Source organism: Argiope bruennichi, chromosome X2, assembly GCF_947563725.1.
Source record: "Argiope bruennichi chromosome X2, qqArgBrue1.1, whole genome shotgun sequence".
In the NCBI taxonomy this organism is placed as follows: Eukaryota; Metazoa; Arthropoda; class Arachnida; order Araneae; family Araneidae; genus Argiope; species Argiope bruennichi.
The window spans coordinates 26,819,183-26,881,461 of record NC_079163.1 but is presented as its reverse complement, the minus strand read 5'-3'; the positions used below and the strand labels follow the sequence as shown (position 1 = coordinate 26,881,461).

The 62,279-nt window shown below is 28.0% G+C and overlaps 1 protein-coding gene across 4 annotated transcripts; it reads right to left on the bottom strand.

Annotated features, from left to right (window-relative positions):
- Nucleotides 1-3,612: 3,612 nt before the first annotated feature.
- LOC129960354 (uncharacterized) lies at nucleotides 3,613-34,437 on the bottom strand. 4 transcript variants are annotated; one of them, XM_056073738.1, is made up of 5 exons: nucleotides 34,304-34,437; nucleotides 33,694-33,930; nucleotides 19,874-19,918; nucleotides 10,338-11,195; nucleotides 3,613-6,157 (listed from the first exon to the last, which is right to left on the bottom strand). In XM_056073738.1, exons 4-5 carry the CDS (start codon nucleotides 11,171-11,173, stop codon nucleotides 5,722-5,724), a joined length of 1,272 nt encoding a protein of 423 aa, XP_055929713.1. In that variant the 5' UTR covers nucleotides 11,174-11,195; nucleotides 19,874-19,918; nucleotides 33,694-33,930; nucleotides 34,304-34,437; the 3' UTR covers nucleotides 3,613-5,721. The 4 variants fall into 4 exon arrangements, 2 of the variants coding, with proteins under 2 accessions (XP_055929713.1, XP_055929714.1); XM_056073739.1 differs by lacking the exons at nucleotides 33,694-33,930; nucleotides 34,304-34,437 and adding an exon at nucleotides 23,439-23,523; XR_008783578.1 differs by lacking the exons at nucleotides 3,613-6,157; nucleotides 10,338-11,195; nucleotides 19,874-19,918 and adding an exon at nucleotides 27,881-28,044.
- Between the last annotated feature and the right edge of the window lie 27,842 nt (nucleotides 34,438-62,279).

Here is a 62,279-nt window from a genome sequence, read left to right as displayed (position 1 = left end):
AGTTCGACTACGGTTAACAAAATTTATCTTCTTGAATATGTTAACATAAATTAGTTCCAAATCATATTTTCACTTGCCCTTCCTTCTTATATTATACATTTTTTTTAAATGTGTTTTTCAACTCAAACCCGTGGAAGAAAGAAATTTCTATTTCATTTCATAAATTTTGTACAATGAAATACTTTTTCTGCACCAATTTCAAATCGATACTTCTAGTAATGACAAAATGGACATTTGCTTTTTATTTCGCCTCTTAATTACATATTTTCAGTTTCATTTTAATTTTACAATTTAGCTTTCTTTTCTTTTACAAAGCTGAAGTGCTTTGCACAATTTAGTTAAGGGGGAAAAAAATGAAACTAAATCTTTACTTTTCAGAAATGTATTATTTGAAAAATTCTGGCAAATAGCTATTTTAAATGATATTTTTAATATTTTCTTGATATTCTTTTTGAAAATTTAATTTCTATTTCGAATTATTTCGTTTAGTTTTTCGAAGAATCATATTACACTTTTATCCAATAAGTAAAATGATTGGTAGAGTTGTACTTTTCTCTTCCCCCCCCCACTTTTGCTGCTCAATTTAGTCAGACGCAGATATTCAGTTCAAAATATTTAATATTTAAACACTCTATTTCGGAAGTAAACGAAGAAACAGGTCAATAAATATTCTTTAAACTTCATTTGTTATTTAATTTAAATTTCCCAATCTTATCAAACACCAAAGGAAAAATGCATTTCTTATTAATTACTTAATAAACTGACATACAATATTCCGAGTAAACAAATGTCTCCAAAGGCGGCTAGATAGTAAAATATCTCTAATAACAATAAAAATGATGAATATGTGTGTAATAAATCATTAGACCTAGAACTACCAAATTTGGCAATAACAAATCTTGGAAGGTAGAAATATGCACCTCAGTGATCTTTTTGAAATTTTAATTAATGAAAAATGAAGCAAAATTCTGGTGTTAATTCGCAATAACTCTCGAAAATAATACAGCCCTAAAACGAACGGGTAAAGAGTCTACGTTTCAAGTAAGAACGGGTTCTTAACAGACTCTTAAAACTCAACATATATATATCTTTCTATTGATAATATTTTAATAATAGTGTTAATTTCTTCCTAAATTTGGCAATTTACAAAAAAAAAAAAAAAAAAAAAAAAAAATATTTTTTGCCTAATTTTCTTCAACAATAAATTACTTTGTTACACTGAAATCAAACCATCATAGATTTGATTATGTAATTTTCTTCCTGTATTGAAAGTTAAGAAAGAAAGATTTTGTTTAAAACTTATTTAGTTTATATGACGAACATGAAAGTGAAGTTACAATATTACGAACGTTACAAGACAGGCCCAGAAACTTACGCTTTACGCTCTTTGATACCATAGACTTGAATCTATTAAGATGATTCGTATTTACAATGAACACAACAACTGTAAGATTATCAAACTGACACGTTTTTAATTTCTATCACAATCCGATGTTTAAAACAACTGTATGAGGCAATAATAAATATTAGGTTATACATCAGTCACTTAAATGAACATAAATATTATCAATATTCCGGTGAAACAGCCAGTCACCAAAAGTGGAGAATTAAAATTGCAAAAGAAGCTATCATGGACATTATAGCCACAGATTAGCTACTCACACCCCACCTGAAAGCATACGAAAAAATAAATTGATCTGAAGGCCGTTGTAGCATTGGTGGAAACAATGGTTGTGTCCTAAGAGACATCACCAGCCATATACTCCTTCCGCGGGAGGTACATCTCGTCCTAAGAGAGACACCCAACCCCACATCCTTTATGTCCCTACCAGGGGGGCTAGAACTAATCACCTAAAGATTCTCATCTCCACATATGAGGTCGCCTAAAGGAAATTAAAGGTTCACAAAGTAAAATCGCGGATGTAACAAGAGTGTCAACATTTTCTTAGACAGTGTTGCACTCTTGTCTTGATTTCTGCATAAACTGAAATAGCAAAATGATGTAGTTTTTTTCCTTTCTTTCTAAGTGAGCTCCAGAATTTAGCAGTTCTTGCAAGATTTTTATTTTCAGTGATTAAAAAATTTCAAAATAATAGTATACTGGTTATACATTACCAAAATATTATTCAGTCATAAATTTATGTTTTTATTTTACTCTTCCAATGATATACCAATCATAATTCGTAATATATATAACAGAATTTATGATTAGGAATTGATTATTTTAACTGATTGATGTTCATTCATTATATTTATAATAAATACATTCAAAATACATTGCCTCGAATTTATTATTATTTATCGGGCAATAAACACTTAAATTTATCATTATTTCAAATGCATACAACGTTCTCAATTCAAGTAAATCCTCATTGTTTAATAGGTGAATAAAGTAAGACTTTTACATTTTAACCTAATTAACCATTGAATTTTTAACTCAATGTTTTTTTTAGTTGTCTCATTATTGATAATAATGAGACAACTAAAAAAATTTGTAGGGTAGAAGAAGAGCTCTTTATTATACATCACACAAACATCAGAGTTCAGTAGCTGTCATGAACAATAAGATAATGACTGTTTTATCTTCAGTCTTTTAGAAAATATTAAAATTTTATTTGCTGTAAATTTATTTCCTATGCACAGTATTTTTCATCAATACAATTAATAAAAGTATTTATTACTTTTCAAAAGTACATCATTTATATTCAACCTACTTATAAAATTTGCTAAATCTGCAGTAAAACACCAGTATTAAACACCTTTCTTTCTGGAAGTGGGGTTACAAAAAAGATCAAAAATTAACAAAAATGCAGCATTTAGTGGAGGAGGTCTAGCATCAGCAGTTCTGTCAAGAGCATTGGATAATTTCAGTACGGCACTGAATGGAATATTATTCATGTAACAGAAAAATAAAATTACTGGAAAAAACAACAAAACACAAAAAAAATGTGTTTATAAAGTCTAAGCTATTTAATATACAAATATTTATTGACACATTATACATAATATACATAAATTTATTGATATTAAACATAAACAGTGTGTGAACAACCAATGATTAAATATGAAGAGCATGCTTTGATGACAAAAAATGTAGTATACTTAAATATTAGGTAGAAAATTAATCGCACAGAAAGAAAATTTAACAGTTTCAATAAAAGAAGGAAATTTAGAAGGCCTCACTGTGACCAATTCAGCTCAAATAAAGTACAAAATTATATTCAATGCCAGCTCATAAATAAATGCAATTCATTTTTAATAAATAGCTGGGAAGCAGAATGTGCAGAAAAACATCACAACCCATATAAACAAAGTTTACAACAATATCTCATTTTGGTAATTATCATACTAAAAATAATAATAATGTCTAAGTGTGTAAAGAGAGCAACTTCTGCAGTTTATTTTCTATTAATTTCATAAATCTTATCAAAGAACGAAATAACAGCATGAAAGAAACTGAAAACCATTACTGCATATAAAAGTAAACATTTTGCATTAAAAATCTTCAAGTTTTTAAATTTTAAATGGTAATTATTATCAATATACATTTAAAAAAAATAAAGAAAACGATTCAAAACAATGATTTTATTCATACCTGTGAAAAAACAATGTTAGAAGAAAGAAAAATGAAATTTCTTAATATAAAAATTTGGCAAATGGCAGAAATAAAGAAGAAATAATAATTATTTTTGTAACATCAGAATAAAAAGAGAATCGTAATGAAACATGAATAAATTTCATTTATATTAATTTGCAGCCATTAATTCCAGAAATTTACCATAAATCAACAAATACAATACCCATGAAATAATTCGTAAAAAGCTTACACTCATTAGACTTTTTAATCTCGGATTATGCAGATTTCTGATTTCTGTCTTGTAAATTCGGAGGAAAAGTAAACAGTGTGAAATTTTTCTTATGTAACAGAAAATTAATTAGCTCCAATAACACATTAATAAATCTTCCACTATTAAACATAGAAGTATCTATCAATTAATTTAAAATACATCATAATATGCTTTATAAATTTCTTTTATAGATTTTTAAAAAAGCACAGAACAACAGATTACATGCATATATCCCTTTGTAATAGATGAATGAGTCCAATGAATTTTAAAGTAAAAACAACAACACTTATCTATTAACATAAATGCTAAAAATAAAATTTATAAGATCATCCTCTATATATGAATGCTCATGAAATGTTGAACAAACGTTCTCCCTTAATTACAAAAAACACTTGCAAAGAAAGGAATATATTAATAAATTACTGCAATTTAGTATATGTATTAATATGCAATATTATATATTTCTATTACACTCCAAATCATTTTCAATTAATCCAGTACATATTATATTTCACGTCTAAAAAGCAAAGTGTTAATTTTCAAATTCTTTATAGAGAAGAAAACAAAATTTGGGGGAATAACGTCATTAGTTTTCTTAATAATTTATATTTTTGTTATAATATATTTCATTGAAACTCCAGAACGACATTAAAAAAATCCAAATATCAAGGAATACCTAGTTACAAAATTCCAAGTGGAATACCCTGTTTTCCGATATAGAATTACTTGTGTACAGCCGTTCTACATAACTGTTTGGGAGATCGTAGCTCAACAAGTTCATAGAATTCTCTAACTTTATAGTAAAACCATAGTATTACAAATATTTCGTATGGTTCAAATAGTTCACTGGAAAACAAATTTATTTCAAGAGATGATAAATGAGGAGCAGCCACAGAACTCCACAATATGTGAAAACAGCACGCAAAATTATGATACATTACATTCGAACTCCAGACGGAGATTTAAATAATTCTTCAACTCTGAAGGAATATCCAATTGCAAAATTCCATTTGGAATCCAATGTTTTCCGATATGCTTGTGTATGGCCGTTCTATGTAACTGTTTGAGAGATCGCGGTTCAACAAGTCCATGGAATTCTCCAACACCTTAATGATAAAACGACTGTAAAACAAATATTTCGCCCAGTTCAAATTGTTCACTGTAAAACGAATTTATTTCTAGAGATGAAACAAGGAGCAGCCTTAGCCCTCCACAATAAGTGAAAATAGCACACAAAATTATGATATATTACATTCAAATTCCAGACCAAGAGTTAAATAATTCTTCAACTCTGAAGGAATATCCAAGTTCAAAATTCCATCTAGAATCACTGTTTTCCTATATACAATTGCTTGTGTACGGCCGATCTACATAAGTGTTTGAGAAATCGCGGCTCAACAAGTCCATGGAATTCTCCGACAACTTTATGGTAAAACCACAGTATAACTAATATTTCGTCCGGTTCAAAGAGTTCACTGTGAAACAAATTTATTTCTAGAGATGATAAATAAGGAGCAGCCACAGAACTCCACAATAATTGTGAAAACAGCACACAAAATTATGATAAATTACATTCGACTCCAGGCCGAGATTTAAATAATTCTTCAACTCTAAAGGAATATCCAATTGCAAAATTCCATTTGAAATCCACTGTTTTCCGATATACTTTTGTACGGTCGTTCTACGTAACTGTTTAAATGATCACGGTGCAACAAGTCCATGGAATTCTCCAACAACTTTATGATAAAAGGATTGTAAAACAAATGTTTCGTCTAGTTCAAATTGTTGACTGAAAAACAAATTTATTTCTAGAGATGATAAATAAGGAGCAGCCACAGAACTCCACAATAAGTGAAAACAGCACACAAAGTTATTATTCACTACTTACAAACTCCAGACCAAGATTTACATAACTTTCCAACTCTACAGGAAGATTCAATTGCACAATTGCATCTGGAATCCACTGTTTCCCTATATACAATCGTTTGCGTACGACCGTTCTACATATGTGTTTGAGAGATCGCGGCTCAACACGTTCATGGATTTCTCCCATAACTTTAGTGTAAAACCACTGTATAACATATCTTTCGTTCTGATTAAGTATTTCACTGAAAAACCGATTTATTTCAAGAGATGATAGGAAAGGAGCACCCACAGCATTCCACAATAAGTGAAAAACAGCACACAAAGTTATGACACAACCACCCTTGGAGATCTTCAGAGCTATTATAAGCAGTTGAAGCATCAAACACCTTCTTTCTTCGCTCATCCAGGTTCCTGCTCTCTGCAAGGCGTCTTCGTCGAAGTGCCTTTAAAAGAAAAAGGAAAATTAAAAGTACATACAAATCTCTCTTCTAAAAGATTGCAACATGATAATGTTTTGCCTTGATTCACTTTTTTTAAACATTATTTTTAAAAATGTACGATAAGTGAAACGATAACGCAAGCACACATAAAAATGCATTTGATGTAGACATATACATGTATAATAAAAAATATTAATATAAAATATATTCAAAATTATTTTTAAAAAATCATTAAAGTAAATGAAATAAAATTAATATGACTGGAAAGTCATATTTTTAAAATTTAAATGCAAGTAAAGATGGGTTTAGTACAATAAAATGCTCCAAAATTATTACGGAAAATTTTAAAATTATTTAATATGTTTTAATCAATTTCATTTTAAATAGTCTTTTTATAGTAAGCACTTATTATGTAAGATTAACTATGCGCCAAATTTGGTAGCTGTTGCAATGTGCCAGCGTTTCGAACAATTTTTGTATCTTGCTAGTCACATCATACAATTAACCAATAATATTAAACCTATAAACATTATTTTGTTTTAAAAAATATATGAATTTCGAACGATTGACGAAAATTTAAATTTGCTCCAATATAATTCAACTTTTCAAATAACCATAATCTAAACAAAATCGTTTGCTGTCGTATTTCCAAACAATTAAACTGATTTCATTGACAAATTCGAACAAAATAATATGAGTAATACCGATTTAAAAGAAACGCCTTTTCATTAGTTTACTAAAAAGAATATAACATTTTATTAAAGATATGGACACCAACACATAATTGTACAAGCATGAGGCATACATTAAAATTTTTGAAAAATGCAATTTTAATTCATATTAATTATGTATTTGTTTTTAAGAAATATTTGGGAATTTTTTTTCTAATTATATTCATAAATGTTAGCTTCTTTTAGAATAATATTTTGAACGTCACAGGCTTTTGAGATTTTATTTTCATAAAAAAATCTCTTCTTCTCAGTTTTCTATTATACGCATGTTTAAAAACTTATTTATTATTTTCCATTTTTTAAGCCTTAATTTTTTTTTTATTTCATATCTTATACAGAATGTCCACTCTAATCGTGGACCAGCAAATAATTTCTAAATTGTTACAACAAGAATATTGTGACAATTGGAAAAATACTTTAAATGATGCAAAGGATTATATTTTGTTATTTGAATCAATAAATGTATTACTTTCGATGCACTAACATAAAAAAAAAACCTTTGCTCTTACTGGGATACAAATGGAGCGGACGTGCTGCATATGAGCCGTTTATTTTGAAAATGGGGCAAGTCCATTTTTTGTTATTGCGAGATATTTAAAGGTTTGCGTTCCAATACATTTAAAAATATCGGTAATTATTAATAGATATATTTTTTGTATTTTGTGGAACCAGATAATGTAAGTTTATAATCCAATAGTGTTTACAGTGCTGTTTAAAAAAAATGAGAGTTCTATTATAACTAAATTGACTTGCCTCACTTTCAAAATTAAAGAATTATTGCAATCATTCATTTAATTGGGCAATAATATTTCAGTTGCATCAGCCTTTTTTTAAGAATAAAAACAAAATACTATTCAAATTTTTATAAATATTTATTCATTTGATAAAAAGGGAAACAAAACCAAGAATATTTTTATAACATAACAACAAACAATTCAGTTTTATTAAGAATTTCAGTGAAATTATATATTTCAGTTTATACGTAGGTATAATTAATTTGAATTTTATTCAAGACATTAACATTTAAAAAAATTCATGATGAACGGGAGGTATATATGGTAATAAATCCATCATATCCTTGTATTTTTCAAATGTAATACATATAGTACAAGATTACATATAGTTAACAATTCACGGTTTCTCCATCGGTATTTTTCTTTCTTTTTAAAATCGCCTTTTTCAGAGGTTGGGTTGAAAATAAATTTCCATGTTTAATTTCATGTACTAAAAATTTATTATGTTTTCGACAATTTAGTATTATTTTATAGTAATCTTGGGGAATATGCAAGGAACTGGTTTCTGGATTGAATAGTTACTGGATAGTTCCACTCCAAAATCACGATCGTTCGGTAGAAATGAATGTCCTGACAATAAAAATTTGTGATCAATGATATTTATTTTGTTGTCACTGGACTGAATAATCGGTGATGGAAGTAAGCATTATTATCGACACACAAAATTAAGATATACTTTTTATTATTTATAAAATACTGTAACAACCACCGATTTTCAATATCAAAAATAGATAAATAGAAACACCCTAGATTTCAGACATGATGTCAAAAGGCCACATTTCCTTCATCATACAGCACCTGAAGCTAAATTTTGCCGTAATATATTCGGTCAAACATAATTTCAATCTAAGATGGACTTGCACCACTTTCAAAATAAACAGATTTTCAATACTGTTAAGAGCTAAAACTTCCATCTCTAAAATACTAGAATCTAAATATTTTTTTACTATAAATCTTTTACTCATGAAAAGATCATAACAAGTTTTATCTATAACTGCCATTATTTTTATTTTTTTCAAAAATGTACTTTCCCAACTTTCAAAATAAACGGCTCATATCATATAGGGTCAAATGTAATTTTTATCAAACCAGGCATGTCGGTATGTGACTCATGTGAAATTAAAATCAAATGATTAAATATAATTAAAATTCTTTAAATTATAATGAAAATATTATAAATGATACTCAATATTATTAATAAACATTATAAAATGAATTGTACATCAAGCAGCAAGCGAAAAAAAAAAAAATTATTTCCATTTTTAGAAGCATGGAATATGGCAAGTTAAAGCAGCACCTTTTTTGATATGCCGAGTATCGTTAAGCTTGTCATATATGTTTAACATTTATAAGATTTTACAAACGTGTAACAGAATAAAATAAATTACAAATGATATAAATCCCGAATAGCATTCCATCTTTTCACTCGCATGCATATATTAAAAGTTACGACACTGCAGACTATTTATCAAAACCTACAATTCTCAATCGTATCCTTTTAAATCAAATTAAGAGCTGAAAATATCAATAATTTTAGGTGAGAATTACTTTAGTTTTGAAGATCAGAGTGAATGTAAAAAAATATCACATATACAGGCCATACATAAAATTATGTTGTTTTTTGTAAAGAACACAATTATAATAATGAAACCTAAAAATCACCTGAAGAAAAAGTACGATTTTGGCTCTTGTGATACAAACTGTATAATTACACAGTATAATTTTGAACTTCACTATGAATTTTTCATTTGTTGCTTATCATACATTGATTATTATTTTACTAATTTGAGGCTAACGGAAATAAACACATATGCGGTTTATCCAAAAATTCAAACTAAGAAAGATAGAAATGAGTGTAACAAAAGAAGATGGCAATAAGAAAACTAAAAACGACAGTAAAAATTTGGTTTTCCAATACAAGCATGAAATGATAGATAATACATATTAAATAATTCAATAATAATTTTATTGAATGAAGCTATAATAATTATAGTAAAAATATTTAATAATTTTAGAATAAACTATTTTAATAAAAAAGTGCTGAGATCATATAAATATACATTAAGAGCATGAGATTTATCAAAGCCTGAGAAAGTTTCGAAATAAGAAGAGCAATTCACATTTAAAGTAATATATATATATATATTCCTCCTTCATTTGATTAAATCCTTGGCCATTATGTAAACGAGACAGATATACTGGATATGAAGTTTGTAGGTATTTTATTGATAAAAAATATATAAAAATAATAATAACAATAAACGTTTTCTTACCATCTTCAATTTTGAGGACAAAAATAAAATTGAGTTCCAGTTGATATTTTAAAGTAATTTTACTATGAAATTCAAGAGACAAGAATCTTGAAGTGAAAAACATCCAAGTTGGTGAAAATATGCTGAAAACAGCAAGCTGTTAAAAAATATGACACAGGCATATTTGTATCTGTAAGTGTATTGAATCACTACAGGAATTGACTATATGCTTTCAACAATTTATTATTGTTTTATCGTATATTATTATGTTATTAATATTGTGACAAATTTTAACTATTATTCCTTCTAAAAGTGATCTAGGATCTCAGAAAATTTAAATATTAAGAAGAAAATATAAATTGAATGCAATAAATGTGAGAACAAAATAAAGTTTGTTTTCACTTACATCACTTTCAGAAGATGGGCAACATATACATTATATGCAGAGAGTCTTGGAGAATCTATGCACTTCAAAAGAGAAACAACATTTACAAAGGTGCCATTAAAACAATAATCTATAAGATCCTGTTCATGAGAGAGAGCCTCTGCAGGAGGGCGATCTTCTTCGAAACTCCTTCCACTGTAGCACGCATTGTAAAGAAAATATTCCAGATATTTAAGACTTTCATATCTGGATAAACACATTTTAAACTTGAATTGTTGATAAAATTCCTTGCACACTGAAAAATCCAAATTGTTCGTATATACGTGCTTTAGGAAAGAACTTACTATACGAATGTGTAGTTGATGAAATTCAGATTCTTTTATGACGTTAAAGTGACTTAACCAGTGGTTAAGTTGAGTTTCTTGGTCAAGAGAATAAGAGGCATAGAGGATATAATCAGATATTACCACATAATAATATTCCCTATAAATGTATATTTCGCCTATATGAGGGAGGGTCTTGGCAACGCCGAACGTGGTATTTCTTTGTTGTCTTAAATGTCCTCCTTCATTTAGCGGCAATTCTCTTCCTTTAGGCAAGTCAAGATGCAGAGTATAGAGGATACTTCTGCTTGGAGTAAGAATTTTTCTACATTTTTCTTCTGTGCTTATAAAATGAAGTGGTGAGCTCCACACGCGTTGGTATATGCCAGCAACACGAGCAAGTCTACTGTGACGGCATAATTTCAAGTCTAAATATGAAATCGATTTTTGGACGATGAAGCTGAACTGTACAATATCTTTACTGCTGATTAACGGTATTGATCTGTATTGTAAATCTCCTGCAAAACGCTCCATCTTGGATGATGATTCAGAATATCTATAAAATAAAGTGCAAGGTAAATATAACAAAGAAAAATCAATATATATGAGTTTAAAAACTACTTTTACCAAAAGAATGGATTATTATTTACAATAAAATGACTTTTCATTTCACAAAGAAATTTCACATATGATTTTGTTTCCTTAAATATAAAACTCACAAAAACTACTTTCCAAATTATTGCTTAAATTTTTACTACTAATGCTCCATTACTGTAAAAATAATAGCCATTTAAATTGCCTTAAAAAAACGTTGGATTAAAACTGGATTGATAGTTTAGAACTGAGCGTAAAAAATCTGCTTAAATATTTCCTCGGTTATAAACGTAGACATGTATTTAATATTTGAAAATACATATCAGCCGATTCATTATCAATTTGATATTTGTAGAAATGAAAAAAAAAAAAAAAAAAGTCCCCTTTCATGAAAGCTAATAAGCAGAATGAAATTTAGAAATATTGTTGTTTTTTCCCTTTGATTTGCATTATTTTAGTGCAATATTCATTTTTTAATTGGCTATTTTTTTGCTTTATTTTTTTTAATTAAAGTGCCAGTAAAATTAAAATTAAACTATTCCTAGACCATTCTAGAAAATTTAACAATACAAATATCATTGCTGTTTTTTAATAAAAGTTTTCAAACAAGAGGAATTTCCGAAATAATGATTTATAAAAATGCTTCATTAACTCATTTATAATTTTATCCAATAAGTAATTATTTGTAAGTGAATATTTTTTTTCGCTTTGTTTCTTTCAACGAAACGCATAACCAAATGCGGCTTTTCTGGCCAATTCCAGAAAATTAATGATACAAAAAGGTAGCACAGCAAATACGAAGTAGAAAGTTTCGAGAATTAATTTGTTGAATTTAGATTTTGAAATATAAATTTGATGCAAATGCAATTTTGTCTTTAAAGCAAAAGAAAAATTTATACATCAAAACTGCCTTTTATATCGCGATTCTGCGAACTTTGTGTTCTCAATGAAAATACATTGTAATATTTTGACTGCAAGTTGTTTAATATTATTTTGATTAAATACCAGAGATAGTTGTTTATTTGACACTAACTGATTAATGATTCTACTAAAATTAAAAAAATTGATTCTACGAAAACTAAGATTAATTAATTGATTCTATGAAAATTAAGATTATACTTAAGATGTATCAAAACGTTGTACTTAGAGGAAAGAAAAAATTGACTGCCGAAACATATTTGCCTCTGCTGGATGTGTTATGCTCAGTTTTTGAAATGTTATAAGCAAAATTAATTCCATATCTGGTTTTTCGGTTAATTTTCCAAAAAGAAAAAACATTGAAATTAAGGGAGCTGCTCAAAAATTTAAACAACTTTATGAATAGGATATCAAATCTAAATTAGGTGAAGATACGGTACATTTTAAATATTTCTTGACACAATTTCTCAAAACAACTGAAGAAACAATAAACCTTTAATATTATAAATTAAAATATAACGTTATGGTGCAGTCCACGTATCCGGAAACTGCTCTTTATTTCGAAAATAATCCCCGCGCAATAAGACTGTTCATGCTTGAATGATTGAATATAAATATATGAATGAAATGAATGAAATATTTCAATATATTATTTAAATTTACTCAAACTTCATTTTTTTCAAATAGCAACACTGGATTCCAAATACATATCTGGGACAAATGGAAGCCAATTACAAGAAGAAATAATTTACGAGATCTTCAATTAATAATAATTAATAAAAAACAGAAGCAAAATTCTATATTACACACAAAATTTATGTAGCATGAATTATATTAACAAATAAAATATTATTGAATAAAATAAAAATAACTCGTTTGTAGTAATGTCACTAATTGTCACAAGGTACCTTTTTTATAAAAAAAAATTAAGTTATAAATATTTTGGTAATTATTTTCTTTATTTAATATGCTTTTTTGTAACAAGATATTAAATATTAAAAAAACATTTTTTTTTTAATTATTTAAAGTGTCCTTTGGTAGAAACTTGAAAATACAAATCAACAACATAATGTTTTCATTTATAAAGGAATGCTTCAGGAAATAAGCATATGATTTTTATTTCTCAACTGCCACAAAATCTTTTAATTTAAGCCAATTTCATCAATAATAATTGTTTGATTTATCCAAAATTTTCAATTAAATAATATGCCATAAAACTACTATTTATCTTCTTTCATTGATAACAATCTTATGCACAAAAAATATTCATTTTTTTAAGAGCAAAGTTACCGTATTAATGACAGAATAAAAGAGCATTACAGGGTTCATAGTGAGAAATTGCTTAAGAATTAGGCACTTTTTAATTACATTCGGCAAAAAAATTAAGCATCCTTTTACATTATGCATACGTAAATCTGAGTATTGTCTAAGCAAAGAACATTTGTTGTTTCATACTAAAGCATCGTTTTTATTGAAAAATGTTTAAATCTAAATGTGTATTTTTTTAAATTAATTTTAAACGTGCATGTTTTAAATTTTAATATTTATTTTTACAGCACTGCAGAAGCACAACTTATTTTGTTCTAAACCAAATTTTTGGTCTTGTCAAAAACATTAAATAGAAAAAAAAATCATTAGCAAAAACAATTAACTTTTATATGATTAATAGTAAAATTCCGGGAACTCTGAAAATGTCGACACTGATGTAGAAGCATGTGAATTACCAAATATTTGACCAAAGATTTTGTATTTGACTTTTATATATAGAGTCACAAATAAAAACTGACATGGCTGGGATGGAAAGTATCAATTTCCTACTATGGTAACTCACAACATTTAGCAATTTAGAACATTTTATTTGCAGCCTTTATAAAGCTAAGAGCTAAAACATTCCAGGATGGATATCATCAAAAGGTTGATAAAACTGCAAAAATTAAAGATAAAAAATGTAATGTTCTAACTGAGCTTTTTAGATTAATTTTTTAACGGAAAAGAATATATATATGTGAAAAAAATTCTTATCGCTTCGTACACTCCTGAAGTTCAGTAAAGAGCTTTTTAGAACGTTTGAAATTTCAAAAATTTAATAAAAAGCTGCTTTTTAACCTATATGCAAAAATAAAATTTTCTTACTTTAGCTTTTTAAAAAATCACTGAAAAACACGATTATATATATTACGAATAAATGAAAATGATTTCACAATTCCTAGTTTCATAAGTAATGGAAACAAGTTAACGAATTAAAAAGGGCCAACTCTGTAGTTAGAAGAAAAATGAAAATAAAATATGACAGTTAAAGCACTTTTTAAGAAGTATTTTTTGAAACTAGCGCGAGATAATGCATCCCATTGTCTTAAAATTGAACAATACTTACAATGCGGGGAATCGTAATCAGTAAAAATCTTGAATTTTAAATTAAAACAAAGAAAGCGTTATTCATTTACCTTCTAATAACAAAGTTAACACATTTAACGTAACTCAACAATCCATGAAGCAATGACATTGTTTTGAATTTTATTTCTATAAAAAAAAATCATTGTTACAAATTGTGTCCAAAACTAATTTTCCGAAAATTCCTAAAACTAAAAAGCATTCATTCAAACAAAATTGGTATAATTGAAAACTCACCTTTTCAATCTTTTAAAACTGTATGAAAACAATTTTTTTGTGATGATAAATTTTGACGTTATGGCGAAAACATGTTAAAATTGTTTTTATTTTTTTATTATTATAATTAAAATTTTAAAAAATCCGTTCTTAGTAACCTTCTAATACTCAAGAAGTAACTTTCTGCCAAATTTCATGATCCTAACTTCAATGGTTTGTGCTGTACGTTGCTCGTCAGTCAGGACAAATTTCTATATGTATAGAAAGATTTTTATGAGGAAAAAAATGTGTAAGAGTTGCAAAAAGAGAAAAAGCAAAAATCGTTATAAAAATGATGGAATTTAAACCCAAAAGAATAAAAGTTTTGATTCCCCCCTTCTTTAAAAATTTTAAATACCAGATCTAGGAGGGTTTCATATAAACTAAAATTTGCCGAGATTGATCCAACAAATAAAAATTTTCAAATAGATGAAGACATTCAAAAAACGTGAAAGCAATTACTATAGTTGAAAACCAATGGCTTCAAGTTGAAATTCTACCGTACTAGATTTTACGCAATCGACTAACTTAATTACACGCAGCAATAAATTAAGTTCAGTATAGTACAGTAAAATCCCTTTAAACAGGTTGTTCAAAAGATTGCTCATAAGCTACTCTTAACGACATATTAAAGAAAACAATGATCGGATGTGTAATGATTTAAAGAGGTAAATGTTTTTAGAGTAGCTTCTCCCATGTTCGATATATCGTTTGAGCATCTAATTCATCCTGCTCTATTTTTTATTTTCCGTTGATCGGACCAATCTGCTTACTCTTCTTTAACACATGAAAAAAGTTAAACGTACTTTTATCAGAGATAACTAAAAAAAATTCTTCACCATCTTTGAATTCCAATGAAGTTCGAACGTTTTTCGAGTTGCAAGATTTATAAAAAGTACGTATTTTGCACCGTCCCTTCGGGATAACATTCCCAATATTTCAACAAACAATGCACATTGTTGAAGAGCGAATGGGAAAAAGCCATTATACGCTACGACTCTATCTCGCCAAGGGGTGAAACGAAGGATGAGTATTTCCTGAATTCTTCGTCGAGAATAAAAAATTGAATTTAAATTTTCTTCGAATTTTAATAATTTTTTTAAAATTATCGTCGAATTGAAAATAAAAAAATAATTCTTATAAAAAAATTGAAAAATACATAATAACTGACTTATTTTTTCCCTAATTTTTAAAATGTTCAATTCAAATTTTAACTTGAAAATTACAAAAATCTGACAGCATTATTGTGTATTCATATATTAAATTGAATGAACTAATACATACAGCTTTTATTTTGCCTTTAATTTTTATAAAAAACTAGATTATATAAATATTTATATGAAAAGAAATAAGTAAAACAGTAAAAAAGAGTGGAGAAACACTACTAGTTTTAAAAAAATTTCTCATTGGCAGTTTCAGATTCTACGTTTTGTAATTTTTTTTTTTTTTTTTTAATGATGCTATACTTTGCAAAAGTGGAAAATCCTTTGTTTCATTAGCTTTTCCTAACAGTTCTTTAATTTCTCTTTCCATATTCGAAATTTCTACGTATCTTTTTTCTTTCTTTTTTTTTTTTTTTTTAAATTCCAAAGAGCGAAGTACTTAGTGCAGTACATTTTATTCAAAAAGTAAAATAAAAATATTTCACAAGAAAAATAATTCTTCAAAAGTGCAGATGTATTTGTAAAAGATGTCACACCTCAATTTATTTTGAATGGAATTGTTTATATTATATATATATATATATATATATATATATGTGACAAATCCATAGCTTATGCAAGCCTAAATCATTAATTTTTGTTCTTTTCTTTTTGAACAAAATTCTCTGCATTTTCTCAGAATATCCGAATATCCATTTTTCAGTTTATCATTTTATGTTGCTTTTGGAAACTTTGCTCATATTTCTGACAGTATACTCTATAATGTATAGTATGTGTGGATTGCTGAATACATTCAAGGGGAAGTCTACATTATTAATTATCTATGGATGATAATTTAAATCCGCTTAAAGTGATACTTCCCGCTTTGTGTCCACTGACAGAATTTTACCCCTGGTTTCTTTATCAGTACAGAATAATTACAAACACACTTACTGACAACAAATTTGCTTTGCTCGAAAAAACCCAAAAGAGTAGTAAGATTTTATTGATGGAATTTGGGTGGCTAGTATTTTTTCTAATGTTTTCAAAGAGAATGACATCTATCAAAACACTATAGCAAAGCATAAGATTTGAAGCTACAAAAGTAAATGAAATGACAAGTAATAAGTGGCAACACCAGTTTCAGAAAATATTCTATATATAAACTTTCAGAAGGAATAAAAATAAATTTTCTGCGATAATATACTTTGATATTATGGTGGAAACAAGTTAAAATTTTGTTCATTTTTTGACTGAATTTGTAATTAAAAATTTTTTTTAAATCTATCTTCAATAATCCAAGCATCCAAATAATCTGCTAAATTTCACACTCCTAACTGCAGCAATTGAGGCTCTGGCGATTTCTCTGTACTGCTCTGTCAGTCAAGAAAACTTTTATATATTGGGAATGAGATTTCAGTGGGAAAAAAAAAACTCTAAGAAACAATATGATCTGAAAAATAAAACTTCTCTTATTTCTGTTAAATTTTGAATATCAGACTTAACAGAATTTTAAAAAAATAAAAACTAATAACTGACAAGATTGGTTCAAAAAATGATAATTTTCAAAGGAATGGTGACATTTAAAAAAATTACAATGCAAAAGAAGTCACTATCATTGAAAACTTACATCTTCAAATTAAAATGTCATCACACTGGATTTCACATAATCGAATAAAATAAATACAAAGGCAATAAACAAATGTACAGTAAAATCCTTTTTGTATGTTGCTCAAGAGATAGCCCAAAACAACATGTTAACGAGAATGATGACTGAATATGTAATAACCTAAAGAGGCTTCAAAGTAATAAAAATAAAAGTGACTAAATATCATATATTTTTTTATGTGTGCTTTTAAGACAACTACCTAGTCTAATGCATTTATTTCTTTTGCATATCCTACTTTATTATTATTTTTCATCAACCAGAGCCAAACTGCATACTCTTTAAGAACCAAGTTACCAGGCATAACTACAATAAATTCTTTGCTATTTAGAATACTAAAAGTATAAAAAGTTCAAACATTTTTCAAGTTGAAACAAGTCTGGCATATTTCATATTTCCCTCTTTTGGAATAACCATCTCAATATGCAGTGGCACTGATTGTTGAAATCCCTGGATTCTTTCACCAATTTTTTCCCTTCTGTCAGTTTTCTTTTTTGATATATGAAATAATGATTAATAGCTGTTTTCAATTTATTGTACTCAATGCCTGCGGAAACAAAAAAACAAAAAACTTTGCACTTCTTCAGAAAATTAAGAACTTTTAAGAATCTTCTTTTTTCCTAAAATCAAGTACTTTTCATGATGCTATGCACTCCGTTGAAGTACAAACGGAGTATGGGATCTACTATTAAAATTTTGCCACGATAAAAAGGATGCCCGTTGTCTTGCTCTGATTAGAGCTTCATTATTCCTAACCAAGTTTGATTTAAAAGGCTTTAGCATTTTTAAAAGTTTAGCTATTATTGTAAGTATTTTGTAGAGGTAGAAGTTGATTTCATGGTTACTAACTGCTTTAAATGAGTTGGGAGCCTATCAGTGAAACCTTCAAGAATGAATTGTGGCTTAAAGCGTAACAGTCTGCCCCAATATAATTTTTTATGAAAATAATCAATTTAGTTACCATTTTTAGTCAATTTTTTTATGTGTGTGAAAAAACAGCAAAATTTACAATACTGGACTGAATAAAATGTTCATTGAATACAGAGCAAATATCATCAAAATTCTTAATATCTAAACAATTTATATAAAGAGTTAATGCAGAGCCTTTTAGAAATTTGGTGATATTTTTAAATTTTTCATAAGTCAGTTTTATTACTATTTCTATGAATTTATTTTCAGGAAAAAAAGGAATTATGGAGGTTTATCTCTTTGCTGGGAGTATGGGGTGCCAAATCAACAATTTTTTAGAGAGTATGTTAGAAATAACTAATTTTCAAAAAACTGCAATTTAGTTCAGGAAATAAGACAAAATTTTAGATTAAAGTAACATGGACTAATTTAAAATAAAAATAAAATTAGGAAATTAATTAAGATTAAAATTAAATTAAGAGATATCATTACACACAGAAACACATATATATTATAGCACAGTTATATAAAAGTATTTAACAAGAAAAAAATGTAATTCTTCAAAAGCATAGATACATTTCTTTAAAATGCATACTTGAATATAATAATTTCATAGTCTAACAATTCATCAAACACCAAATTATGATATTTTATTCTTTTATAAAATGCACTACATTTTCTCAGAGCATTAGAATGCTTCTTTCAACTGCTCTTGTTTTAGAAAGTTTATTTCTTATTTTTTATAAAAAGTGAAACAATAAATATGCCTTATATCTGCATTAGTTTTTTCTACTTTAGTACACTTTAGATAGCAATTTTCTCTTCTTTTGATTGAAAAATATAACTATATATTTTTGCAAATTCATAATATATGTATTAAATTCTAAAACTATTTTTCAAACTACTTTATTATATCTGCATATCAATATCATATTTTTAAGTGGAGGGGGGAACTGCATAAGGATGAATCAGCATTGGTAAGAATAGTACGGATTATAGTAAAATCATTTTCTGAGGCTGCTAGGTGCTACCTAAAACAGATTCCCATATTAATTTAAAGATATCGGTTAATTTCTAAGTTTTATTCAGGATTTTAAATGCTGTGCTTATTTTTACTAAACTTCTGATCAACTCATAAAATTTTTCATTTTGGTATCTTCTTAAGTCATTCTATTCATGTAATTGATGAAAGAAATATATTACATGATATTTGAATTGCTTACTTTTGTATGATAGAAAAGCAGTCTTAAAATGAATAACAGCAGTACAAACTGTAAAATGAAATGATTCTTACATACTACATATAAATTTTTTAAAAAAATTTAAAATCACTTAAACATAAAAATCAATAATACTTACTCTGATGGGAATAAGAATGTACTTCACTGGGTATGCATACTGCACCTAAAGAGTTGAAACAATTTTTAATTCAGACTTTTCTCCAAACATATCAAAATCTGTAAAATCATATAAAGTGCAACTACTCTACAAATTTTATGTTTAATTAAAATGATTTTTTTTTACAATATATATATATATATATATATATAAACCATCTTTATCTTAAAAGAGCTTATTGAATGTTGCAAATAATACTTTAGATAAGGGTTTGAACTAGTAAACTGAGGTAAATTTTCTCTCTGTGTAGCATGATTTTCTAGTATTACATTTTAGTAAATGATATTTTGTTTATTTCTGCTGAAGTGCAATTTAATAGTAAGTTGTACATAAATGTGTAATATAGGGGAGAGTGGCTCACCTTGGGACACAGTACACCTCGGGACAGCTTTATTTTTTGCCCTAGATTTTAAATTAATGCTTAGCTTTTATAGATGCAGATAGACGGCAGCACAGTCAAATCTTCAGATGTGTTTTGATTCCATTGATACAGCAGGTAAGAATTTATTAAGATTTTTATTTTGAGAACATGTCTAGTAACTTTCATGTAAAACTTTGATAAGTAGTTAGGTGGATTTTTAATGAAAATATTTTGAAATAAAAGGTACTGTAATGAAATTTAAAGCTTTCTCTATAAAACTCATGTGTAATTATTGTTCTGATGCTAAACCTAACAGCATGTCATTCTAAAATTTCATTGTGTGTGAATGGTCCACCTTGGGACAGGTGGAAGTGGTCCACCTTGGGACACAAGATGTGACTACCTAACTTTTATTTCAAATATTTTTACAAAAATATATTATGTTTAAAATATTTTTTATTTAATCTACATAATCTGTGTTTATTAATAGTTATTATTTCTACTTTTAGGAACTCATTAGGCTTAACAATGGCAAGGATTAGAAATAAAGAATACCAGAAAAACGAAACAGTTCGTGGTAACAATATTCAGAAAGCTGCTGCAAAAGTTTTATCAAGAGAAATGTCTTTTAGGGAAGCTGCTGCAGTCTACAATGTTAGTAAGACAACTCTGAATCGCCATGTTAGTACTTTTAAAAAAAGTGAACAGCCAAATTCTAACTTCAAGTACGTATCAAAGATTCAAAGTCGAAAAATATTTACCAACGATGAGGGAAACAAACTAGTAGATTACATTTTACAAGCTTCGAAATATCACTATGGACTAACAATTAATGATGCACGTACCCTTGCATATGAATATGCTTCAGCAAATAAAAAGAATATTCCCCCAAGCTGGGAGCATGAAAAAAAAAAAAAAAAAGCTGGAAAGGACTGGTACATTGGATTTAAAAGAAGACATAGTGCCATGTTTTCTCTTCGAAAACCAGAAGCAACTAGAACACTCAAGTAAAAGAGAAAGAATGTATGAATATGAAAGCGAAAAAAAGGATTAAAAAACAGCTTCAGTTGATCATTAGTAGCAGTAGTGAAGATGAAGATTTAATGCTCTCAGAATTGGTAGGAAATAATACAACTGGAAGACCAGTGAAGAATTGATGGTGATGAATATGAGTTATCTTTTTTGAGACGACTAAATCAATCATTGACATTTATTTATCCTGAAAAAGAGGACAAATCTTACGTAAACTCAAATGACATTTTATTAAAACTTAAAGAACCAAAGCAAAGTACCGAACGTTCTTTGGGTTTGGTATTTGATTTCCAACAATTAATTACAATTAAATATAAAATTTGTTAATTTTTTTGTGTGTTCAACTAATAAAAAGCTTTCTTAACAAAATTAGGAAATATTAATTTCTAATTAGTTATATTTATCACTTTATATACTTTTCTTTTCTCGAATAAACAATTTCAAGTGTAATGTAATTCAATTATTGATCTTTTCATATCTGTTTTTCAGCTGTCCCAAGGTGAGCCACCAGGTAGTACACCTTGGGACAAAGTACAAGTTTACTAAATATTTTTTTAAAAATTTTCTATAATGGATTAAAGATTAAAAGCTGTTAAATAATGTAGGCAAAGGTTAAACAAATACAAGGTAAAAATTTGAAAATAATTCATCAATATAAAAAATTTTGAGAAAAAAAAGAAAAAAAGCATCCCAAGGTGAGCCACTCTCCCCTAAGTATAAATTGATATTTTGAGAAAAGTTGTATATCCTTAAATTGTGTATAAATTTCCTTTACCTTATATACATAAATTACCTTATGTGTAACCAACCTTATATGCATAAATCTCCATCTTTTATTAACAAGAAAAAGTGAGTCATCCATACTAAAGAATAATTCTAATTATGATGGCAGTATAACTTCGATGAAAAAAATTAATTTCTTGCAAGCAGAATTTATATTATTGAATACCTTTTAAAATTAATCAATTTTTTTGCATTTCATTATTAAAAATAAGTATCTGGTTAGTTACATCCTTTTCATGCTCATCTTTTATGGAATGCCATTTAATGTTAGGGATAAAGTAACATTTATTCAAATTCGGTTAAAAGAAAAAATTATTTTAAAGGAAAAAAAAACATTAACAAACAAAAATACACTCTTGAAAATAGTTTTTTATAGGAAATCCCTACAACAGATTTAAAAAAATCAGATTCGGAAAATTCTTTCTTATTGTACATTATAGAAAGTCACTGCAATATGTCATTGCCATCATGCTTGCAATCGAATAACCAAACATCTATTTGTATTTCTCTGTAATAATTAAACGTAACTTAAGAGACAAAATTATAAAATTGGAAAAAAAAAAAACCCGTAGTTTTATTTTAGCAACTTAAGAAAAATTTAACATGCAATCCGCGATCGTGATCACACTCCCGAAAATAACGAACGTTGAAAACGGAAGACTACAATCTCATTTAGGTGGTACACAGCATATAAAATTATACGTAATAAATAAATAATAAAATAAAAATCTAAATAAGATAAAATTTTACGCAAATAGCCGATCTTTTATTACATTAAGTTCCTACACATCAATGATATTCGCATATTATCAAATCGGCAAGCAAACGAAACAACTGAATTTGTCCGCTACACGTTCAGAAATGTGGAAAATCGCACCTGCATTTATTAACTAAAAAGGATTTTAGTTCAAGAATCAGCAAATTAAAAAAAAGAATGTATATATTTCAAATGTATATATTCAAAAAGAATGTATATATTCAAATGTGTATATTTCAAAATGTATATATTTGTATATGATTTCAAACGTCCGGAGCCAAACTCAATATTTCAAATATAAAGAAAATAATTCTCATTTTATCCTTTTTATAATTAATATAAGTGTTTCTTAAATTAATCATATATATTATTAAAAGATACTAATAAATAATTTAATCTGTTAAGAATTACTAGCACATTTACATAAGATTCAAGCCTAGTGATATGTTTACATAACCAAAATGACCAATTTGAAAGATTTTCAATTTATATTTCGAATTTCTAAGCTCTTCTCTCTGTAAATCTAAGCTCTTCTCTGTCCTAATTCACTAATTATTATAACAAATATACATATATGTATATATTATACTTACAGTTCAATGCAGAAACTGTCTAAGATTAACAACAGCAGCTGTCAAACATATGGATAGCCGTGCATTGCGCACCGGCAAGAATCCCGGGAGCGAAACAAATTATGACAATCCTAATGACATATCTGTAGGGGTTGCTATATTGGCATGGTTTATCAAATCGCGGATAGTTGGCGATTTTAAAAATTGAAAGAAAAAACAGTTTGAATGGAAAATTAACTAGAAAAACGTAAAATTATTTTATCTTGCAAACAATAATCGTTACTAGGCTTCATGAGAAATCATCAACGAGGGCAGTCTTAAATAAGTTTAACTTCTGAAATTAATATAAGAATAAAATTATATTTTAATAAGTAAATAAAAAAAATGCTGACTTTTTTTATGCTGACTTATTATTTCAAATTGTCGTGCAATTCGACATTTATGGTTAGCGGGAAAATATTTTACATTAGTGCTTCTGTTTGAAAGAATTCATTATGTTTTAAAAATATGGTGAAAGTTTAATCCTATATAAAAATTACTGAGAATGCATTTCCAAATTAAAAATATTTGTTTATATGAGACTTATCAAAAAATTATAATAATAATAATTTATAAAGCATTATGGCATAAATATGTTAATTAACTAATTTTTATTTAAAATACTTAGACATGAAAAGCTTTTTCTTGTTGTTCTTGTTTCAGCAACAAATCTTTACTATTTCTTTAAATTTACTTTTGATGAGAAGAATACTTGAGACATATGCTCACTCTTTTATTCCTTAAAATTTTAGTTACATGCATATTATGAACTAAAAAATAATGTTTGTAAAAAAAAGTTCTCAATTCAGAAGAAAAAAAGAAAATAAATAATTCTTCCCTTTGGATTTATAATTTTGACTTAAAGTAGCTTGCAGAATTAAGTACATACCACTTCATTCCTTCCTTAAAAATATAAAAACGAAACATTAAATTCATACTTGGGTCCACAGCCCATGCTTAAAAATTTCTTTGAATAAAATTGTATATAAACTTAGTCTAAATATTTTGTTACATATTCTTTGGCTTTTAAAACAGCTTCTAAATGATGAGGCATTCAATTAATAAAATTTTATGTTATTTCAAAGGTTATTTTTATCTATTCTGCTTGTAACCATATATGTGTTTCTCAACAAACTTTTTTTTAATTCAGACCACACTGATGCTTGTGGATTGAAGGGAAATGCTATTACATTTCACAATTGTATATTAGCATCTTCCTTATATATTTCAAATTGTTGTCTTGCAAGAAAATTATGAAATTTAATTAAATCTTTTTTCTTTTCTTTGAAGAATATAGTTTATCGCCTTTATATATATATATATATATATATATATATATATATATGTATGTATGTATGTATATATGAATAAAGAATAGCAAAGCTAGGAAAAAGTTTAAATCTCAATTATAAATATGTAAGACAATATATGTAATGATATTTTAATATCTGGTTTAATCCAACTTAATTTCCTAAATTTTTGCCTAATTCAGCCCATGTCGGGGTTATTCGGGAGTGTTCTCTTGTTTCCTGATCCCATTCTACTGTTGAAGCTTTGTAAGTATGTTGCGCCATCAGTTCCACGTGTCAAGTGAAAATGATCCCTTCGGTGCCCTTGTCCAAGGTCAACAAGAGTATTCAATCAACACGTGGCCGGTAATCCCATATTATATAAGACTAGTTATCATTTATTCAATTCCTTCCTTACTTCTGCTTTTGTTGCGCGCTGTTGTTTACATGTTCTGTCCGCGTATGCCTGTAAATAAATTGTCTTCCCGCGATGGATTAAAATGAATTTAAAAATGTAAAATGTCTTTTCTATGTCTTCAAACCTGCCTTCAGCTTCAAACAAAATAAGCTTACATATATAGATATAGATAGATGCTACATATATACTGTCTTATAACGTACAATATTGTATAATATCAGGAAATTATATTATACAATATAAGGAAACTATATTAAATAATATTGAGAAACTATATTGCATGATGTAGGGAAATGACATTGTTTAATATGGAAAAATGACATTGACCAATATAGGAAAACTATGCTGTACAATATTGGAGAACCATATTGTACAATATTGTTTTTGAAAGTTTACGATATTGAACGATAGTATTCTATTATGGAATTAAATCATTATAGTCTTCCTGAATTTTGTTTCCTTGATTAACGCATTCTTTTAGGAATATTTTCAAATTTCTAAATGTACTAAAAGTAAGATGTAAAATTAATACAATAGAAAAAAGGAACAAAAATTAATACATTTTATGTTACTTTAAATACTCAACGGAAATCATGAATGTTGTGTACTCAATTCTGAAGACTATTAAATATCAATTTGCCCCTTTCGAGAACAGAAAAATTTTACAAACAAACGGGGTTTTTTCCCCCTATTTTTTTATAACTGCTTTTACTTTTTTTGTTTTGACAAATCTTGCAAACTTAGCTAAGAAGCATTTTGTTATTTTAATTAGTAAACTTTATTGAATGCATCTGTCCAATACAGCTTTGTCCATGAAAAGGAACAATCTAAAAAATATTGCAACCAGTAAATATTTCGTTTAACACCTCTCCAACTATTACATAAGCTTTTTACAAATTGTATAAACATTTGAAGTAATGTCATAAATGAAATGTTCTGCATTTATAATTTTATTACATAATGCCTCACATACATTTGAAATGTTATTTTGAAATTTCATCAAAATTAACTTTCTGATTTCATTAAATTTCTATATTATTAAACAAATTATTGTTCTGTTTTTAGTTTTGCTATCATTGTGATACTGGATAGCTGAGTTATTTCCACAGATTAGTTCTAGAAAAATGAGGTGTTAAAACCATATACTTCTTCCTTTTTAACAGTATATATATAATATCTAATGAGAATGCATCCTGCGGTTAGTACCTTCACAACAGTTATTATAGTTTGATGAAAATATATTTTTTAAATATATTTTATTTTAAGAATATGTTTTTAATGAAATTTTAATTTTTTTTTCTCAGTTTCTTATGTATTCTATTTTTAGAACTATAATCAAAGTATAAAACCGTCTATTTTACTGAAGAGGGCATTTTAAATTTCAAGTTATATTCTGAAAAGCCATATTTTATGTATGTAATTTCTTAAAACATCACATTGCAATATTTCATATCAAGAAAAGGAATCTTTTAAAAATTTATTTACAAAAAAAATCATCTGTAAAACATTTATTTTTTATATCATTGAATGCGAATTGAAAATACTTTAAATGTTGTATTGTTTTTATACAATGATAATTAAATTTAATATAAAGCACTTATTGATTATGTAAACTTTAATAACAACATTTTTATAATGAATTTCTTATAAAAAATTGTTTGCATTATTATATGTTCTCTATTTTAATGTTTCTTATATGAATAAATGCATTTTGAACAGTGAAAAAAATTATCCAAAAAGTTATACAAGAACTATAAAATAATATTGCTTTATCTACAATAATTAAATAATTTCCAGAACTAGGGAAGTTATTTTTGATTTTTTTTTTACATATAAATTTGTACAATTGTTTACAATGAGGCATAATATTTAGAATTGTTTTACTTTAATCACATTTAACAAACATAGAGTATTTTAAAACTGCAATACAACCTCTTATTGCTCATATTTATTAAATTTTTTGAATCCAAACAATTATACATATAATATATTACAGTCATAGATAGTTACTATTAAAAAATGTGAAATATTTTAAATTTTGGTATTGGCATTTTATCTTGCATAATGCATGCTTATCTTTCTGCTTATTCATTGGCATGCTTATCTTAAATAAAATTCTATTATGACTGAGAAAAAAGCTTGATGGATTTATATAATACTTGCATAGCCAAATAAATAAAACAGTATTAAATTTATACGATGAAATGTGTTCAAGGTCTAGTTAGTTCCATAATCTATAATAACAAGCTTCCGCTTGCTCCTTATAATTTTAAATATATATAAAATAACAAATGAGTAATGTCATGAAAAATTTATTTTGTCAGAAAGCATATTCCTATCCATGTATACACGACATAAGAAGTTAGAATCTACTTATTTAAAACCTTATATTATAATTGGATTTTGTACTCTTTATTCTTCATTGAAAATCTACAAAATTAACATTTTTTCCTTCCAAAATTATCTTCTTAATAACAGAGAAATTGTAAATTTAAAAGTTTAAGTAAAATGAGAGAAAATATCTATATTTTCTACTTTTCTTACTTTACCTCTCAAATATATATATTAGCAAATTTACTACATAAATCATTTTATTAAATTTATTTCTAAAATAATAATGAAATCTAAAAAAATCTTGAAATATATGTATGTTCTAAACATTAAATAGCATAACAGATTGATAAAACAGTATGGGTGATGCCTTATATCAAAAATCTGAACAGGATGAACTAAAAAATGTTTGTAACTGATGTCAGATTGAGAATACAAATACTAACACTATCTAGTTTTTATTTTTCTACCAAATGCAGATAAGTTTCTGCAAGGCAGCTTGTATTAATATAATGAATAACCAGGTAAATACAAATTTTCACGCATCCTCCTAGAAAAAAAAAGAATTGTAACTTAAGTGCCAATTACACATGTATTTTCAATATCACTCAAGAGATATGTTGCAATCCGAGATGATAAAACCACAAAAAAAAAAAAAAAAAAGACAGGTTTTTATTGGACAAAATAGAAAGTATTTTATTGATAAATGTTTATTTGTTATTTCAAGATCAGTTCTTTAATTTGTATTTTTGTGATATTCATGTTTTGATTGTGTTAACCCAGCAAAGGCTAAGAACTCGTTCAGAAGTATACGCCGGAAAACAAACCTCAATTCCTTCCTTCCTTCCTTTAATTTGTAAGATGGAAATGCAATTAATTTTTTTACCAATGGAATAGAATACCTAGAAGGAAGGTATTCCAGAAGGTATATTTCCCCCTAGGTAGGAAGAAATAGGATTTGCATATTGATTGCATGCCAGCAATCATTAAAAAGCAAAGAGATCACATTCACATGTATGTTGGAATCAAATAACAATTTTTAAAATGTACAATAAAAAAGCTAAATAATAGTAAAAAGTATGTCATGTGAACAAAACAATATATATATATATATATATATATATACAAAAGTATTAGAATCAAGTTAATAGGAAAAACAAAAACCAAATAAAAATAAAACCAAAAAAATTATTAAAAAATATTAAAAAAGAATCCGGCCTGAAGACTTTTTCAAGGGTCACCCTCAGGCAGGGATTCAAATAAAGGGATTTTTTCTGTGAGGACATACAGACATTAAGTCTAACAATGATTCCTCGTGACCCGAAAATCCCCCGAAATTATGCTCAAGAGATATACCATTTTAACAGAAAGGAAATACAAAATAACAAATTAGAAAAAAACCACAAAGTAAAAATACAATAAAAACAATAACAATAAAAACAAAAACAGCATTAAAATTAAAATTAAAATTAAAAACGAAAAGGCCAAGACATACCATCCAACAGTGAACGAAACTTTAAACAATCGATTGTGATTTCCTGTTTTTGAAAGTTAACGGTAAATTATGTAAACAGAGGTAGGCACCCAGCGCCATCTATTGAGTGATCCAATATGCAAGTAAATTTCTATTTTTATTTAAGCCAAAAGATTAATCCCAAACCATACCTTGTTTAATTAAAAAATTGACATTACAGTAATTTCTAGGAAAATCATTTTTAATTAAATTTTTAAGGAGGATATTTGATGCTTCAATATAAGAATTTTTATTATTGCAAACCCTTTTGATCCTGTTAACTTGTGAGAAAATAAGATTTTTGAAAATTTTAGAGTTTAGATTGGAATGGTAGTTACATAGTTTTGTTATTTTAAAGTTGAAATCATCCCTTTTATCGTATATACCAACTATTGTTTTATCATTAGTTTTATCATTTTCGGGTCACGAGGAATCATTGTTAGACTTAATGTCTGTATGTCCTCACAGAAAAAATCCCTTTATTTGAATCCCTGCCTGAGGGTGACCCTTGAAAAAGTCTTCAGGCCGGATTCTTTTTTAATATTTTTTAATAATTTTTTTGGTTTTATTTTTATTTGGTTTTTGTTTTTCCTATTAACTTGATTCTAATACTTTTGTATCAATTCATCTGTGTTTTAGAAGTAGCTGCAATTGCGCTCTCTAAATACTATGAAGTTCCTTTTTGGTTTTAGTTTAAATAGGTAATAAATTTTAGTTGCGATTTCGAAACTGTTTTGTTTCGTTTTCATTTTAGTTTCGTTTTCAAACTTTTTCTTACTTTAGATTGGTTATATATATATATATATATATATATATATATATATATATATATATATATATATATATATATATATATATATATATATATATATATATTAATTTTAAACATTTATTAATTTTATTTTATAGAAAAAGCATAAATATTTTTGCCTATTTTCACGAATTTATTTCTAAATGATACAATGCCTGTTAACTGCACACTTGACACTTACTTTTGAAGAAAAAAAAGTAACAGTTCAGAATTTTTATTTTAATATATAACAATACAGATTAATATTTAGACTTTGAGAACAGTTGTTGAATAGAAATAACTATTTTATTTTAAGCAATTGTACAAGCATTGTTCTCTTTTTCTACTTTCAGATGCAGCCTTTAAAGTAGGGTTTATACAAAAACCGACTTTTTGAAAAACCAGTTTTCAAAATCAATATTATGAAAAAAAAAAAAAAAAAAAAAACGGTTTTAACCGGTTTTTAAATTTTTGTCAAAAAAAAAAAAAAAGGAATAAGGAAAAATATTTTATTTCATTTATATAAAATAACAAAAAATGAAGTCAAAGTCAAAATATTAAAAAAAATTAAGAATTACATATACATATTATTTACACAAAATAACGAAAACTCAAACAAAAATTTCAAATAATTTTTATATTATTTTCACTAATTTTAATTTCCCCTAAGAAAATAGGATTTTAAAAAACATAAAATATCCACTGAACGGTTGCTAAGTCTTGTTCTTATTTTGGACACAATGTTGCCTGAAATAGAAAATACTCATTCACTAGCTACTAAGCTTGATTTTATAGTTTTTATGGCATCAAATAACAAACCTAAATTTTTTTTGTTCTTTTATTCGTTACCTCAAATAATGAAAATTCAGCTTTCAGTGCCTTTGGATTTGCAAGTTTATTTTCAGGGTCTTCAAGAAAATTATTAATTGATTTTTCTATGGCTTCTTTTAAAAAAACATTACTATGATTAGTAGTTTCTTTGATTTACTCTTCATCAGAATAGTTTTCCAAGTAAGAATTTGGAAATATAATAGACAATATCTTTACAGATAATTAAATAATTTCAGTTTTTGAAGCTGAAGAAAGTGCACTAGACTTCTTCGCTGAACTAGAAATGTTTTGTGGATATTCCAAATACAGCAAAAGACTTGCTAATCCTACTTGTCTTCTTTCTTGAATTCGTTCTTATAAAGCATATAATAATTTCAAACTTATTTCAGTTTTTAAATTTTTTAATTCATTTAACAGAAATTCAAATATACCTTCACTTGTTAATAAAATGGCATCTCGACGCCCTAAGCCTTCAGCTGTTAAATGAATCGGTCCCAACCAATAAAATTCATTTTCATCATGCAAGATGTTTTTGTTAGGGAGGGTTTGAAGCTCGAAATCACACAGGCAATGAATAAAGCATAAATGGCAATTTTCATCATCATCTTTTAATCACATATATTTTTTTACCTGCTTTTACCAGTATTGCATTATTATTATTATGTATGCTTCTTTGAAAGCAGATGCGTTTTTAAAAAGTTGACCTGCTTTTACCAGTATAGCTTTGTTATTACGTACGCTTCTTTGACAGCAGATGCATTTTTAAAAGATTGACGTAAAACTATGACATCATAGCTGTTATTACATTTCAAAATTGGTCGAGCTCCAAAACTTTGTTTACCAGCTAGAAAAATTGAAAATGAAAGTTTAAAAAAATTATATAAAGAGAGAGAGAGAGAGAGAGAGGGAGGGATACAGATTAATAGAGAAGTCACCTGATAGTTTCAAACCAGTTTAAACTGGTTAATGACTTAAATTAATTAAGACAAATAATGACTTAAAAAATAATAATGTTCTCACATGATAACTTGAAAGTTGCAATTGTAGATTTCATTTATTTATTTTTGAAGAAGAGGAATATCCAGGCGATCCAGAAAACTGGTTTTCTTAATTTAAAAACCAGTTTTCAAATGTGGCAAATGTACTTTAAAAAAACCAGTTTTTTAAAATTGGGTCTCAAAAACCGTCAAATCCTAATTTAAAGTAAATAAGTGAGCTAATAATGCCCCAACAGAACTGAAATTTGATTATACTTGCCAATGGCATGATTTTAATATTATGTAAGTATCAAAAAAGTTAATAAATTTATAGAGTTAACATTACTAATCAACTAATTATTACTATAGATTATTTGTAAAACACTCTTACTGGCTATGACAATGCACATAAACTTGCAAGAATTTAAGAAATTAAATGGTTCTTCTAATGAAGCATTACCAAGTTTTTGATAAACATAACATATAAATACACCATAGTTACATTATCTGCCTGTGAAACATGATTTTCCATGAAAAACATGAGAAATATTATTTTTTTACTTAAATCTTTTTGTAAATTTTTTGGTAGAAAAACATGCCACTTATTCAATGAACATGCCACTGACAACTGCAGTTTCGAGAATTATTCTTAAGGTCACAAAACTGAAATGTGTAACTTTTCTACATCAACTTTAAATAATTTTCAGTGGCTGTACTGATTAACAGAAATGATTAACTGCTCATATTTTTGAAAATCACTCATCCAAGAACAATTGCATTCCTTATTTCTCAAAAGTGCTAAAGGAGAGAGAGAAGAAAAAAAAAAAACTATCAGAAAAAATACAATTATCTTTTATATAAATATGCAAATCTGAATATTTGTATACAAAGCAATTGGTTACAAGAAAATTGTATCATACAACCAAATTTTTTTTATAACTGGAGACAGATTCCAGCATTTTTTATTCATCTACAGATAGAAATCTTAAATTGGTAATCCCTACATTATTTACATATAACACATAGTCAGAAAGACTTGCATTATCTATACTTATAAGTTAAGAATTTTTTCAATCTCTAATATCTTAAAACTTAAAATCATTGTCTTTACAAAATTTATTGTTAATTGTATTGTTGACCAAAACTTTATACATACATTTGCGAAAGAAAACAGCTCAAAGCCTCATTTATACTCTAACTGAAAGATAAACTAATGAGTATAATAATTTATAAAATTTCCACACTTCATGACATCTTGTTGGAGGACATGGTCAGGAGAAGAAATTCTCCGCTGATCAAATGTATTATCATTTTAACTTGTAATCAAATTATTAATTAAAGGTAAGTAGTCATTAAGTAGTTAGTTATTGTAAAAAATCTTCAATGATTACCATGGATGTGATATGAAAAAACACTTTAATTGCGAATATTTACATAAAAATTTTGAAAGTGCATTTACATTGACAAAAACAAATCTGAATTTAATCATACCATGTGGAGTTGAGTTGCAACTAGTATGACACATACAATTACATTGAGGATCAAAAAAATTAATCTTTTTTTTTCTTCTTTTTTTTTTTTTTTGTATGTTTAACAATTAAAACTTTGTAACGATTTTAACAAATAGGCAAAATTATCATAACACTTTGAAACAAGGTACTACTAAAATTTTCCCATTGAAGCACTTGAAACATAGAGGTATAAATTAAAATTAATACTGTTTTCTTAGAGCACAATCTGCACAAATAGAACATAATACTTACATCAAACAGCCAATTATAAATAAAATCTGGAAATTTTGATTTCATAAGATTTATCTTTTTTCTGATGAGAAAACATCAGAACTTTTTAAATCTTCACAATTTAAATTATAAATCCCTACTTTCTCTATTGGTTTATTGTTATATTTTAATAAAGTTGTAAATGATTTATTTATACTAAATTTATATTTCTTTATATGCAGAGGACTGTCCACATCCTTTTCTATTTTCCTTTTTACATTTGACTGTTACCATAGAAATTAGAAAACATTTTAGAAATAAATAATAATAACTTTTTAACTTGATTATATCAACAAAAATTACTTACAGTTGATTCTGCCTTCCTCTGACAAACACAGGCCATTTCATCACTGCTATTTGGTTACCATTCATCTTGATCAATACTGCTTCTTATCTACACTTAAAAGAGCAAACTTGTGGAAGACAAGGCTTTTTCGATACAGTTGATTCAGTGAACAAAGTATTAGATAAAACATATCATTTCATTCTGAAGCATTGTAGTATAAAATCTTTCGGTTGGAACACAAACTTCAGTTTTTGCTATCTGGAAAAGAAAACACGAAATATTTGCTTTAGGGGATATAAAACATACTTTTCCCAGTATTACTACATCCATTAAACTGGGATCATAAATATTGGGAAACAATAATTTTTTTTAAAAACCAAAAAAAAGCTCCTTTTAATCATTTTAACAAATTGTTTGTATTGACGCTTATCACTACAGAATTAAATAAATTTAAATTAAGAAAAGATAATCTCTAGAGTAAATAGAAAAGAAAATTGAAGACAGAATAGAGAAGTATGAATTGAAATATGTGAGCATAATGTAAATTTAAAAGCCTGAATGAAAGTTTCAGCTTTACATTCAAGCAGAGGGAATATGAAATACTTATTTTAAATGATATTAAATTTCTTACAACATTCTTTTGGGTACATTTACTTCCATGCACTACTGAAGCAACAATTTCTACTCGAGTTTTTGAATATGTAATTTCGGTAAAAGTGAAGTTTAGTATGCCCCTTGCTGCGCCAAGGAAGCCAAGTCGCCAATAAAGATGGCAGAAAAAAAAATAAACAAACACTTCTGTGAAACAGTTATGGTTACCACTTTATGCATTAAAATTATGATCTTTACTGATAAGTATTGTAATTTTTACTTTAATCTGAGAATTTATTTAATCTGTATCTGAGATTTTTATTTTAATTTTCTTTTAACCTGTGGGATTACTATCGCTACTTATCTTAACAATTTTGAAGAAGTTTTTCAAACCGGCAGCGCCGATATGTTGTGTGAAGAGCAAAATGTAGAGCACGCGATGCCTTTCAGCATCTGCAGAAGGCACTGGGCCGAAATTTTTAACTTAAAAAAAAAACATCTTACGTCTTCGCTAGAGGTGGGAGCGGGTACCTAGTAGCTTCGCTAGTACAACATTCAACATAAGGACTGTGTTGATAACAGGAACAGTACATGCAAACAAAAATCCTTTCCTAACTTCATCAAAGCGTATATATATATATATATATATATATATATATATATATTCCACTCAACCTTCATCCATTCTGCAGATTCAAAATACTTACTATTATCCTATTCACCAGACATCCATTTTTGCACAATTACTAATACAACAAATTACCAATGGAAACCAACTGTAGAATTACAAGAACTTCAAAGAATTCCATTGCAGAAATTTTTTAAGGAAAAAATGCAGACGATTTCGGAAAGTAAGAATTCAGACGATTTTTTTTAAAGCGCATACTGACCATACTGACAACTAAAAATTTCGAAAGAATAAATATTTTCTGTTCGTATTCACATTAAAAATAAAATTGAAGTGCCTTATTAGTTGTAAAAAAAACTTTTAATTATAATAAAAAACAAAATTAAAATCTTTAATCGGTATTTTTTTATTATTTTTAATTTAACATTTTTTATAAAATAGTTGTAGTTTATGTACAACTTAACCATTGTAAATAGTAAACAAAACGAAATGGACACTTTCTAGATATCGGCCAGACCTAAAATGAGTACAATCACAGCGCATCTTATAAAAGCATCAAATGGTGAGCTTCGCTGTGATTGAACTTCTAAAGGCTGACATGAGCTGGCGACTCCTCCGCTAATTACTTATGTTTAGATTTCCGAGATCCATACGGCATATCAATATATGCTGGTTTTTTTGTTTTTGTTTTTTAATGCCATTCTAAACTTTCGGTTGTTTATAATGACCTAAAATTTACTTTCTGGACAAGCGCTTTTACATTCAGGATAATGGATGAGTATGAAAAGAATGTCATTGTTATGTTTAAGACGAAAACTTATTGCATACGTTTTATTTTATTGTTGACTCATGATATTAGATTCTTTATATTAAATATGTATCAAAATATTGTTTTTTTATTCTAAAGTGATTATTCTTATTGCATATGCTTTATCTTTTTGTTAACTAATGATAATTCTCTTTATATCTCTGTAGTAGGACTGAATTTACTTTCAGAGCCGGCAAAGAACGTTCTCTTACAAAATTCTATCTTCAAAAACGTTTGCTGCTTTATCAATCAATATATTTTCTTTAATAATCACTTTAATTGTGTAAATTTTATAATTTCATTTACTTTCTTTTACTCGGTCGGACTGTGCATATATCCAGTTTTGCTAATCTTGATTTTCTTTCTTTTGCTTTAAATTCTTTATTCTTTTGAATTCGCTTTTATGCTTACTTTCATTAGGAGAAATTAACTATTTACATTTGTTATTTACTGCTTTTACATAACTGGTATGCAAAAAGTCTTAAATTTTTGTTAAAATAACAAAACAATATGAAAATTCAGCACAAAATAGTAGACTGATTTTTTTTTTTTTAAAGGGAGGAATTTTGAAAATAAAAAATTTTGTATGCATACTTCACTGCAATATTGATGCAAAGGCGTTTGAAAAATATTGAAATATATTTTCAAACGCCATTGAAAAATATTTTCTTTTTGAAATTTAGAATTGGAAAATATTTTGGAATATTTTTATTTTAATGTAATTATTACTAACAAGCAAAAAAAAAAAAAAAAATGTAATTGGATTTGAACAGTTTTCGCTTCATAGTGCTGTAAAAATTCCGTGTATCTCTAAAATAAACTTTGTATTACTTAAAAAAAAGATATTATTCGCTTTCCTTTGAATTATTTTCGTCACTATTACTTAATCAATAAATGAAAGCATTCTCTTACAAGGATGAAAAAAAAAAAAAAAAGAAAAAAAACTTAAATATATGAGACCTGCTTCAAAGCGGTACAGGTCTATGAATAATAAGCTGTAAGCAAAAATAAGTGCTTATATTACCTCTTTAAGGTAATGTAATGGTGAATTTTGTGTTAGGCTGAAATGCAAAAGTAAGTTGGCTTATACAGAAACAAACCCATAAGTTTTAAATTAGCAAAATAAAAATTTAAAAAATCGTCTTGCGGTATTAAAGGAACTTTTCTACGATTTTTAAAGTTTTTGAAAAGGTGCAGAGAGATTTCTCATTGAAAGAGTTTTTCGAAATAAAATCTGAAATTAACAACCTAAACCATAATATATTCTTTTAAAAAGTTTCAGAAAATTAAACTGATCCCACGATAAGGTGGTGAAAGTAGCCAAATAAGGTAAATCATTAGGGTAATTCTAATTCTACTAATAAAGATATATGATGTTAAATTTTGAATATTTTTTTCATTATTTTCAGAAGGCTATAAAATTAATGATTATCTAATTTGACCATTTTTTGATTAATTCATTTTTATTAATGGTTCATATATTTTAAAAAAATTAAAGAGGAAGAAAATATTTTTTTCCGAATTTTATTCGATTTATACTCGTTAAAATTTTTCATAAAATTTATAAATTAGTAATAGTAAATGATAGAGAATTTTTATAATAGGTAAATGAAATTCCTCTGATAAGAGGAAGAAGGTGGAGTAAAGACACAATTGTTAATTTCTGAATTAAAGAAAGTTCTCTTGCATTTTTTAGTACTTTTAAGCCTTTAATTCAATAATAAAACTAAAAAAAAATCTTTTGCTGTATTTATTTTTCCAAAGAAATAATAGAACGAAAGCTACTGAATAAGAGAAATTTTTCATAAAATCCGTAAATTCCACATTAGTAATAGTAAATGACAAAGAATTTTTATACATTATAAAAGGAATTCCTCTGATAAGTAGAAGGAGGATTAGAGGCACAAGTGTTAATTTCTGAAGTAAAGAAAGTTAGTTCTCTTGCACTTTTTAATATTTGTAAAACATTAATTCAACAATAAAACTCAAATAAACCCTTCTGCTTTATTTCTTTTCTCAAAAGAATACAATGAACGTTTCTTAATGTGATCGCAGCTAGTATTAACATTCACTTTATATTATCAAAATCCTCTGGTCCGGAACTTATATATTAAAACGTACACAAAAAATTTCATTTATTGTGATCACAACATCGCTAAATGTTATCAGTTTTGAAGTAGAGAATTGAATGATCCGTCATTTTTAACAAGAAACTGACATTTGTGGAATTCTTGACTCTTCTTTTTAGGAAACATCTGGAATTAGATGAAATTATTCCCTTTGGATGGATAATTTCATTTTGTCTGGACAAAAGCGATTTGGATTCCAGAAGTCTGTTGCCCGGACATTTCCTGCTACTGAATTACAAAAGCAAAATGGATTTGAAAAGAAAAGAAAACTGAGTGTTAAAGAAAAAACTGAAAGCCTTAAAAGGAATGAAAGCTTACCTGAAATGACTTATGGTACAGCTGAAATTTTCAAAACCTCTCCTTTTTAAAATTTTGAAAAATCTTGAAGATTCCAAGCAATAAACGCTGATGACTCCGACGAGGACAAATGTATTGAAGAAAGTCCTTCAACGAAAATCAAAAATGAATCAAGCATTTGATATTTTGGAACACTCTATAGTCTATAAGTTTTAAAAAACTATACGAGTACGAAATTTATGTGAATTGGTAATAAGTAACAATTATGGAATTTTTTTTAACTACTATTTTTGAAATAAATTATCGATAGCAATTGGGCGTTATTTTCCTTTTCTTTAAACTAATAAAAATATAATTCCTTTCTGTGGCATAAGAGAAAATAAAAGCATTCTGGATTATTTAAAAAACACACAAAAAATAAATAAATAGGGAACAATGTATAAAATATAATTTAAAACAATAACAATTATTGACTTTGAAAATGGTGGAAACTAAATCGTAAGATAAATAATATAGTCAATAGAATTTTTCAGACTTTTAATCATTGTGCATAAAATGTTTATAAATGATTTCATCAATATTATAATTATTTTCTTTTTGTGAATTGTGCTACTTTGAAATAAATGTTTCATTTTTCTTGACAAAAATGGTAGAACACGTATCAAGTATGTGTCTTTTTAATTTGATTTTGTTAAATGATTTCACTGGTGTGGTGTGAAAATTTGGAAATGAATTCCGGCTCAGTTGTCTTCCTCTTCACTTGACTACGGTTGAAAATTATTAGGTCTGTCTTACAGCAGCCACCATGTTGGACGAGTTCCAGATTCAGATATTCATCTAATTAGACTAACTCGGTTAATGGAAATATCTCGGGTGCAGGATATTGTTTTCTTCATAATCTAATTACGTGGAATTTTCTGATTTGGACATTTGGTGCCGCATTAATTGAAATAAAAATTTGCAGAATTTCCTCCTTGAACAGTTTGAACTTCTTAGGTTGCTTATGGATTCTTTCTTTTGGCAACAATTTATAATATCTACGGATGACTTGGTTTTAAACCATAGTTTTAAAAGTCTAAGCATCTGCTCCTCATTGATGGTAATAGTGAAGGTTAAGAGGTTAATTTATGGAATAAGGTATAACTGCGAACATTTCTTTTAATTTTGTTTAGGAAATACTTAATAAATTAAATTTTTTATTGATATTTTTTTTAAAAAAAATAAAATGCATTTATTTTTTTTAAATCATCTGACACAGTCTGTACCTTTTTGAGCAGCTACGAGATTTGAATATTACTTAGTAAAACTGATATTCTCATTTTAGGAAACATAAAGGTGCAAACTATATAAGAGAATTGTGCATATTATAACATTTTATATAAACATAATTTTAAAATTACATTATACTAGACGCAGTACCCATAACTCCACTTCCATTTATTTGTTTGTAAAAAAAGCAAAATAATAATAATAAATTTTAAAAAATTCTTCTATGTCTAATAGTTTTCGAATTTTTATATTCGACCCTTCAAGATTCTTAAACCTAGTAACTAATTAATTACTATACTAAAGTTTTGGGATAAAAGGCAACTTTAGTTTTGTTATATGGCACATAATAATGCAATAAAAACTGACAAACTTATTAAGTAAAATAAAATCTTAGTTTAGGAACTCAATCTCGAAAAAAAAAAAAAAAAAAAAAATGCTATTTGCCGATTTTAGAGATTGATCACGGAGTTCTTCACCTTCGGACCTAACAATGTTGAGAGAAAATATAGAGCAAGTGCAATTACATAGAAGATTCTGATTGCAGAGAAAAATAAAACTTCCAAATAATTAATTAAAATTGAAGATTTGGAGAGGCGGGTGAATAAAATAAATAAATAAAAAGTACGGAGGGGGGTGGGGAGACAAATTTATTTAATAAAAGTTCGACAAAAGCGGCCCTAAAATAATGTCATGTTTGAGAAAGACAGATAATATACCAACTGAACGCATTATAATTTTTTAATTAAAAGTACTAAAACATGAACAAAATTAGGTCAAACAGTTAAAGAAATTGCAACAATTTTGAAAGATAGAGTTTAATTTCTGCATGCTTTTACTTTATGTATTAAAAAGTGAAAATAAAAATATCTTTAGAAATCAACTTAATATTGACAGAAATGCGCGAATGATATATGTGATTAAAGAGTACTGAGAGTGTGATTATGTAGAGAGATTATTACTCTCTACATAAGCCATTGTATTTCCATACATTGGGTTACTTTATTTGTGGAAGTTTCTCAATTCGAAAATTGGAATCTAATTGCAATAGTTAAGGAAATAAATGGTTGTTCCACTTTTTTGTGATAACCTGAATATTTTTAAAAAGTGTATTCTTTTACGAGCATGTTTTTATTCCACTGTGTTAGTGTCAATTTCAGTAAAATTAGGCATAAACATATCTTCTTCCAGAGGAACTCCGTTTATATCTACTGATTTAAATAATTTAATTCTGTCATGTTATTTAGTTGATAATTTTAACTAAATTAAATCTGCTCCATGCTTTAAATATTAATTTTATTATTGAATACATATATTTCGGAAACAACGCATGTTTTTCTTTTCTTTTAACAAATGGTATAGAAAACAGTGCAGTTATTTTATTCGAGTATTTAATTAAGCTAAAGACTTTACAATTCAATTTAGTTTATTTTCACTTTATATATATTCCATTTTATAGGAAATAAAACGAGTATTATTTGGAATCAAACCTCGTAATTTTGAACTGAAATCAGATGTTGGAGATACATCTAAAGCGGCACGACTATCTTCAGAAGTAGGCGACTAAAAGCTCAGAACGCAGCTTAGTAGAAAATCTGCCATACAAAACGATGTACAAAATGTAATTTTAAATATATAGCGTAAGGAAAAGTTTCAAAAAATCGTTTTATAATTTCAATAAATATGACTTATAATCAAAATTGTAATTTCAAATAAGCCAATCCTTAAATATAGCACTTACATAATTCTTATTTTTCTTCTTCTTTTCAATTAATTCTTTTTTCTTGTCTTATCTATCTTTCCGTCAGAATAGTTGAAACAAAACAAAGTACCTATTTAAGAAATTGTTTAATTTTCGAAGCTGGATTTTTACGATTTATGGAGCTTTTTTGATTATAATGAATTATGGTCCATATTCCTATGTCTATTAATTAAAATTATGGTCTATTAATTAAAATTATGTTTTTATGAAGTATTAAAACATCGAAAGAGTTACTCAAAATTATTTTCATGCAATTCTGGAAATTCAAAAATTGAATTCTGTAAAATTTGAAATCAATCTACTTTTACTAAGTTTCTGAATTAACGTTCGGTAAACTAAATAGGGTAATCAATTCTGTTATAAAGAAAATATAAAGGACATTTATAACAGATGGAATATAGACCATTGAAAATAGAAATTTTTTAAAGAAAATAAAATTGATTGATTGTCCCATATAATGTCATAACTTGGATAAGTGCTTTGCGGCAAAATGTGGCCCAAAACTGAGGAATCGGTTTGTTGCATTTAGAAGAAAAAATTTGAATATTTTTATAGACTCTAAAACAATATATATTGGTAAACATGCGTTTTATAAGAAACTGTCTTATTTTAATAATATTTGTTGATATAAATTTGTTTTTCGGAAATGCGATATGACCTGATTAAATATGTAATTTTTAATCATTAAAAATGCAATTATTGTTATAACTATTTGACTCATTTAAAATTTTTTTTAAAATTAGACATATATTTTTCATTAAAAATATAATAATTTTAGACATTTTACAGCTTATGAATGTAAATTTTGTTCCCCGTGTTTATCATTTAGAGCATAATACTTCGGAGCCATGTTTGGCATATGATGGACTTTTTTATGTAAATAAATTATTTAAGTGGTAGTTACGATTTTTTTATTTTCTAAATATACGTATTTTAGAAGATGATTATTTTCTTAATTTCATAATGAAAGCATTTGCGATATTTAATTTATTATTCAGTTGTAAATGTAGGTTAAACATGTATTTTTTAAATTGGCTATGCAATGCGCAATTATTATAATTCAGTGCTTGTTCGAAATAATATATAATCAAAACTCATATATTTTTCTGAAAATCATTTTACTATTTTTTTTAACTTTTAAATGTAAGAAGAAATTAGTAATTTAATAAATTGCAAACTGTGCGGTGCATTTTCATTTTGTTCATGTATCGAAATTTAATTCAAATAGCATTGCATTTTTTTTTGCACATTTTTATTTAATTCCTAATTGTTTGTAGCAACTAATGCTACCAAAACACCAAAAATTATATAAATTCAATAACTAATTTAATCATAGTTGGGCAAGATAAAAAAAAATTAACGCAATTTGTAGAATGTAAATTATATAAATCCAAAAGTAGTTCAAGTTTCATGAAAAGGGAGTGGGGGAGTATTATGCGAATTATATTTTTTGAAATGGAGCTCAGGGTATCTGCTCTGAGCGTTATTTGATGCAATTACGACGGAAATTCCTTGACTACAAATTATTCCGATTTATTTAACAAAAGTATTATTACTATACCTTATCTATTACTATACCTTATATCTATTACTATACCTTATCACACATTCTCCCAATAATGAAACATCAAAAGGAAAAAATAATACGGAGTATTTTTAATAACAGTGAATCTTAATATTCTGATGTTATTAATCGATCAATGTTATGTAAATAAACGTTTCTTAATGATTCTAAACTCAATTTCTATTGATAAAAAGTTATAGTCAAAATTATTATTATTATTATTATTATTTTTTTTTTGTAAATAAATTTATCTGAGTTAACAAACTGTGTATTTTACATTTCGTAATTTTCAAAATCTAGTCTAAGATCTTAAAAATAAATAAATAAAAATAAATCGAAATTTTATGAAAATTATTTATTGATGATCTTCATAATAATTGGGGAAATTGGAATATTTTATCTTACCTACTTTAAAATTTATAAGATTTACTGAATAGAGATTAGAATAAGATTATAGCAAGTAATTAAAAATAATAATAAATTAAAAACTATAAATATACTAGTAAGATTAAAATAAGTACTAATTCTTTGAGAGAGATTTTCATAACACTTCCCATAAATAACACTTTAAGAATTTGAAGGTCAGCATTTAAGTGTTATAGCGTTTTACTAAAATTCTGAGATCTGCTTTTATCTCTGTACTTTCTAATAATAAATATGATTTTTGTGTCCTTTGGCACTTTAAAGACCAGGCGTTTGACCTAGAGTATTTAACTAGGCACGTATGTATTTTGGAGCTGGAGGAATGCACACTTCAAGGCGATTTTTTAATATTTTGATTAAAATTTAATTAATTAAGAACAAGCGAAACTTTACTTTTTTCTCACTATAACTCCTGACCTATTTTGATAAAAAAGAAATTTTTTACATCATCTTAAAATCTAAAACTTTATCTTTTTAATGATATAAACTTTTTTTGCTATATAATATTTTACTATTCTAAACCAATTAAAAAAAATATCGTAAGCGTATTTTGCAGCAATAAATATTGTCAAAGTGAAATTCAAATCATCTTCATTGTTGTTACTAATATTTCATCCTGGCTTTTTTTCCCATTGTTTCTGAACAAGATAGGAGGATGTGGCCTCTTTTTCCATCTTCAGTAGTTTTCAGTATAAAACATAGTTTTAACAAAATTTTGTTTTCCTCTAATTAAGGTTTTAACTTCAGAATCAAGTAATGGCGACAGCTGTCTTTTCTTGTTATATAATTGGATGCATAAATTCATAGGTAGAAAATTAAGAAAATACATAGGATAATAAACTGACTGATGAAAGGCTTCTAAAATGTTTGAAGATTTTCCTGAGGAAACCATTAAGAGATAGTTACACATAAAAAAGTATTAAGTGTAATTTTTAACAACCATTAATCTTTGCAAAACAGTAGAGTGATAAAGATAGCTAATATTTCATGAAAAAGGGAGGGGGGGGGGGTTGTTGGTTATTTCACTCTCAGATAGTTTCACTTATAATTTAGATATGAAAAGAGGAAATCCTTAACAATTACCTAGATAGTAAGATATTGAATTAACACTCAAAAATTTTTTAATTCTCTAAACAACCTTTGCAGTAAAAAATAGTGAACACTTAAGTAAAATTTATCCTAAGTAATAAATAAAATTTAACCAGTTTAAATGTATTTAAAAAATGTCCTTATTTTTACAGAATTTAATTCGTCTGATCTTTTAATAGGAATTCATTAAAATAAAAATTTGATATACAAGATGTATTTTTAAAAAAATCAAATCTATTTCAAATCAAATCTTTTTTTTTTTTTTTTTTTTAATGATAGGTTAGAAAATTAGCTGGAAATTCCAAATTGAATTTGAAACATCTTATCGACTCGCAAATTAGGGTGTGTACAATGAGCCTTTTTTTCACACCATTTAAAGCAGGAAGCAGGGTCATAAACATTCCAACGCCTCCTTTTTCAATCGAAGGAGAGAGTTTGCCGTCTTCTCTTCTCAATAGATACCCGAAGGGTGTAATCAATCAGTGCCATTATTTGGCGGAAAAACAGTGGAAATCCAGTTTCTATCAGCATGAGATCATCAAATTGGTGGTTGTGTTAATTATTTAGGCTTACATTAGATTCGGAAAGACTTCATTAAATTTCAATTAATTGCCGGATTTTTTAATTAATTTATTTATTTAAAAGAAAACAGTTTATGGAAAAGTATTTACTAGATTTTGTTTTTTAGAAAAATTTTCTGAAAATTCTACTTTCCAACCTTTTTTCCTACATAGTATATAATCATCGATTTGGTTGGACAAAATCGAATAATTCCTACATCTAATTGACTTTTTACCCCTTGATTCGGTAGGAAGTATTTTAAATGTTGTGTAATGTCCTTGTGCAACAACAGAAATTGAGTGAGAGGAAAATATTTAAATTCATTAATTCTTCAGTGTATTTTCAGTACTGTTTATTATTTTTCTAAATACAGTGGCAGTCAAAAGTATTCGTACACTTCAATTACTAACTTCAAAAGTGAATAAAAATTGAAATTGCGCAAAAATTAAAAGAAATTTTCAAAAAATCTTAATGTCTTTCAAGTTGTTGCATGAAAGATTTGAATTTTTAAGAAGAAATTTTTAAATTTGGTCATAAAGAGCTTCTCGATAGAGTGAGAATTTGAATCTCACCACTAAACCTCGCGCTTCAAAAGTATTCGTACATCCACATTTCAAGTTGTAAAATAATAAAATTAAGACAATTTGTGCACCAAATATCGTTTGTGGGAATATATATGGCGAGATGTTATGTTATTCTTACTTTTACCGCGTTATCTGTTTCATTCTTATGTTTACTAGCTTTAAAACTCGCATTTTTTGTTGTTAATCATACAGCTTTAAGTTGAGATAGCTCGGAAGAGAAAAGAAACTTCTCTTGCTGAAAGAAAACTGATAATGAAACTACATAATAACTGTAACTCTTTAAGAAAGATATCCCTTGCTATTGGAAGACCACGATCTACAGTGCAAAGTGTTATAGATCGACATTGCCAACGCAATACTGTTGAAAATATTCCACGAAGTGGACGTCCAAAAATACTCATCAGTAAGCACAGACGTTTACTCGTAAGATTGATTAAGAAAAATCCAAAATTGAGTGCCCCGGCAGTTAAACTCCTCAAACAGGGAATTTCGATCTCGGTAAGCACTATACGCCGCACTTTTAACGAATCAGATTCCATAGTCGAGTATCTCGAAAAAAGTTTTTTATGTCGGAAGTTAATAGAAAGAAACGCATGTTTTTCGCCAAACAACATGTTAATAAAAATCCTGATTTCTGGAACAGGGTTATATTCTCGGATGAGAGCAAGTTTAACGTGTTTGGATCTGATGGCAGACAAATAGTGTGGCGTAAAAAGAATGCAGAGCTACAACCAAAAAATTTGAGTGCGACAGTAAAGCATGGCGGTGGTAACATTCTAGTTTGGGGGTGTATGAGCGCAGATGGAGTGGGTAAATTGCACATCATTGATGGAATTATGGATCACAAAAAGTACATTGACATTCTAAAAAGTAATTTGAATTCTAGCGCTTCACAAATGGGTCTTCAAACTAACTACATATTTCAACAAGACAATGACCCTAAGCATACAGCTCATAATGCTAAGCTCTGGGTATTATATAACACTCCCGAAAGACTCAAAACACCTCCACAATCACCAGACATGAATCCTATTGAACATTTGTGGAGTATTTTAGACGACAAAATCAAAAATCGACAAGTAAAAAATAAAAATCAGCTGAAAACCGCCATATTGGAAGAATGGGCATCAATTACACCAGATATCACAAAGAAGTTCAATGCCAAGTCGAATGAAAGCAATAATTAAGGCGAAGGGGTATCCTTCTAAGTATTAAAATGTGATAAATTATATAATTTTAGGGACATTTCTTAAGTGTACGAATACTTTTGACACAAAAGTTTTGACAATTAATTTCTATTTTTTATATATTTTTTTTTGTGTAATTGTTTTACAAGAAAACTTTTTTTGATGAAATTGCTCAAAAATAAAGGATACAAGGCCTGGTATCTGTGTTTAATGGCGTAGTATAATAAATAAAATACTATGAAGCGATGACCACTTCAAAATTCAGTGTACGAATACTTTTGACTGCCACTGTAAGTTACATACTGCTTTAACTTCTGTTAAAAATATTTCCAGGATCTATTGATGTAATGGAATGAAAGGAGTTCCTAAGGATTTAATTATTTTTCAATACAGAATTACGAAATGATTTATTTTTTAAAAAATGAACTCTTCAAATTCAAACCTTACACTAACTAGGACAATTTAAAAATCAACTATGCGACCTATAATATTTAAACCAGTGGTTTTGACAAGATAAATATTTACACTTTAAACTTGCATATAAGATACTTTTTTCACAATTCTTATTTCAGAAATTTCAAGATGAAATAAACTTAAAATCGATAAAAATACTAAAGTTTACATATATTCTGATTATTTAATTAAATATTTTACGAAATAATTAATAAAGTAAAATAAAAAGCAGAAATATGCAGCTGACAAGAAATGGACCCCAGAATAGCATGTGCAAATTTCATGTCGTAGATGTTTAGTAATGGAACATTATTTTTTGAGGAAATCATTAAGGCATAATTTCACAAAATATTTAATTTATAGCAATCATATTATCCCAGCACACCAGCTAATCGCCAAATGCGGCCAGTAAGAAATAAGAATTGATTTATTATGAGAAATTCTAGAAATAAAATTTATTTAGTCACAGTATTTCATTGAAATTTGTTTTTTATTTAGCTATTTTTTTTCCTAAATTCAGTTGTATAGATGTATTTCTAAAGAAAGTAAAAGTGTCTTAATTTTCTAAATCGCTAAGCCATACTTTTTTCATTCTTCAAACTCCTCAGGAAATAACTAAGTTATGCAAATTTCTTTTTCCAAAATACAGAAAACACCCAAACATAAAATTCCCTTATACTTCAAAATTCATTATTATAAAACAATGCTTTATGCATTTTAAAATTCATCGGTTAAAATTAAATAAAATAAAATAATTTATAAAATAAATTAATGTTAATTAGGAGGATTCCATGGTTTTAAATGCCATTCCTTTCTCATCTTCCTTTTCAGCAGTCTGCAAATGTTGTTATTCAATAAACAGGACAAGAACTCTTTTTTTTCTTTTAATTTTTATTAGAATATATGATGTAAAAGCATATGTATTGTTTAGATGATCTCGATATTGAACTTTGTATATTAAATACAATATCCTGTTAACAGAAAGTTAAACATATATTAAAGAATTAAAAGAAAAGATGATTACATTGCAATTGCATGATAATAAAAACAGCATATATTTACATCTTTCCTTTTAATACTACACAGTCTAGTTTGAAATAATTTTTAAAAAAATTAATTAATTTTTTTCAGTGTAACAGTATAAATGTGGGAAATTCTTCACAAAATGAAATCTTAAATCTACTTCATGGGGGAAAGAGGGAGGCAATTTTTGAAGGTGTACTGTAATTTATAGTTTAAAAATAACACTTAGAAACTTGTAATTTAATTTTTAAAGCTATATTATTAATATATAAGTTTCAATGTTATTTTATTATTATGCAAAGAAAATACTTCTTATAATAGCAAAAAAGAGCTTCAATATTCAAATACATAAATATTTTTTATCAAGTTTTTTAAAGTTATAAAACAATTTTACATCTTATATCTATATATCTTTTCACTTTCTACAATTTTCCTTAAAAGAATAACACAAATGATAAACTGACATATCAACAGCTTTTTAAAGTTAGGAAGCTGGAAATATCAGTAGGAAGTTTTTTCCTCAGTTATGTGTTTCCTAGTCATGTAATTTCTCATCTTTTTGAATGACAATAATATAGATAAGTCTAAAATTTACTATAGACTGCCATACACAACTTCTTATACACTCCTCTGAAGGGGGGAAAAAAGAAGGAAAAAATCCCATTTGTATAAAATATTTTTGAATCAACAATTTTAAAACAGCATCGACAATCATCATTTTAACAAAAACTACCACATTTCAGAATTTCAAATATTTTGAATGTTATTTCATGAAAGAAGTTATCGATTTCTTTGTCATAATATGATTATTTCTTGAGTATCAATGTGAAAATGATATAATATCTGATTTAAAGAATACCACTGATTCTTTTGAGGAATAGCTTTGATGTGAATTATTGAAATTATAATCTCATCTTCTATTAAAAAAAGTTATATATTTATAATTTTATAAAAAATGATTTTAATACATAAGATGTAACCTCAAGGAAGAACTTTATTTCAATTAAGAGGACCAATAATTCTGTTTAAAATTATACCAATATAAAATGGTTAAGAATTTCACTTGAAAATATTAATTGTTTAAAATTTGCCCAGAGCTTTATCTGGATATTTGAAAAGACCAGGTTAGTTCATTAATGTAATTTATAACACAAATATTTTTGCACATAGACATTGATTATTTATAAAATGAACATATGTATAGAAACTTTATATCAATATAGAATATTTGTTTCAAGATAACATAGATCATCAGCTAATTCAACTACAAACAATAAATGACTTGAAATTGAATTCTTCAGTATCTTCAAAATTAGTCATTAGAAAAATTCTGGGATTCTACAGAAAATTAGTCATTAGAAGAACTAGAATTCTTCAGAAAATTAGTCAATAGAAGAAAGAACTTTATATCTATCTAGAATACTATGAATTATTATAGTACAAACCCTTCATTTGAGCTAGTAAAAAAATAAATTTTATGCATTAATTTTATTTATCTACGCATAGGAAATAATTAAAGAAACAAAGAGGAAGTGCAAAGTTCATTTATATTCTGATTTAATACTACAAGCAGTATTCTTCACAAATCATAATTATTGTGATGTTATTTTCAAATATATATACATATAGTGATAGTGTGTAATTTCTTTTTTGATAATTGTTCAAATGATTATTTAGCAAGATAACTTATAAAAACATTATTTTTAATACAACTAACATATTTCAGTAACTTCCATAATAATAAAATATTATAATAAAGAATAAATATAATATTCAGAAATAATTTCTTTATTAAGAAAATCATTGTTAAGAAAATTTTCAAAATATTGAAGAAAAAATTGAACACTCAATATATAAATGCACTGCCAACTGAATTTTATGAAAAAAGATCCCCTTTTTTAAAAAAAATTATTTTTATAATAAATATGTCCTATAGTGCATATACTAACTTCATTATGAAGCAAAAGTGAAAAGTAATAAATCCGTCAAATAGTGCAAGATGTATATATAAATTTTAGTTAATTCTTTTAATGATTGGCATGAAATAGGAACTACTATTTTTATATTCTACAGACCAATATTTATTTCATGAGAATTTTGAATATTTAGAAGTTACAGCAATTATTTTCGCTTTTTATTTTTAGCTGAATTTCTTTTCTGTTTTAATAACTTTTAAATTAAAAATCTTTAAAAAAATTATTAAAAACAAAAATTTAATATTTCTTTTTGTTTGCATTAATTTAAATTATTTATCGATTGTAAGTTAAACTATTATTAATGAATGTCTAAATTCAACACTAAAATAAAATTAAAAAATACATAAAATCATGAGTATTAATCAAAAGGAAGTTAAGAGAATTAATTAGAGTAAACTGTTTGTTAAAAAAAATCCATAACTTTTTAAAACAGGCACAAATTTTACAGGCAAAATTCTTAATTACTACAAAGTATAGTGAATAGCTTATTAGCCAGTTAACAACTACGCTGCATAAGCAATTGCTTTTGTATTGTGGTTATGTTACTGGGCTGCGAACCACAAGGTCCCAGGGTCTATCCTCACTCATACCAAACCGCCACAAAAGTATTAATTATTACTTAATAAATAATTGTAATAGCTTTCTTAATATTTTTTTAAAAGCTAAGAATGCAGTAGCGTTCATAACTTATTCTGAGCTTACTGTTGTTTATATTCACTAAAAGATTTCTAAAAATGTTAAAGATAACATGAAAATAATTTTAAAAAAATATTTTCATGTCTCATTTTAAACTAATGTATGTAAACAATAATTTAATAATACAAATTCCCCTCTTTATTTTCCCTCTATAATGTAAATAAACATGTAATTCTCTAACCAATGACAATCCAGAGAGCAACACACCTCGCAGACGGAGAAAGAAAGCTTATGATTACACTGAAAAAGTTTGACATACAGAGAGTCGATCTCTAGATTGTGTTTCGTTCTACCAGACGTCCACGGCTGAGTTGAAGTTGAGAACAATATAAGCAACAAGGCTGAAATGAAGGGGGAAAAAAGCAGAAAAAGATAAAAAAAACAACACAAATTTAAGGGTGAATGATTAAACTGAGCACCAATTCTTCATTTTATCATCAGCAGTTGAAGTTAAGATCCTACCTTCGTGAAGTCCTGTCTTCTTAACATCATATCGATCGTTGAACGAAACACACTCTAGAGATCGACTCTTTGTATGTCAACCTTTTTAACTCCAATCATAGGCTATCTTTCTCCGTCTGTGTGGTTTGCTGTTTCCTCGATCGTGATTGGTTAGAGAATAACGTGTTTATTTACAATATAGATGGAAAATAAAGAGGGGAATTTGTATTATTAAATTACTGTTTACCTATATAAGTTTGAGATGGGAAATGAAAAGGTTTTTTCCCTCATACTTTCGAACCTTTAATGCCGTAACTGGCATTTTTAAAAATTATTTTCATATTATATATATATTTTCATATTTCTATAACGATTTTAGAAAATCTTTTAGTGAATATAAACAAAAATGAGTTCAGAATAAGTTATGAATGCTACTGTATTCCTAGCTTTCAAAAAGGTTTTAACAAAACAATTACAATTATTTATTAAGTAATAATTAATATTGTGTAGTAATTAAAAAATTTCCCATTAAATTTATGCCTGTTTTAAAAAGTTATTTAATTTATGGATTTTTTTACGAATAATTCACTCTAATTATTTCTAATTTACATAGAAAGTTTCGAAAGCATATTTACATCGAGAAAAACGAAATCTGAATTAATTACACTGGAGTGGAATTGAGTTACAACTGGTATGACGCTTACATAATCTCCCACCTTGCAATTTTATGGAGTACCTGAAATTGCAACAAAAGTTATAAATTGAGTCTATTGGGAATTTTAATACACCGGCCAGTTTTAGTGACAACATTAGGAGCTACTTTGGTTATATAATCATCATCTTCACTGGAATCTTGATCTGAAACCAAGGTCTATCCTCACTCATCCTCACTCAATGGAGTTGCAGGAATTTGAGTGTTTGTGTCTTTATCCTTTTGCTGAGCAATGAATGGTAATTTTTCAGAACTTCTGATTTCCAAGGAATAAAGTCTCTGGAATTGTCTTAATTTTTCCCCTTGAGCTGTTCTTACTCTGGCGACTCTTGAATGTCCATCTACTCCAGGGAGGACTTCAGTTACAATTCCTAAGGGCCAGTGAAGGCGTTTTCCATCAGTTTCAATGAGAATTATGTCTCCAACATTCAAAGATTCATTTCGGATGTGACGACCTTTATGCACTAACATTGCTAAGTATTCGTTGCGAAATCTCTTTCTTAAATCATGCCGTAGTTTTTTGAATAAAACGTAATCTTCTATTTTGGCTTTTACTGTCGATTTCGTCTAAATCAGTTGTATCACTACTAGGAATGCTTTACAAGAAACAAGCAGGTGTCAAAGGCCTTAGACCTTTTGAATTATCTTCAATATATGTGAGTGGCCTGGAATTTATTGTAGCTTCAAAATCACAGATAAGAGTTTCCAATTCTTCATAATCAATACTCTTTCGGCCTAAAATTCTCCTTAGCATTTCTTTTAGCATGCGGATCATCCACTCCCACCATCCATCCCACCATGCAGCAGTGGGAGGGTTGAAATTCCATTTAATTTTCTTGATAGTGGAAAACGACATGATCTTCTCCCAATCTAGATTTTTCAAGGCATTACTTGAACCAACGAAATTGGTGCCGTTATCCGTGTAGATTATGTTAACTCGACTTCTCCTAGCAAAAAATCTTCTTAAAGACATTATAAAGGCTTCCATGGACAAGGAATTGACTAACTCAAGATGAACAGTCCATTCTTTTCTCCAGAACGAAAAAACAATGGGCTTGCCAAATCGATCCCTGTGACTTCAATTGCTGCAGCAACTTTTATTCTATTTTTAGGAAGAGGTGCTAAAGGTGGCTACGTAGGTTTGGCTTTAAATCTTTTGCAAGTAATACAATCAGAGTGTACTCGTTTTGCTATTTTATTGACAGAAATAATCCAGTAATTTTCCCTCAAATTGGAAATGAGAGTTCGAAGTCCGGGATGCTGCAACTCACAATGTTTCTGGTGTATCAATCGACGAATTATTTCATGGTTACCCGGCAACAATATTGGGCACTTAAAATTCTCTTCTTCATCTTACAGTATGAACTTAGTTCTAACTTTAAGAATGTCGGAATCGTCTTTGAAAGTTTGCATATTTTTCAATGCTTTCATATTGCTTTCTGAAACTTTCCTTTTGATTAGCTTTAGTAAACAGTTTTCAGCTGATTGGACTTCATAGATTAGTTCGGTTTCCTTACATTTTTCTTTAAGACGTCAGTTTTTCATAAAACGTAGTATCCAAGCTAGCATTCTTAAAATCTTTGTATATTTCGAGAAATAAAGTAAATTGTCAGTAAAGTTAATTGATTCATGCTCCACATTACTGACTATTTTTTTCCTTTTCTCTGATTCAACTAAACTTTCATCAATAATTTGTTTTTCATTCTAAGGCCAGAATTCTTGCGACTTTGATAACCATTCTGGACCTTCCCACCATCTGCTCTTCAATAAATTTTTTGCATCACAACCTCTTGAAGGAAGGTCTGCTGGATTCATATGACCTGGCACGAAATGCCAGTTATCAGAATTGGTATATTTTCTTATTTCAGTTATCCTATTTCTTACAAATGTATTACTATCCCGTTTAATCCAAGTTAAGACAACAGTCGAGTCAATCCAAAAGTATACTTCATTAAATTTTACCTCAAGTCCATCTGTCACCTGGCAATATAATCGGGATAATATAAGAGCTCCCAACAGTTCTAATCGAGGAATTGTAATTTCCTTTGTTGGTGACACTCTTGATTTACTTGCTACTAATTGAACTGAAACTTTCACGTTGTATTCAGCAAGTATAAAAATACATACGCGTAAGAGGCTTCACTGGCGTCACTGAAACAGTGAAGACTTATCTGACAATCTTTAAAAGGATTTGAAATAAGTCTTGGAATTTCGCAATCTTTTAGCAGATTTACATGTTTGTACCAGGATAAAAATTCATTACATATATCTGGTGGAAGCACATCATCCCAATTAACTTTTCTTTTCCATGTTTTTTGTAGAATGATCTTTAGAATTAGAGTAGTTGGACTCGTAAATCCTATTGAGTGGTAAATTCGTTGAGAAATATTTAATAATGTTCGTTTAGTTATATTTTATTCTGAAATTTTAATAGCACTGTTACAAGAAAGTTCATTGTTTTCAGTATCCCAGGAAAGTCCTGATATTGGAATATATCTCTATTTTGTTTCTTCTACAATTTTTTTCAGAAGTAATCCAATCTCGCAAATCAAATTTAGCTGCAGACATCAGTTCTTTAGCTTCAGAAATAAATTTGGATGCCTCTTCCCTAGTTTCTAAACTAGTTATGCAATTATCTACATAAAAAGATTTTTGAACTTGACGAGATGTTTCTTTCCTAACATCTGGAACATTCTATAGATGATGAGCTATCGTTGTCTCAATTAAAAATGGACTAGGAGAAGCACCAAATATCACTCGACAATGTCTCAGGGTGATCAATTCCTATCTTCTTGAAAACTCTTTCCACCATAAAAAACTTAAAGTAGTCTCTATCCTTTGAGTTGAGGCTGATTTGCAAAAAGGCCTTTTTAATATCTGATGTTATTCCAATAGCATTTTTGCGAAATTGCATTATCAATTTTGGTACTAATTCTAATAAATTTGGACCCTTTTCTAAACAATTATTCAAGCAATTTCCTTTAGAGTCTTTTGCTGACGCATCCAAAACTGGACGAATCTTTGTAGCTGTATCTCCAGTTTTTATTACAGCATGATGAGGTAAATAGTGTCTTTTATTCTTATCTTCATCTACAATTTCGATAATTCCCTCTCGAATCCACTCATTAAACACATCATCATATTCGCTTAAATGTCCTGATCGAATAAGATTTTTTGTAATTAACATCAAACGCTAAGTGGCTCATTCTTTGTTGCTTTCTAACTCTGGATATCCACTTTTCCATGGCAAACATACTTCATATCTCTTGTCTTCATTTCTCTTAATAGTTTTACGGAAAAATGCAACTGTTTCTTCATCGGCTACCTGCCTTGATTTAATTTCTACAGGATCTCGTATACTGATGACATCTAGACTCTATAATTCCGTCAAATCTAAATTGGCAACATAAATAATATTCTCCAAAGATTTTGACTGTTTCGTTTATTTACTTTGAAGTGTCCATCCGAGTTTTGTTTTTATGGCTACTAAATTTTTATCAATGTCAGCAATACACCAAGGTAATCTGCTCCTATTAATAAATCTATTTCAGGAGTGTCTTCCCCTGTGTCACTTAATTCTATATTTTTTCTCTTCAAAATGGGGAAAATTTCAGGATTACTTACACGAGGAAGAAATACCACCACATATTTTCTTTTCATCTAAAACGGAAATGTTGTGCCTGAAATTTGAACACAAGCTTTGCAATGTAATTTTATACACATTATGGAACTTTTGCTTAGTTTCACTGCCCTCCAAAAGTCCATGACTTAGCATTTCTTGATCTACTGGTTCCAATCCTAGTTTATCCACAATATCCTTTTTTATGAAAGATCTTTGAGCACCGATATTGGATAATTAAAGATCTATCTTTATTGATGATTTTCACCAATACAGTTAACAATAATGTAGATGAATTCCTTGGTGACAAGAGAATCTTGGTATCTAATTCAGGTGATGGATTCTGCTTCGTTTGATTTATATTTGGACACATAGTACTATGATGTTTTTTCTTGCATATAATGCACTTCATATAGGCCCTACAAATCTTCGAATTATGACCTAGTGATCGTAACAGATCAAATTAAAAAGCTTCTAAAAGTACAAACACGTTTAATTTCAAAATTAGAATAAAGTGTTACAGAAACGCCTGCAGCAGAGTGAGGCTCAAGCCAATAAAAAAAACATAACAGTTGTTGCCAAGAGCATAATACAAATTGAACATTAAATTTATTGCCAGATACAATGTCATACATTTAAATGATAATAATAAAAAGACACAGAGCAAACAAAAACGCACGAGAATAGAAGTAATAAAATAAATACAATTATAATTAAAATTACAAATACATCCAACATACTCCCACCCTGTTAAGAATGATTTATTCTTTACACAATGACAAAGGTGACAGTTTTACAATAGGTCTTCTAAAATAACCATTAACAGTCCTCACTGTTGCCACTCTAACGTTACCATCTTTGCCAGGATGAATCTGAGAAATGCGGCCCAATGGCCAAACACCAGGCGGCATGTAGTCCTCCTTAACTAATACAAGATCACCTATAGACAAATTTGGAAATCTTTCCTTCCATTTACATCTCTGTTGTAAAGAATTTAAATATTCCTTATAATACCTCTTCCAAAAACCTTGCTTCATTTGTTGCAACAATTCCCATCGTTTCAAAATAATGGGCTTAACCTTATTTATTGAACTATTTCCAGGAATACTAGTAATAACATCTCCAGTCAAGAAATGGGACGGAGTCAAGGCATCTAAATTAAATACATCAACATGATTAATTTTACACAGAGAGTAATTAACTCTTCAAATGTTAACTTGGTTTCTCCGATCATTCTTTTCAGGTGAAATTTTATAGATTTAATTCCAGATTCCCACAAACCACCGAAGTGGGGAGAAGCAGGAGGTATCATTTTCCATTCGATTGCGGTTTGAGCCAAATAATTTACAATAGTTTCATTTCTGTTAAGGGAAACTAAAATATTATGTAACTCAGATAGCTTTCTTTTAGCACCCACAAAATTTGTACCATTATCCGAGAATAAATATTTAGGCGTACCTCGCCTGGATACAAATCGCCTAAGAGCTGCAATAAAGGAATCAGCCGTTAAATCACTAACTGCCTCAATATGATAAGCTTTGGTTGCTAGAAACAGAGCTATATAACCCTTTGTGGTCCCCAAGCAACGACCTTTGCAACATTTTAAAATTACAGGTCCAGCATAATCAATGCCTGTGCTAAGAAATGGTCTTTCAAGCGTTACTCTTTGTTTTGACAGATTTCCCATTAGTTGACTATTTGATGACAATTTATACCTGCAACAGACAATACATTTATGGATAAAAGAATGAATAAGTTTCTTACTCTTAACAATCCAATAGTTTTTTTTTTCAAATATTAGCCAGTAAACTAGAACTGGCATGCATATACGTTATATGATATTGTATAACAAGTAAAAAAGCAAATTTATGTTCACCTGGAATTTTTATAGGATGCTTAACATTAAAAGCCAAATCAGAATTTTGCAATCAACCTCCCACCCGTAAAATACCATCATTATCAAAAACGGGAGAGAGTGAACTCAAAACATTTTTAGGATTTAAAGGTAAATTGCTCCTAATCAATTTCAAATCATTCTGAAAACATGTAACTTGAATACACTTAATAATTGATTTCATAGCTGCCTGCCGTTCACTTGTTGATGGAGAAACAAATGATGAATTTGGCAATATATTTTCATCAGCTGCAAACATCCGTTTTTTGCACCTAGAAATAAATCTTAAATATAAAGAGATTACATTTACTATTTTAGATAAAGAAGAACAGCTTTGAAATAAATTGTCCACAGTGTCATTAGTTAACTGAACTGTAGTACAAAATATAGATTTAGTCCTTTGTTCAGAAAAGACAGTTGCAACATTATCAGTCTCATTACTGATAGAAGATTGTAGAGGCCAATTCGAACTGTTTAACTTCAAAAATGATGGTCCATGCCACTAAAGAGATGAGTTCTGGAGAAGTTTAGGATCAATACCTCTAGAAGAGATGTCAGCAGAATTCTCTTTTGATGGAATATAACTCCATTATTGGAAAGGTATAACGTCTAGAATTTCAGAAGTCCTGTTTGCTACAAACAACTTCCATCTTCTAGGGTGATCTGCTAGCCAACTTAGAACCACTTTGAAGTCAGACCAGGCGTGGAAATAAATGTCGTAACTGGAAAAAACATCCCTCACATCCTTGAAAAGTCTGCAAGTAGTAATGAACCTAGAAGCTCCAGTCTGGGTAAAGACACTTGCTTAATGGGAGCTACTTTAGTTTTAGCAACCACTAAGTTCACTTCATTCCTTTCAGGAGATATAGGTTGAACACAATAGATGACGGCAGCATAAGCAGATTCTGAGGCGTCACAAAAACCCTGCAGACAAATACTCTTCGTAGTCGTATGGAGCCACCAGGAAATCTTAAGATCACTGAGAGTCTTAAGTTCTTCTTGAAATCGTAGCAATTTGTCTATCCATTCTTTGGAAAGTGGAGCATCCCACTCAAGTTTCAGCAGCCACAAACGTTGATAAAACATTTTCAGCATGACTGCGCATGGAGATAACAAGCCAAGTGGGTCAAAGATCTTAGAGGATTGTGAAATGAATATTCTCTTGGTAATTTCAGTTCCAAAATTCATCGAGATATTAAATAAAAATAGGTCCTCTGTGGAGTTCTAAAGAAGCCCTAACGTTTTAGCACAACCATCTGAATGTATTTCTAAGTCACTTGCTTCTTTGTGATCAATAGATAAATTTTCAAGAAGTTTAGAAAAGTTGGATCTCCATTTCCTCGAATAAAATCCATGTTTTGCTAACAACTGGGACAGTTTAGAACAGATGTCAATTGCGTCTGGTAAATTACTTGAACCATATGAGCAATCATCTACGTAAAAATCATTCTTTAGAATCGAAGATACATGAGGATGCATTTTCTCTGCATCCAATGTAATTTGCCACAAAAAGCGTACCGCTAAGAATGGAACAGAGGCAGTACCATACGTGACTGTAAATAATTTATATGACTGCATTCTCGAATCAACTGAATTTCTCCAAACAATTCTTTGCAAATTTTGGTCTTCATCATCTACAAGAATCTGGCGGTACATTTTTTCTATATCTGCAGAAAAAGCTATTTTGTGTACTCGAAAATTACGTAACACTGAAAAAATACCTCGTTGAAGTGCTGTACCTACATCTAAAACAGAGCTCAAGGAAACTGAATTTATAGGTTTACAAGAACCGTCAAATACTACACGAAGTTTAGTTGTAGTGCTGCTCGATTTTATAACAGCATGATGCGGTAGATAATATACTTGCCCATTTTTCTTCGTATAAACTGGAACTATATGATTTAAAGTTTCATATTCTAACATGATATCCTTATATTGTCTACCGAGTTCTTTATCGAAATTAAATTTTCGTTCCAAGGATAACATACGTGAAATTGCCAAAGGTTTGGAGTCACCTAACACTTCGGCTCTGTTGAAAATAGGCAATCGAACAATCTTCCCGTCTTCATTTACTCGATAATTCTCCTTGAAATGTTTCTCACAAAGTTTTTCTTCAATCGTTAAATCTCGGTTTTTAATTGTTATTTCTTCTAATTCCCAAAAACGCTTTAGTGTAGCATCAATGTTATCATTTGTATGTAAACTAATACGATTAACACAAATGGAATGGGGTGTACTACTTTCTGTTTTAATTCTGCCCGAAACTACCCAACCAAAAATGGTATTTTGTGCAGCTACATTTTTAGAACCAACAATTTGACCAGGCCGAAGCAGAGAAAAGAAATAATCAGCACCAATTATTACATTTATTTGTTTAGGTGAACTAAAATTGGGGTCAGCAAGATTATTGATTTCAAATAATCGAAGTCTTTACTGTCAATCTTTTCTGAAGGCAAATGCGAAGTTAATTTATCAAGAATATAAGCTAGTATTAAAACGCAATTTTTTTTCCACTCAGAATCAGAAAATAATTTAATATTTACATAACCGCGAGTTGTAGCTGCTTTTGAATCAACAAGTCCCTTTACGCAAATGCGAGCATTTTTTCTAGGGATATTTAATTGACGAACAAATGATTCACTTATAAAAGAAGCTTCACTTCCGCTGTCAAAAAGAACGCAGCACTCGTGGCCTTGACCCGATAAATCATACTTTCACGGCAGCAGTTGGTAAAAATGAAATACTTTGACCTAGCACAGAAAAGCTGGAAATATGTACTGCTTCATCAGCGTTATGAATTTGTTCATCCGACGGAATTACATTTGAAACTATTATATTATTATTTCTAATTTACTCGTGCAATAAAGTATGATGTTTTCCTTTACAAATATGACACAAAGATTGTGATGGACAGAATTTTAACTGATGAAACGCCATACAGTTGAAACATAAGGAATTCTTACGGACGACATTTTTTCTAGTTGAAATGTCTGCACCTTTAAATTTATAACACTTTGACAAAGAATGAGAACCATTGCAGTAATGACATTAAGGGCGCCATATACACGCCATCTACAATTTTCAAACGTAATGTTATCCTATGGAGAAATATTTTAAGTCTTTTAAGTTTGCTATTGCTGTTTCTTTTTTATGAAGTCAACTGCAATTGGTAGAAGGAATAAAAACACAGGATTCTACCAAAGGAATTTTTTTTCGGACTTCTCAAAGTATTTTTAAATATTTATTAAAAGTCGCAAAACTTCAACTCCGCACATTTAAACAATTCTATAAAATTTTTTATCGTAATAAAATAGAAATAGCAAGATAAAAGCATCAGTTTTGGTATCTTCTTTCCGATGCATATTTCAATTTTTTAAAAAATGTGTAAAAACAGTATTTTAGACCTAAAATTGAAATAATTTACACTCCCCCCCCAATGCTCATTTAACTCCTTCCATTCGCGGAGGAATATACTATAAACCTTGCCTTTACCCACTGATTGATTGTGACGTTTATTATCTGGTCTTCACTACGGCTTACAATCTCCCCCTCAGCATTATTTTCTTTCTGCTTTTCGGGTTTTTATTATTATCATTTTTTTTTTTTAACCATCACAACTGTAGTCATCTGTGCCTTCACAATCCACACTTATTTCAGTGAATATACCGTACCCCTGGAAACAAATTTAGTAAATTTTTGTAAAACAATTTGAAAGTCCAATGTTGCAGTTTAGTCGTAAACCCAAATTTTGCATATTTAGCTGCATCTCCGCTAATTGGTGATCATGGAATTGTAGAAGTAAAATGCTCAGCATGCTGTAAAAATATTACTTCAGATGAGGCAATCAAAATTAAAAAATTCCATTTTGGAAACTAAATAAAGATCGAAAAACAACCATAAATAAAAATCACAAATATTATTTTCAAGTGCAGGGCCAGCAGCACATAACACAAAAAAGCTTTTGTTTATTTTCAAAGTGGGCGGAGAAGGGGCAAAAAACAGAAACAATAACTCGTAATCTAATATTTTGGCAAAAAAAAAAAAAAAAAAAAAATGAGATTCTTTTATTTTGACTGTTTATTGCCAGAACTTGTTGATCCCAGATATCCTAGATGAATGAAAATTCGAGATCCTTCTGCGATTATAGAAGCCCAAAAGAAAAAAAAATTAGAAAACACAATAAGAATGTTTTCGTAGCTTCTTTTCCTCTGATATTTTTATAATAGTACTTTTTATATATAATTCAGAAATCAATGCTATTCTGCCTGCATTTTTTTTGTAAACATTTTATTTATTCGATCTTGCATTTATGAGATCTTGTACACACATTTATCTTATTCATATATCTTACAATAAATGGTAATTAATTCTATTATTAATAGAAAAGTAAGACTTTTTATGGGAAAAAATAATTAGCGGAATTAAATTAAGAAGAGAAGTAAGATATAAGAAAATCTATATCTCTTTTATTTACTAATATTTGAATATTCTCATGTTTCTGAATTAGTTTTCTTCAAAATCCCTATGCTCGTAAAAGGGAAAAAATGTATGTGTGTGTATGTATATTACAACAGTTCGCTAAGCAATATCTTTATTAAGAAACTAGCCGCCTTTGGCGACCATCCGGTTCGCCAGTATAAATGATCTCTAAAATTTTCAATTATATATTTTATGGTCTCTTAATAACTTTTTCTGCAGAATACTTAGCTATTAAAGCTTCAAATTTTGATAGTTATATAATTCAGTCATACTATTATGTAGGCCTTAAATAGTTCTGTTCATTGTATTGTTTATCTCTTTCTAATTTTCTGTCAATATAAAAATAATTTTTACTGAAATCAAGCACATTATTTTTTTTTAATATGAAAATTGAAAGCAGAGTCGTTCAGCATTGCAGTTGTATG

What these genes read in the sequence shown, in the direction of transcription:
- LOC129960354 (XM_056073738.1), bottom strand. Translation starts at nt 11,173, where the DNA reads ATGGAGCGTTTTGCAGGAGATTTACAATACAGATCAATACCGTTAATC. An exon ending in GCCCATCTTCTGAAAGTGAT is followed by an intron (nt 6,158 to 10,337) that starts GTAAGTGAAAAC and finishes TTTCTTTTAAAG; the next exon opens with GCACTTCGACGAAGACGCCT.